This window comes from Xenopus tropicalis, chromosome 5, assembly GCF_000004195.4.
Source record: "Xenopus tropicalis strain Nigerian chromosome 5, UCB_Xtro_10.0, whole genome shotgun sequence".
NCBI classification, from domain to species: domain Eukaryota; kingdom Metazoa; phylum Chordata; class Amphibia; order Anura; family Pipidae; genus Xenopus; species Xenopus tropicalis.
Window position 1 is genome coordinate 159,573,469 of NC_030681.2, and position 57,365 is coordinate 159,630,833.

The 57,365-nt window shown below is 46.9% G+C and overlaps 2 protein-coding genes across 7 annotated transcripts; one reads left to right on the plus strand and one right to left on the minus strand.

The window, feature by feature from the left end:
- The first annotated feature begins 432 nt into the window (after nucleotides 1–432).
- On the plus strand, nucleotides 433–21,237 carry drc1 (dynein regulatory complex subunit 1). Its single transcript, XM_031901886.1, has 18 exons — nucleotides 433–535; nucleotides 5,158–5,298; nucleotides 5,603–5,690; nucleotides 5,789–5,901; nucleotides 7,811–7,994; nucleotides 10,366–10,503; nucleotides 11,397–11,483; nucleotides 12,493–12,615; nucleotides 12,762–12,901; nucleotides 14,297–14,431; nucleotides 14,514–14,752; nucleotides 15,936–16,054; nucleotides 16,313–16,402; nucleotides 16,642–16,728; nucleotides 18,449–18,582; nucleotides 19,652–19,792; nucleotides 19,883–19,985; nucleotides 21,093–21,237. The coding sequence occupies exons 1-18, from the start codon at nucleotides 486–488 to the stop codon at nucleotides 21,153–21,155; spliced, it is 2,175 nt and encodes a 724-aa protein (XP_031757746.1). The 5' UTR covers nucleotides 433–485; the 3' UTR covers nucleotides 21,156–21,237.
- Nucleotides 21,238–21,479: 242 nt separating this feature from the next.
- otof (otoferlin) lies at nucleotides 21,480–55,554 on the minus strand. Of its 6 annotated transcripts, XM_031901882.1 has the most exons (35): nucleotides 55,360–55,554; nucleotides 53,562–53,748; nucleotides 51,801–52,024; nucleotides 50,964–51,072; nucleotides 50,634–50,817; nucleotides 49,505–49,625; nucleotides 48,433–48,533; nucleotides 47,191–47,281; nucleotides 46,997–47,113; nucleotides 46,644–46,796; nucleotides 46,323–46,512; nucleotides 46,075–46,199; nucleotides 45,570–45,704; nucleotides 45,241–45,402; nucleotides 44,896–45,015; nucleotides 44,647–44,808; nucleotides 44,207–44,369; nucleotides 43,497–43,627; nucleotides 43,108–43,137; nucleotides 42,747–42,875; nucleotides 42,496–42,562; nucleotides 40,683–40,849; nucleotides 40,383–40,517; nucleotides 40,027–40,164; nucleotides 39,786–39,913; nucleotides 39,398–39,568; nucleotides 38,832–38,992; nucleotides 38,594–38,736; nucleotides 38,128–38,216; nucleotides 34,740–34,838; nucleotides 31,114–31,355; nucleotides 30,801–30,979; nucleotides 30,581–30,681; nucleotides 29,625–29,824; nucleotides 26,808–26,889 (listed from the first exon to the last, which is right to left on the minus strand). In XM_031901882.1, the coding sequence occupies exons 1-34, from the start codon at nucleotides 55,456–55,458 to the stop codon at nucleotides 29,644–29,646; spliced, it is 4,734 nt and encodes a 1,577-aa protein (XP_031757742.1). In that variant the 5' UTR covers nucleotides 55,459–55,554; the 3' UTR covers nucleotides 26,808–26,889; nucleotides 29,625–29,643. The 6 variants fall into 6 exon arrangements, with proteins under 6 accessions (XP_031757744.1, XP_031757743.1, XP_031757740.1 ...); XM_031901884.1 differs by lacking the exons at nucleotides 26,808–26,889; nucleotides 29,625–29,824; nucleotides 34,740–34,838 and adding exons at nucleotides 21,480–22,952; nucleotides 35,047–35,145 and having other exon boundaries at nucleotides 43,497–43,567; XM_031901883.1 differs by lacking the exons at nucleotides 26,808–26,889; nucleotides 29,625–29,824; nucleotides 34,740–34,838 and adding exons at nucleotides 21,480–22,952; nucleotides 35,047–35,145 and having other exon boundaries at nucleotides 40,683–40,819.
- Nucleotides 55,555–57,365: the final 1,811 nt, after the last annotated feature.

Sequence of the window (57,365 nt, forward strand, 5' to 3'; positions counted from 1 at the left end):
AATGAGGGATGAATGGATATTGGGGAGTTGTATCAGGAGTCAGAACCAGCAGTGCAGGGAAGGGAAAGGGACAGACACAGTGACTGGATATTGGGAAGGGGAATTTCTTTCACTCGGCAAACAATGCAGTTATGGGGGGTATTTCCCTATAAGGGGGGGCTAATGCGTTTGTTTCCCCTTTCTCTCAATACCACAGAAATCGTATCTATCGCTCAGCATCTCTTATAAACCGGAGCCGAATCACTGCCTGGTTGCTACGCTACACTGCTCCCTCCCACAGCTTTACAACCCTATTAACCAACCGGTGATAAGCTCCCGCCTACCGACACAACATACAAGCGCGCATAGGCGGATGGAGACGTCAATCTGACAAGGGCTTCGTAACTAAAATACGCTTCCATTGGTCAGAGAGTTCTGACGAGCCTTGCGGGCAGCCTAGTTTTCATTGGTTGAACGGGTTATTCGGTGTCTCTTAGCAACGGGAAATGCTAACAGCGCCACATGACGTACAGGACTCACTGAATCAGCCGCTGAGGTAACTGGGACCGGGGCAATACCGGGGCAACACCGGGGCAATACCGGGGCAACACCGGGGCTGGGCAATACCGGGGCAACACCGGGGCTGGGCAATACCGGGGCAACACCGGGGCAATACCGGGGCAACACCGGGGCAATACCGGGGCAACACCGGGGCAATACCGGGGCAATACCGGGGCAATACCGGGGCAATACCGGGGCAATACCGGGGCAACACCGGGCAATACCGGGGCAACACCGGGGCAATACCGGGGCAATACCGGGGCAACACCGGGGCAATACCGGGGCAATACCGGGGCAACACCGGGGCAATACCGGGGCAATACAGGGGCAATACCGGGGCAATACCGGGGCAACACCGGGGCAATACCGGGGCAATACCGGGGCAACACCGGGGCAATACCGGGGCAACACCGGGGCAATACCGGGGCAATACCGGGGCGGGGCAATACCGGGGCAACACCGGGGCAATACCGGGGCAACACCGGGGCAACACCGGGGCAACACCGGGGCAACACCGGGGCAATACCGGGGCAATACCGGGGCTGGGCAATACCGGGGCAATACCGGGACTGGGCAATACCGGGGCAATACCGGGGCAATACCGGGGGAATACCGGGGCAATACCGGGGCTGGGCAATACCGGGGCAATACCGGGGCAATACCGGGGCTGGGCAATACCGGGGCAATACCGGGGGGCAATACCGGGCAATACCGGGGCTACGGGAATACCGGGGCTGGGCAATACCGGGGCAATACCGGGGCTGGGCAATACCGGGCAATACCGGGGCAATACCGGGGCTGGGCAATACCGGGGCAATACCGGGGCAATACCGGGGCTGGGCAATACGGGGCAATACCGGGCTGGGCAATACGGGCAATACCGGGGCTGGGCAATACCGGGCAATACCGGGACTGGGCAATACGGGGCAATACCGGGGGAATACCGGGGCAATACCGGGGCTGGGCAATACCGGGGCAATACCGGGGCAATACCGGGGCTGGGCAATACCGGGGCATACCGGGACTGGGCAATACCGGGGCAATACCGGGGCAATACCGGGGAATACCGGGGCAATACCGGGACTGGGCAATACCGGGCAATACCGGGGCAATACCGGGGCTGGGCAATACCGGGGCAATACGGGGCTGGGCAATACGGGGCAATACCGGGGCAATACCGGGCAATACCGGGGCTGGGCAATACCGGGGCAATACCGGGGCTGGGCAATACCGGGGCAATACCGGGGCTGGGCAATACCGGGGCAATACGGGGCAATACCAATACCGGGGCAATACCGGGGCAATACCGGGGCTGGGCAATACCGGGCAATACCGGGGCTGGGCAATACCGGGGCAATACCGGGGCTGGGCAATACCGGGGCAATACCGGGGCAATACCGGGCAATACCGGGGCAATACCGGGGCAATACCGGGACTGGGCAATACCGGGGCAATACCGGGGCTGGGCAATACCGGGGCAATACCGGGGCAATACCGGGGCAACAATACGGGGCAATACCGGGGGCAATACCGGGGCAATACCGGGCAATACCGGGGCAATACCGGGGGGCAATACCGGGCAATACCGGGGCAATACCGGGGCTGGGCAATACCGGGGCAATACCGGGGCAATACCGGGACTGGGCAATACCCGGGGCAACCGGGGCAATACCGGGACTGGGCAATACCGGGGCAACACCGGGGCAATACCGGGCTGGGCAATACCGGGGCAATACCGGGGGAATACCGGGGCAATACCGGGGCTGGGCAATACCGGGGCAATACCGGGACTGGGCAATACCCGGGGCAATACCGGGGCTGGGCAATACCGGGGCAATACCGGGGCTGGGCAATACCGGGGCAATACCGGGGCTATACCGGGACTGGGCAATACCGGGACTAGGCAATACCGGGGCAATACCGGGGCAATACCGGGACGGGGGCAATACGGGGCAATACCGGGACTGGGCAATACCGGGGCTGGGCAATACGGGGCAATACCGGGGCAATACCGGGACTGGGCAATACCGGGACTAGGCAATACCGGGGCAATACCGGGCAATACCGGGACCGGGCAATACCGGGCAATACCGGGACTGGGCAATACCGGGGCAATCCGGGGCTGGGCAATACCGGGGCAATACCGGGGCAATACCGGGGCAATACGGGACTGGGCAATACTGGGACTAGGCAATACCGGGGCAATACCGGGGCAATACCGGGACCGGGGCAATACCGGGGCAATACCGGGACTGGGCAATACCGGGGCAATACCGGGACTGGGCAATACCGGGGCAATACCGGGGCAATACCGGGACTGGGCAATACCGGGGCAATACCGGGGCAATACCGGGGCAATACCGGGACTGGGCAATACTGGGGCAATACCGGGACTGGGCAATACCGGGGCAATACCGGGACTGGGCAATCGGGGCAATACCGGGGCAATACCTGGGCAATACCGGGGCAATACCGGGGACTGGGGCAATACCGCCGGGACTGGGCATACCGGGACTGGGCAATACCGGGGACAGGACAGGCCAATACCGGGGACTGGGCAATACCGGGGCAATACCGGGACTGGGCAATACCGGGCAATACCGGGACTGGGCAATACCGGGGCAATACCGGGACTGGGCAATACCGGGACTGGGCAATACCGGGGCAATACCGGGACTGGGCAATACCGGGGCAATACCGGGACTGGGCAATACCGGGGCAATACCGGGACTGGGCAATACCGGGGCAATACCGGGACTGGGCAATACCGGGACTGGGCAATACCGGGGCAATACCGGGGTGCCAGGCAGGGCCAGTGGGGAGGTGCCTGGTACTATTAGCAGTAAAGGGGGCCATATTAATACGAGGGGAAGAGAAGCCCCCACTGCTGATCCCTATGGGGCTGAATTGTATCTGTAGGACTGGTTAATGACTGGTTAATGACTGGTTAATGACTGGTTAATAAGGCCCGGGCAGCTGATGTATCACTGAGAGATGGAGAGAGCAGTAGGTGCCCTGTATTTGCACCAGGGATAAGGAGGCTTTGCTCATAGGAGCTCAGGGCCGCCATCAGAAATCACAAGGCCCCTCACAACAACATTTTCTGTGCCCCCCCTCCTCCCACGCCCCAGTGACCCCTCCCATTAATACAAAGGACACACAGACGTTGGTAGCCAGGGCCCCCTAAAACATTGGTGGTCCTCCCCCAATGTCCTCATACTATGGCCTGCTCTCCGCTGCTTCCTTACTTCCTCCCGCTCCCACCCCGCGTCCTCCCGCATCCTCCAGTTCCTCTCCCCACGTCCTCCTGCATCCTTCAGCTCCCCCCCATGTCTTCCCCCCCCGCACGTCCTCCCACATCCTTCAGCTCCCCCCCACATTCTGCCCCCCCGCACGTCCTCCCACATCCTTCAACTCCCCGGCACGTCTCCCCACCGCAGCGTCTTCCAAGTCTTCCGGCTCCCCCCCAGCATCCTCCTGCTTCCTCCAGGGCCCCCTAAGCATGCTCCAGCTCCCCCCCAGCAACCTCCTGCTTCCTCCAGGGCCCCCCAAGCATCCTCCAGCTCCCCCCCAGCATCCTTCTGCATTCTCCAGGGCCCCCCAAGCATCCTCTAGCTCCCCCCCAGCAACCTCCTGCTTCCTCCAGGGCCCCCAGCATCCTCTTGCTTCCTCCAGGGCCCCCCAAGCATCATCCAGCTCCCCCCAGCTTCCTCCAGGGCCCCCCAAGCATCCTCTAGCTTCCCCCCATCATCATCCTGCTTCCTCCAGGGCCCCCAGCATCCTCTTGCTTCCTCCAGGGCCCCCCCAAGCATCATCCAGCTCCCCCCAGCATCCTCCTGCTTCCTCCAGGGCCCCCCAAGCATCCTCCAGCTTCCCCCCATCATCCTCCTGCTTCCTCCAGGGCCCCCAGCATCCTCTTGCTTCCTCCAGGGCCCCCCAAGCATCATCCAGCTCCCCCCAGCATCCTCCTGCTTCCTCCAGGGCCCCCCAAGCATCCTCCAGCTCCCCCCAGCATCCTCCTGCTTCCTCCAGGGCCCCCCAAGCATCCTCTAGCTCCCCCCAGCATGCTTCTGCGTCCTCCAGGGCCCCCCCAGCATCCTCCTTCTTCCTCCAGGGCCCCCCAAGCATCCACCAGCTCCCCCTCAGCAACCTCCTGCTTCCTCCATTGCCCCCCAAGCATCCTCCAGCTCCCCCCAGCAACCTCCTGCTTCCTCCAGGGCCCCCCCCTAGCATCCTCCAGCTCCCCCCCCCCCAGCAACCTCCTCCTTCCTCCAGGGCCTCCGAAGCATCCTCCAGCTCCCCCCAGCAACCTCCTGCTTCCTCCAGGGCCCTCCAAGCATCATCCAGCTCCCCTACCCCAGCTCCCTGACGTCACACGTACGCACGTGGCGCGACCAATGACTGGGCCCGGAGTTGATTAAAGGGGGCCCAAGCTAAGAAAACTCTAGCACGGCTGGGCCCCCTTTAAAGTTAAAAACGCCCGGGCCCGGGATGACTGTCCCCCTGTGCCCCCCTGATGCCGGCCCTGCAGGAGCTTACAATCTAAGCCCAACAGAGCAGGAAGTTCTGCATAGAGCATTATATTTACTGTGTTGTTATTATTTGCCCCGCCTCCAGCGACACCATGAGCCTGTACGAGAAAGAGCCTGGTACCGAGGAGAGCGCAGTCACCGGCCCTTCATTGGACGCAGAAGATCCCCAGGAGCGAATAGAAGCGAGGCGGCTGCGCATTGCAGCACGAATTGAAGCCAAGAGGCGGTGAGACTTCATTCTGGGGCTTCATGGCTTTGAGTAATGGTTACGCACCTACTGGGGCTCATTTATAAACACCGGGCAAATGTGCACCTGGGCAGTAACCCATAGCAACCAATCTGCAATGAGATTTTTCCAGCGAGCTGTAGGTAGAACGATGAAAGCAAACTTCTAATTGGTTGTCACGGGGTACTGCCCAGGTGCAAATTTGCCCAGAGTGGAGAAAGGTGCCGAGTGGATCTTTATTGGCTGCTATCATTAGGGTCCTAAAATGGAGTTAAATATTGTGCTGCTTTACTCTCGCTTATAGGGAGGCACTGGGTGAGGACCTAAAGGTCCCAAAAGAGAAGAAAGAAGAGGCCAGGAAAAGCCACAAGCAGATAGAGGACAGCAGGCAGGTAAGGCTATGGCTGGTAAATGCTGGGGTACTGGGACCCACCTGGGTTTGCTGAGTTTACTAGTTCAACAAAGAAATATCATTCTGTTTTTCCCACAGCGACTCACAAAGCTTGTCAGTGATGGCACCCAGCTGGTAACCAATATACAGATAGCCACCGATGCCAAAGAGACACAGAGGCGGGCAGAGGAGGAGGAGCTTAAGAGACAGAGGTACCTGGGTTTGCCCAAGGGGGATTGTTATTTATTTATAACCCAGTCCCGGAGGCAAAATAAATGAACAGTGTCAGTAGCCATTATGGGAAAAAGAAAGGGTTGCCGATTTGCCCCCATCTTGCTTATAAAGATGTATTGAGTTGTTTAGTTTATTGTGTAATGTGTGCAGATTGATTGTAGGAACATGCAACTTTTTGCTTAACCTCCCTGATCAGTCTGCTCCATTAAACACCCCAACCTGCCTTCCTGTTACATGTAGCAGGGGGTAACAGGAAGGGTGGGGGGTAGAAACTGAGGGAAAGAGATGCAGGGCCAATAGCTCATAGGGAGTGAGTGCAGAGATGTAGGAAGTGATAGGGAGAGATATCGAGGGGAATGGGTACATCTAGGATGTAGACACACAGAGCTACTAGTTGCAGTTACTTGTTGTGGCTACTAAAACAGACAATGCTGATCATTTACTGATAACTGTCTCTACGTGTGTTTTAGCAGAGGTAATTCTCAGTATTGTCTATGGCAGGGGATTTTCTGGAGTTTAGTAGTCATAAAAAAGTAGCTGCTAGTAGTAGGTCAGTGTGTCATCACCCTAAGTGGGTTGGGAGTCAGAGACACAGAGACAGAAGGAAATGGAGGGATAGAGATGCGGGGCCAATAGCTCATAGGGAGAAAGTGAGTGCAGAGATGTAGAAAGTGATAGGGAGAGATATCGAGGGGAATGGGTACATCTAGGATGTAGACACACAGAGCTACTAGTAGCAGTTACTTGTTGTGGCTACTAAAACAGACAATGCTCATCATTTACTGATAACTGTCTCTACGTGTGTTTTAGCAGAGGTAATTCTCAGTATTGTCTATGGCAGGGTCATAAAAAAGTAGCTGCTACTAGTAGGTCAGTGTGTCATCACCCTAAGTGGGTTGGGAGTCAGAGACACAGAGAGAAAAGGAAACTGAGGGAAAGAGATGCGGGGCCAATAGCTCATAGGGAGAAAGTGAGTGCAGAGATGTAGGAAGTGGGGAGAGATATCGAGGGGAATGGGTACATTTAGTGGTTTGGGAGTCAGAGACACAGAGACAGAAGGAAACGGAGGGATAGAGAGGCGGGGCCAATAGCTCATAGGGAGAAAGTGAGTGCAGAGATGTAGGAAGTGGGGAGAGATATCGAGGGGAATGGGAACATTTAGTGGTTTGGGAGTCAGAGACACAGAGACAGAAGGAAACGGAGGGATAGAGAGGCGGGGCCAATAGCTCATAGGGAGAAAGTGAGTGCAGAGATGTAGGAAGTGGGGAGAGATATCGAGGGGAATGGGAACATTTAGTGGTTTGGGAGTCAGAGACACAGAGACAGAAGGAAACAGAGGGATCTGCTGATACAAAGGCTGTGAGGTTAGACAGAGAAGCAGAAGAGACTGAGTACAAATGAGATAACAAGCAGGTAATGGAGTGAGATAGGGAAGGAGTGGGGGAAGTAGGGGAGTTATAGAGGATGCAGGCAAGAAAAAGGGATCGGGAAAGGAAATAGCTCAAAGGGGCAAATCAGGAGATTCAGAGAGAGTTGGAGCAGAAGAAGCAAAGGAAGATTGAGAGGGAATAGAAAAGAGAGACAGAGAGAGGGGGGAGTATGGTGATAGGGAGATTGGTGTGACAGAGAAGGAACGGGGGGGGGGGGGAGAGAAAGAATGAGTTGGGGAGACGGAGCTGGGGGCTGTAGGGACTGTGGGGAGATGAAGGTGCAGGGGTGATAGGGAGTGGAGGTACCCAGGCAGGGAACATGGGGAACGCAGCAATGGAGACAAGGCAAGAGAACCAATAGGAAGGGCAGAAAGGGTTGGGGGGGTAAGGAGTGAAGGCAGAAGGATGAAATGATGAAGGGACTCAATCCATGGAATGATGGTTTCTTGCTCGGCAGGCGAGAGAAGTTGGACACCGAGGCCAAGAGCAGCCTGGAGAAGTTTGATGAGATCACCAAGAAATGGGCGTTAGACAAACCCAAACAGGTTCCCCAGAAGATGTGGGAGATCCTGAACAGTCAGCAGCAGCAGTGCGCCCACCTCATCGGGGACAAGAACAACCTCATCAGTGAGCTCCAGAAGGTGCGACTATTCCTCTCACTATTCCTCTCACTATTCCTCTCACTATTCCTCTCACTATTCCTCTCACTATTCCTCTCACTATTCCTCTCACTATTCCTCTCACTGATCCTCTCACTATTCCTCTCACTGATCCTCTCACTATTCCTCTCACTATTCGTCTCACTGATCCTCTCACTATTCCTCTCACTATTCCTCTCACTATTCCTCTCACTATTCCTCTCACTATTCCTCTCACTATTCCTCTCACTATTCCTCTCACTGATCCTCTCACTGATCCTCTCACTATTCCTCTCACTATTCCTCTCACTATTCCTCTCACTATTCCTCTCACTATTCCTCTCACTATTCCTCTCACTATTCCTCTCACTATTCCTCTCACTAGGGCGCAGCTCTGGCCTGGAGCTTTGTGCCTGGAGCAAATAGGATGTGTATAAATAATAAATGCAGCTAATTGCGGCCTCCCACAGGGAGCTATGGAACACACATCTTGCCCTCGGGGGTATTTATATATCATTAGAATGCCTTTATTATGTGTATTGCCTCTATATAACTAGGGCTTTGCAGCACCCTCTAGTGGCAAATAGAGGTTTCTCGGCTAAAATGTTCTCAAATCACGTTGGCTTCATGGCAGTGGTTATACAGGTATGGGATCTGTTACCCAGAAACCTGTTATTGAGAAAGCTCTGAATTACAGGCAGGCCATCTCTCATAGACTCCATTCAATTTTTAAAATGCATTCTCTGTAATAATAAAACAGTACCTGTACTTGATCCCAACTAAGATATAATTACCCCTTATTGGGGGCAGAACAGCCCTATTGGGTTTATTTCATGGTTAAATGATTCCCTTTTCTCTGTAATAATAAAACAGTACCTGTACTTGATCCCAACTAAGATATAATTACCCCTTATTGGGGGCAGAACAGCCCTATTGGGTTTATTTCATGGTTAAATGATTCCCTTTTCTCTGTAATAATAAAACAGTACCTGTACTTGATCCCAACTAAGATATAATTACCCCTTATTGGGGGCAGAACAGCCCTATTGGGTTTATTTAATGGTTAAATGATTCCCTTTTCTCTGTAATAATAAAACAGTACCTGTACTTGATCCCAACTAAGATATAATTACCCCTTATTGGGGGCAGAACAGCCCTATTGGGTTTATTTAATGGTTAAATGATTCCCTTTTCTCTGTAATAATAAAACAGTACCTGTACTTGATCCCAACTAAGATAAAATTACCCCTTACTGGGGGCAGAACAGCCCTATTGGGTTTATTTAATGGTTAAAATGATTCCCTTTTCTCTGTAATAATAAAACAGTACCTGTACTTGATCCCAACTAAGATATAATTACCCTTTATTGGGGGCAGAACAGCCCTATTGGGTTTATTTCATGGTTAAATGATTCCCTTTTCTCTGTAATAATAAAACAATACCTGTACTTGATCCCAACTAAGATATAATTACCCCTTATTGGGGGCAGAACAGCCCTATTGGGTTTATTTAATGGTTAAATGATTCCCTTTTCTCTGTAATAATAAAACAGTACCTGTACTTGATCCCAACTAAGATATAATTACCCCTTATTGGGGGCAGAACAGCCCTATTGGGTTTATTTAATGGTTAAAATGATTCCCTTTTCTCTGTAATAATAAAACAGTACCTGTACTTGATCCCAACTAAGATATAATTACCCCTTATTGGGGCAGAACAGCCCTATTGGGTTTATTTCATGGTTAAATGATTCCCTTTTCTCTGTAATAATAAAACAATACCTGTACTTGATCCCAACTAAGATATAATTACCCCTTATTGGGGCAGAACAGCCCTATTGGGTTTATTTCATGGTTAAATGATTCCCTTTTCTCTGTAATAATAAAACAGTACCTGTACTTGATCCCAACTAAGATATAATTACCCCTTATTGGGGCAGAACAGCCATATTGGATTTATTTCATGGTTAAATGATTCCCTTTTCTCTGTAATAATAAAACAGTACCTGTACTTGATCCCAACTAAGATATAATTACCCCTTATTGGGGGCAGAACAGCCCTATTGGATTTATTTCATGGTTAAATGATTCCCTTTTCTCTGTAATAATAAAACAGTACCTGTACTTGATCCCAACTAAGATATAATTACCCCTTATTGGGGCAGAACAGCCCTATTGGGTTTATTTACTGGTTAAATGATTCCCTTTTCTCTGTAATAATAAAACAGTACCTGTACTTGATCCCAACTAAGATATAATTACCCCTTATTGGGGGCAGAACAGCCCTATTGGGTTTATTTAATGGTTAAATGATTCCCTTTTCTCTGTAATAATAAATAATAAAACAAAGTAAATCCCATGTCTCCCACCCTCAGGAGCTGCGGAGGAAAGACGACCAGTACGTGAAGGATCTGAAGAAACAGGCGGAGGACATAGACCTGCTGGTCGAGAGAATGGAGGAGCAGATTAAGAACCTGACCAAGACGTACAGGCAGGAACTGCTGCAGATCGAGGTGAGAATCACATGGTTATGGATAGAGAAACAGTATGGCCGCTCCCACAGTGCAGGGAATATTCTGTGCACTGAGACTGACATTCTGCGTATTGTCACCGATCATTTGGGAAAAAAAATGAATACTTTATTGGCAGATCTTGCACTTGTAATTACTATAGACTGTAATGCTGCCTTTTAATTAGAGAATTTATTGTATCAGGTTGTGTGGGTGCAGTTCTGCTACCACCTTTGAAACGATCTGCCACCTACTGGCGGGAATTGGTAAGAAAGGCTCCAGTGCAGCCATTGGTTGATCAGCCGCAGGAGCTCTACTGAGGGGTGTAAGGGGCAACTAGTTTTTAAAGGGATCCTGCCATGATATTTATGGGGCACTTTTTATCTCTAAATGACACTGTTACACAGCAAATAATTCCCTCTGCCATTTAACCTTTTATTCTTCAACCAACAAATGTATTTGTAGCTGTAATATTGGTGTGTAGGCGCCATCTCAGTGCATTGTGCCTGAGTCTGAGCTTTCAGCCAGCGCTACCCATTAGAACTGCTTTCAGCTAACCTGTTGTTTCTCCTACTCCCATGTAACTGGAGGAGTCCCAAGCCGGACTTGGATTTCTTACTATTGAGTGCTATTCTGATACCTACTGGGAGCTGCTATCTTGCTCCCTTCCCATTGTTCTGCTGATCGGCTGCTGGGGGGAGGGGGGGATATCACTCCAACTTGCAGCGCAGCAGTAAAGTGTGCCTGAGTCTGAGCTTTCAGCCAGCGCTACACATTAGAACTGCTTTCAGCTAACCTATTGTTTCTCCTACTCCCATGTAACTGGAGGAGTCCCAAGCCGGACTTGGATCTCTTACTATTGAGTGCCATTCTAATTTATTTTTCCTTTGTTACAGAAAGTCTTTGAGTTGGAGCGGCGGGAGCTTTTAACAGCAAATAGGAATAAATGGGAACAGGGGATGGAAGCCCGAAGGGACAAGGAGGTAATCTTTACTGATTGGTGGGTTTGGGATGAGAGACAAACTCAGCTTAGTAACTGCGACATTTCTCTGTTTTATATGGAATCTGGGCCTAGAACCTTTTATCCTTTTGTCTGTACAGGCTATGAGCAAACTTAGGGGTCTGTTCCTGCTGAATTGTGCTTAGTACAGGGGAATCCCTGTGTGCCATAGTTTTATGGTATCTCTCTGTACAGGCTATGAGCAAACTTAGGGGTCTGTTCCTGCTGAATTGTGCTTAGTACAGGGGAATCCCTGTGTGCCATAGTTTTATGGTATCTCTCTGTACAGGCTATGAGCAAACTTAGGGGTCTGTTCCTGCTGAATTGTGCTTAGTACAGGGGAATCCCTATGCTGCCATAGTTTTATGGTATCTCTCTGTACAGGCAATGAGCAAACTTAGGGGGCTGTTCCTGCTGAATTGTGCTTAGTACAGGGGAATCCCTATGTGCCATAGTTTTATGGTATCTCTCTGTACAGGCAATGAGCAAACTTAGGGGGCTGTTCCTGCTGAATTGTGCTTAGTACAGGGGAATCCCTATGTGCCATAGTTTTATGGTATCTCTCTGTACAGGCTATGAGCAAACTTAGGGGGCTGTTCCTGCTGAATTGTGCTTAGTACAGGGGAATTCCTATGTGCCATAGTTTTATGGTATCTCTCTGTACAGGCTATGAGCAAACTTAGGGGGCTGTTCCTGCTGAATTGTGCTTAGTACAGGGGAATTCCTATGTGCCATAGTGTTATGGTATCTCTCTGTACAGGCTATGGGCAATCTTAGGGGGCTGTTCCTGCTGAATTGTGCTTAGTACAGGGGAATCCCTATGTGCCATAGTTTTATGGTATCTCTCTGTACAGGCTATGGGCAAACTTAGGGGGCTGTTCCTGCTGAATTGTGCTTAGTACAGGGGAATCTCTATGTGCCACAGGTTTATGGTATCTCTCTGAGACAGGGGAGGTGCCACATATTGTACCTGATCACCTTCCCTCCCGCAGCTCGAGACCCTGATGAGCCGGATGAGGAAGGTGGAGGAGTACGAGCAGCAGCTGAAGCAGCTGAGGGTGCAGGACGGGGAGGAATATAATATGATCAAGATCAAACTGGAGGCTGATGTTCAGGTGGGTTCATGTTATTTTTTATATACCTTCTGGGCCTTATCAACGGCTGTGTGCCCAGAACATTCTGCAGCCTGTATATATAATGGCGTGGGTGCTACCCTAGCGCTTGGCTTTGGCCATGATGTGCTGCCCCCTGTGTGCATCAGGTCCTACAGCAGCAGCTGCAGCAGATGAAGGCCACATACCAGCTGAACCAGGAGAAGCTCGAGTACAACTACCAAGTGCTGAAGAAGCGAGACGAGGAGAACACCATCACCAAATCCCAGCAGAAACGCAAGATTACCCGGTATGGAAGCTCCCAGCCTATCCTGGCCCTCCTTATTATGGGCGTTCAGCAGTTTGGGGTGTCAGCAGCTGTCTGGTTGTTAGGGTCCAAAAACAGCAATTGTGGCCTCTCAGAGTCCCTTACAGGGATGTCCCCCCCCTCTCCCCACTATGTGACTGACTGTGGGGCCAGTCTGTGGGTGTCACCACTGCACCCCTTACAGGGACGTCCCCCCCTCTCCCCACTATGTGGCTGACTGTGAGGCCAGTCTGTGGGTGTCACCACTGCACCCCTTACAGGGATGTCCCCCCCCTCTCCCCACTATGTGACTGACTGTGAGGCCAGTCTGTGGGTGTCACCACTGCACCCCTTACAGGGACATCCCCCCTCTCCCCACTATGTGACTGACTGTGGGGCCAGTCTGTGGGTGTCACCACTGCACCCCTTACAGGGATGTCCCCCCCCTCTCCCCACTATGTGGCTGACTGTGAGGCCAGTCTGTGGGTGTCACCACTGCACCCCTTACAGGGACGTCCCCCCCCTCTCCCCACTATGTGGCTGACTGTGAGGCCAGTCTGTGGGTGTCACCACTGCACCCCTTACAGGGACATCCCCCCTCTCCCCACTATGTGACTGACTGTGGGGCCAGTCTGTGGGTGTCACCACTGCACCCCTTACAGGGATGTCCCCCCCCTCTCCCCACTATGTGGCTGACTGTGGGCCAGTCTGTGGGTGTCACCACTGCACCCCTTACAGGGACGTCCCCCCCCTCTCCCCACTATGTGGCTGACTGTGAGGCCAGTCTGTGGGTGTCACCACTGCACCCCTTACAGGGACATCCCCCCTCTCCCCACTATGTGACTGACTGTGGGGCCAGTCTGTGGGTGTCACCACTGCACCCCTTACAGGGATGTCCCCCCCCTCTCCCCACTATGTGGCTGACTGTGGGCCAGTCTGTGGGTGTCACCACTGCACCCCTTACAGGGACGTCCCCCCCCTCTCCCCACTATGTGACTGACTGTGGGGCCAGTCTGTGGGTGTCACCACTGCACCCCTTACAGGGACGTCCCCCCCCTCTCCCCACTATGTGACTGACTGTGGGGCCAGTCTGTGGGTGTCACCACTGCACCCCTTACAGGTATGCCCCCCTCTCCCCACTATGTGACTGACTGTGGGGCCAGTCTGTGGGTGTCACCACTGCACCCCTTACAGGTATGCCCCCCTCTCCCCACTATGTGACTGACTGTGGGGCCAGTCTGTGGGTGTCACCACTGCACCCCTTACAGGGACATCCCCCCTCTCCCCACTATGTGACTGACTGTGGGGCCAGTCTGTGGGTGTCACCACTGCACCCCTTACAGGGACACCCCCCATCTCCCCACTCTGTGGCTGACTGCACCCCCACTTGTCGTGCAGGCTGCAGGATGTGCTGAATAACCTGAGGCTGAAGCAGGCCAAGCAAGTGAAACAGTATAAGGAGGAGAACCAGTCGCTGATGGATGACTATAAGAGGATAGTGGAGCAATACAAAGAGTTGCAGAAGAAGATGAGGTGGGTGACAAGCCGAGGGTGCTATAGGCCGCGGGGGTGCCCACATTCCGTACGGGTGCTGATACGGCTCTCTCTCCGGCAGGCATTTCTCCGCTGTGGATGCCAAGATGTTTGAGGACATCTGGTTAATGAATGAAGAGGAGATGAAGCAGTTGGTCCAAAAGGCGCTGGAAGCTGATCGTATCATTCAGGAGCAGCAGCTGGGGATGCGCTGGGAGCCTCCGGAACTTGGGTTCTTGGACAATGTTGGGCCACTCCTGGCAAAGCAAAAGGATCAGAAGCCGGCAATCACCGTAGCGCAAGAAGTCATGTCCTCTAATGGTGAGTTATTGGCTCTGACTGGGCAGTTATTGGGTCAGACTGGGCAGTTATTGGTCCTTGCAGGTGAGTTATTGGGTCTGACTGGGCAGTTATTGGTTCCTGCAGGTGAGTTATTGGGTCTGACTGGGCAGTTATTGGTCCTTGCAGGTGAGTTATTGGGTCTGACTGGGCAGTTATTGGTTCCTGCAGGTGAGTTATTGGGTCAGACTGGGCAGTTATTGGTCCTTGCAGGTTAGTTATTGGGTCTGACTGGGCAGTTATTGGTTCCTGCAGGTGAGTTATTGGGTCTAACTGGGCAAGTATTGGGTCTAACTGGGCAGTTATTGGTTCTTGCCGGTGAGTTATTGGGTCTGACTGGTCAGTTATTGGTTCTTGCAGGTGAGTTATTGGGTCTGACTGGGCAGTTATTGGTCCTTGCAGGTTAGTTATTGGGTCTGACTGGGCAGTTATTGGTCCTTGCAGGTTAGTTATTGGGTCTGACTGGGCAGTTATTGGTTCCTGCAGGTGAGTTATTGGGTCTAACTGGGCAAGTATTGGGTCTAACTGGTCAGTTATTGGTTCTTGCAGGTGAGTTATTGGGTCTGACTGGGCAGTTATTGGTCCTTGCCGGTGAGTTATTGGGTCTGACTGGTCAGTTATTGGTTCTTGCAGGTGAGTTATTGGGTCTGACTGGGCAGTTATTGGTCCTTGCCGGTGAGTTATTGGGTCTGACTGGTCAGTTATTGGTTCCTGCAGGTGAGTTATTGGGTCTGACTGGTCAGTTATTGGTTCCTGCAGGTGAGTTATTGGGTCTGACTGGGCAGGTATTGGTTCCTGCAGGTGAGTTATTGGGTCTGACTGGGCAGGTATTGGTTCCTGCAGGTGAGTTATTGGGTCTGACTGGGCAGGTATTGGTTCTTGCAAGTTAGTTATTGGGTCTAACTGGGCAGTTATTGGTTCTTGCAGGTGAGTTAAGAGCTCCTCCCCCAAGCATGGCATCACTCCTGGCACCTTTATTTATTACCTTTCAGTAAGTCATGTGACAGAAATGACATCACTGAGCACCTGTAATATCTGATGACATCACTAAGCACCGTTTATAAGAATATAAATTACAGGATATTTATGGTATTACATAGATAAATGAAATCTGCTTAGATCATCCTTCTGTTTGTGTCCCCCGTCTCCTTCCTTTCGGGCACAGCACACAGGGACGAGAGTCCGGCCATGTTGGGACAGAGCGACGGTAGGGTGCGTCAGGGGGGCCCAGCTGTCTCTGCTCAGACTGTTAAGCACATCCTGGAGTTGCTCTGCGACGAGTCGGTGGGTATTGAGTATCTCAGTTGTACCGCCATTTATTTGCCACTTGGCCCAGCTGCTGACTCTATAGGCCAGGCGTTCATAGAAACATTGTGCCTGACTGGCACCGAATGAATATCCTACCCAGCTGTGGGCCCTACATTCCTCCCTATAACTGACAGATGTGATTATATTGGGGTGCATAGTCCCCTAATGATATGGGTCAGTATTACTGGCCCGTAATCACCTGCCGTGCACTCTAACCCCCGGCTTTTGTTCCAGGGCTTCCTCATAGAGAACAAACTGACGCGGCTGCTGTCCCCCCTGGACAAGGACGAGAGGTCCCTCATTAAACTCGACTCCATTTTCGGGGTACGTTGTTTACACTCGAATCATAATATTATCTGCTATATATAATATAATTAGTATACGTGATATATATCTGTATAATATACAGTTGGGTCATTTCCCTATGGGTCCCAACTGTAAATTATACCCTTATAAACAGCACGTAGTGATGTCATGAGTTATAATCGGAGCTTAGTGATGTCATTTCTGTCACATGACTCACTATGAGAATGGGCATTGGCTGATTGTATCATTGTGCCCAGGCTCTTGGCATCGCAGTGGAGGAGGATGTGTACAAACTGGTCGAGTTCTTCTGTAGGTACAAGAGAGAGCGCAGCGCGGCCAAACCGGTGAGTGACCAATTGTGCTTCCTAATAAACCCCTGATACGGTTTCCTGTTGGCCAATGGCGCGAGGGGAATTCGGGCGGCCCGTTCCCTATAGTCACACTCATGGAAGGGCACAAACGCTTTCAGCTCTTTGTAATGGAAGTGAATTGGGAGAGCAGACAGGAACATTTTACTCCCCCCCCAGACCTGCTGAAAGTGGTAGATTCCACAATAACTCCCATAATAATTCCCATAACAACCATAATAATTCACATAACCTCCCATAATAATTCCCATAACACCCCTAATAATTCCCATAACCTCCCCTAATAATTCCCATAACCTCCCCTAATAATTCCCATAACCTCCCATAATAATTCCCATAACCTCCCCTAATAATTCCCATAACCTCCCCTAATAATTCCCATAACCTCCCCTAATAATTCCCATAACCTCCCCTAATAATTCCCATAACCTCCAATAATAATTCCCATAACCTCCCCTAATAATTCCCATAACCTCCAATAATAATTCCCATAACCTCCCCTAATAATTCCCATAACCTCCAATAATAATTCCCATAACCTCCCCTAATAATTCCCATAACCTCCAATAATAATTCCCATAACCTCCCCTAATAATTCCCATAACCTCCCATAATAATTCCCATAACCTCCAATAATAATTCCCATAACCTCCCCTAATAATTCCCATAACCTCCCATAATAATTCCCATAACCTCCAATAATAATTCCCATAACCTCCCTAATAATTCCCATAACCTCCAATAATAATTCCCATAACCTCCCCTAATAATTCCCATAACCTCCAATAATAATTCCCATAACCTCCCTAATAATTCCCATAACCTCCCCTAATAATTCCCATAACCTCAATAATAATTCCCATAACCTCCCCTAATAATTCCCATAACCTCCCATAATAATTCCATAACCTCCAATAATAATTCCCATAACCTCCCCTAATAATTCCCATAACCTCCAATAATAATTCCCATAACCTCCCCTAATAATTCCCATAACCTCCCCTAATAATTCCCATAACCTCCCCTAATAATTCCCATAACCTCCCATAATAATTCCCATAACCTCCCCTAATAATTCCCAAAACCTCCCCTAATAATTCCCATAACCTCCCCTAATAATTCCCATAACCTCCCATAATAATTCCCATAACCTCCCCTAATAATTCCCAAAACCTCCCATAATAATTCCCATAACCTCCCATAATAATTCCCATAACCTCCCCTAATAATTCCCATAACCTCCCCTAATAATTCCCATAACCTCCCATAATAATTCCCATAACCTCCCCTAATAATTCCCATAACCTCCCCTAATAATTCCCATAACCTCCCATAATAATTCCCATAACCTCCCCTAATAATTCCCAAAACCTCCCATAATAATTCCCATAACCTCCCATAATAATTCCCATAACCTCCCCTAATAATTCCCATAACCTCCCCTAATAATTCCCATAACCTCCCATAATAATTCCCATAACCTCCCCTAATAATTCCCAAAACCTCCCATAATAATTCCCATAACCTCCCCTAATAATTCCCATAACCTCCCAGTTGCCGTTGCCCTTACACATTTAGGTTTTACCCTGTAGCAAGTTACAGCATTGGGAATATACTGCCTGGCTGAATGTTACACGTGGCACTTTGGGTTTAGTTGCCCTTTAAGCCAGCTCACTGCTCTGTGCTTTGGTTTGAGGATGAAGATGGAGATGCGGGAGAATCCAACGCTGACAGCAGCGCAGGGGGGAGCCATGGACCCCAAGGGCTTATCCATCCCAATGAGGTTCTGGGGGCCATCAAGGCTTTTGTTATGGAGTTCCAGAAACCAAGGTTTGTGCAGCGGGTACCCCTGGCATTATCCTTACATGCACTATTCCCCTGTACTAAGCACAATTCAGCAGGAACAGCCCCTAAGTTTGCTCATAGCCTGTACAGAGAGATACCATAAAACTATGGCACATAGGGATTCCCCTGTACTAAGCACAATTCAGCAGGAACAGCCCCCTAAGTTTGCTCATAGCCTGTACAGAGAGATCCCATAAAACTATGGCACATAGGGATTCCCCTGTACTAAGCACAATTCAGCAGGAACAGCCCCCTAAGTTTGCTCATAGCCTGTACAGAGAGATACCATAAAACTATGGTACATAGGGATTCCCCTGTACTAAGCACAATTCAGCAGGAACAGCCCCCTAAGTTTGCTCATAGCCTGTACAGAGAGATCCCATAAAACTATGGCACATAGGGATTCCCCTGTACTAAGCACAATTCAGCAGGAACAGCCCCCTAAGTTTGCTCATAGCCTGTACAGAGAGATACCATAAAACTATGGCACATAGGGATTCCCCTGTACTAAGCACAATTCAGCAGGAACAGCCCCCTAAGTTTGCTCATAGCCTGTACAGAGAGATACCATAAAACTATGGCACATAGGGATTCCCCTGTACTAAGCACAATTCAGCAGGAACAGCCCCCTAAGTTTGCTCATAGCCTGTACAGAGAGATACCATAAAACTATGGCACACAGGGATTCCCCTGTACTAAGAACAATTCAGCAGGAACAGCCCCCTAAGTTTGCCCATAGCCTGTACAGAGAGATACCATAAAACTATGGCACATAGGGATTCCCCTGTACTAAGCACAATTCAGCAGGAACAGCCCCCTAAGTTTGCTCATAGCCTGTACAGAGAGATACCATAAAACTATGGCACATAGGGATTCCCCTGTACTAAGAACAATTCAGCAGGAACAGCCCCCTAAGTTTGCCCATAGCCTGTACAGAGAGATACCATAAAACTATGGCACATAGGGATTCCCCTGTACTAAGCACAATTCAGCAGGAACAGCCGCCATTCTCAGGAATACACAACCAAATAAAGCGTTGCTGTGTGGGTTTCAGGGAGAGAACAGCGCCCCCCAGGCTGATGGAGGAACGAGACAGCAGTGAAGACGCCACATACTGGGCTGCAGCAGCAAAAGCCATTCCTGAGTCGCGGCTGAGAGTGTGGGACGCCCTGGAATCTGCTCTGGAGAAGTATCAGTGAGTACAGTATTAATAATAATTACCCTGTGTGCTGCCATGTTGTTTCCTGCATTCCCCTGACTGACCAATCATTGCCCTTCATTCCAGTAATGTCCTGAGTGGCCGGGCCCAGCTGATAACAGAGACAGTGAGTCTGAGACATCAGAACACAGAGCTACGGACTCTGCTCCACCAGTACCTCAACTCCCAGGTAAGGCCCCGCCTCCCCCCTCAGCCCCTCCCATTCTCCCCTGTAATGGTTCTGCCAGCAGTGGGAATCCAATGGGTCGGCCATGTTCTTTATGGAGTAAAATACTTGAATTGATGTGAGAAAAGCTTCTATTGCATTTAGCCTCTCCAATGGGGGGGGGGGGGAGATTAATTACAACCATGAGATTTGATTGGTCAGCTGTAGTAAAACTAAATTGTACGGCTCTGGCACTTTGGTCCCTGAGAGTCAGAATCTTAGAATTTAGAATTAAGACTGTACCAGCGCTTTATACTCCCCTAAATATAGAAAGATTGTGCTTATAAAAGTTGGGTTTTGGACTAATTTATTGAGAAATCCCCCCCAAAAGCCTTCTAGCCCCACCCATTCCACTTCCTGCTGCCTGAATTCTCTGCACTGTAGGATAGGAGCCAATCAGCAGCTAGGGAACTGAAGCCTGTGTTTGCTTGTGTGAGTGCAGGGCTGTGATTGGCTATGCCCCTGCTATTGTGCTTCTGGCAGTTAGGACACGCCCACCCCTCATTTGAAACCCAGACAGGGACCTGAGAGGATCTATAGGGAGCTCCGCCTGATGTTCAGCCCAATTGGTGGAACATTCCCCTGCTTTAAAGGGGCGGTTCACCTTTAAGTTAACTATTAGTATGTTATAGAAAGGCCAACTGTAAGCAACTTTTCAATTGGTCTTTATTATTTATTTTTTATAGGTTTTGATCTATTTCCCTTCTTCTTCTGACTCTTTGCAGCTTCCAAATGGGGGTCACTGACCCCGGCAGCCAAACCCTATTGCTCTGTGAGGCTCCAGTTTTATTGTTATTGTTACTTTTTATTCCTTATCTTTCTATTCAGCCCCTCCCCTATTCATATACCTGCCTATCATTCAAAGGAAAGCCTGGTTGCTAAGGTCATTTGGATCCTAGCAACCAGATAGCTGCTAAACAAAAACTGAAATAATTAGAAAACTACAAATAATAAAAAATGAAGACCAATTGCAAACTGTCTCAGAATATGACTCTCTACATCATACTAAAGGGGAACTCTCCTTTTAAGGGGAAAAGAATAATATTTTCCATTTTCATGTTTCTGTTTCAGGTCAATGCGGAACTGGAAATCCCCCCAACCCAGATGCTGCAGGGGGAGTATTCGCACACGTGAGTGGGGGGCGCAGTGTCCCTATCCGGACTGTCTCGCTGGGCAACGCTCACTTTCTCCAATAAATTATATTTATTACAGTAAATGGGCTTTGGGTATTGGATCAATTAGTAATTGAGTAGTGGGGGGGGGGGGCTGCCAAACTGCCGCCTTCTGTTCCTCCAATCAGACGCGGCGTCATTGGAAGCTGTATGTAGCCATAAAGTCATCACACAAGGCCGGATTGTTTCTAAATTTCCCTTTAATCCAGTGAGTGAATGAATTTCATACAAAACACATAATCAATTTAACATCATTTCCCAGAATATAACGAGTTGGTCCCTTGGGCAGCGCCGAGGGGGGGGGGGGGCCGGGGAAGCGGCAAGGGTGGGGGCCCAACCCACAATGCAACATAAATGTATATAAATGCATTTCCCCTCTGCATTACTTGGATTAGAAGAAAAAGGTTTAATCACTTGGGGAAGGCGGGGCCTGATATTTAGCTCCCCCCCCCAGTGATTAACCCTTTCCTTTAAAAACATGCCTCTGTCTGAGTGTTGGTGATATGTGTAGTTCAGCAGCACCCAGAGGGGCCCCTTCTGACTCGGGGACCCCCGGGTGGTAATTCTTACTGATTACAATGGCTCCAACGTGCATGGTCGCACAGTGCTGTAACCCATAGCAACCAAACAGACCAACCAGATAGTCTAAAGGTGCCCCTACAGGGGCCGATTGTAGCTGCCGATATGGGTCCCTTAGAGAGATTCGGCATCTTATCGCGCCGTGTAGGGGCAGCAACGATGGACATGCCAACCGACATCTGGCCTAAAGTCGGGCAGATCTTGATCGGGCAGGTTTAAAAATTTAGTTGGATCAAGGGACCGCACCGGCTCGTTGATGCGGCCCCCAAACCGACTGCACCCATTGCCGTCATTATAATTCAATCGTTTGGCCCCAGGGACCGAATTGGGAGAAGATCCGCTCACTTAGCGACCTCACCAAGCGAGCGGATCTTAACGCCTATGGCCACCTTTAGTTGCTGTAAACTGACCAATGGTAACTGATACATGGTTGCTATGGGTTACACTGCTGGTATATAAATACCCTTGCCCAGCTGTAGTTCTACCCTGCAAGTAGTCCCTGTGTGTGTTTGGGCTGCTATTGGGGTATTATGGGTTATTGGTTCTTGGTCTGTTCCTGACTAATTCTAATGGCAGCCTGACCCAATCCCTGCCTTTACTTTGGCTTTCCACCCCGCCTCCCCCTATTGGGACCATCCCATTGGCCTTTGCCTTTTCCCAATCCCCAGTGCCCTGCTTTCTCCTTAGTCCTTACCCCCTGCTCCTTTCAGCCCTGTGCCAATGTGATCCAATTGGCCCCCCCAGACCCAGTGGGCAGCTTATTGGCCCATACAAGGGACTATCTGAAAACTGTCAGTGAAGCAGATTTGATTGCCACATTGGCATTTATATTAGCCCTCGTCCAATAGGTGCCCGTAGGGTAACAGTATCATCCGATTACGGTCAGATTAACCTCATTTTGCCCAGGGTAAGGTTGGCGCAATCGGGCAAAGATCCGAGGCAAAGCCGTTTCCCGTTGATGGGTAACTGTGCCCTTGGGCTGTTCCTTTGCCCTCAGCCGCGGGGGTTAATGAGCCTCTCGCTGATAGCGCCGGGGAGGGTGTAGAGCACCAACGCCACGAACATCAGAACCGCACAGGAACCGATGATGCCCAGTACGTGCCACCGGTACTGTCGCCATAGCAACATGCACACTACCCGCAGGGGGCTCAGCATCCACGCCAGGCTGGGATTCGGCCGACTGGGAGAAACCATTTACACTTTTATTGTAACAAACAAACAAACAAACAAAAACAACTTTGAAAATCAGAAAATCCAAAACCCAAACACAACAGGAAAACGAATAAATAACGAATCAATAAATAATAAAACACAAATTCAACTTATAAATGAGAACCTTTACAACAAACCCAAATTAGTGCAAAACCGAGGGAAACGGGGGGTTCCCTGTAATGGGGGGGAGGGGGCGGGGTCACGATGGGAGCGAAGGAAAGCACCGCCCCCTAAAGAGAATTCACGTCACACTCAAACTGACTACAGGGGGAATATGATGCCAAATGTTGTGTTTTTAGCCCTAAATACCCCCCTGGGACCGAATTGTAACCCCCCCCCCCCCCCAAAATCATAAACTCTAGTTTCCTATTTGTGTTTTTTGTGGGGTTTCTAGATCCGCTTGCAGATTCTGCCTTCCCTATAGACTTCATTATTCTCTATCAATGCAATGACTGAAGGTGGGGCCTAAAAGGTGGGGGAGTGGCTTGCCAATGCTGGGGGGTGTGGTTAGTACCTAACGAGCTGTGGCAGATAAGAAACCTACACAAACTCCCTAAACTAAATAAATCATATAATCCAAAGTATTAAATCTAATAATATAGGGATATCAGTCCTCCAGGTTTCCTAAGGTGCAACTAGCAGCCCCCTGCTCTCCGGGGGTAGGGGTTAGAAATCTGGGGACCACCCGTAATAAGAAGCCCTGTGACCTGTGACCCCTCATTGACTTCTAATATCCTTATCATTTACAGTAGGGGGTACATTATCCCTTATAATACATGAGTGATACTCAGAGTTCCCTGTATAACTCAGCCTGCAGCCTTGTGCCTTTATATGGGGGGCACAGAACCCCTCAGTGACTGCTAATATCCTTATCATTTACAGTAGGGGGTACATTATCCCTTATAATACATGAGTGATACTCAGAGTTCCCTGTATAACTCAGCCTGCAGCCTTGTGCCTTTATATGGGGGGCACAGAACCCCTCAGTGACTGCTAATATCCTTATCATTTACAGTAGGGGGTACATTATCCCTTATAATACATGAGTGATACTCAGAGTTCCCTGTATAACTCAGCCTGCAGCCTTGTGCCTTTATATGGGGGGCACAGAACCCCTCAGTGACTGCTAATATCCTTATCATTTACAGTAGGGGGTACATTATCCCTTATAATACATGAGTGACTTTATAAGTTATAAAATAGTAGGGGGCATATTTATGGACACTTTACATCTTGAAAAATCCTTCTGTTTATAAATAAATCTCTGAATAAATACATATTTTTTTATAGACAGATATGGGATCCGTTATCCTAAAATCTGTTATCCAGAAATGTCCGAATTACAGGAAGGCCATCTCCCATAGACTCCATTTTAAGCAAATAATTAAAAAATGATTCCCTTTTCTCTGTAATAATAAAACAGTACCTGTACTTGATCCCAACTAAGATATAATTACCCCTTATTGGGGGCAGAACAGCCCTATTGGGTTTATTTAATGGTTAAATGATTCCCTTTTCTCTGTAATAATAAAACAGTACCTGTACTTGATCCCAACTAAGATATAATTACCCCTTATTGGGGGCAGAACAGCCCTATTGGGTTTATTTAATGGTTAAATGATTCCCTTTTCTCTGTAATAATAAAACAGTATCTGTACTTGATCCCAACTAAGATATAATTACCCCTTATTGGGGCAGAACAGCCCTATTGGGTTTATTTCATGGTTAAATGATTCCCTTTTCTCTGTAATAATAAAACAGTACCTGTACTTGATCCCAACTAAGATATAATTACCCCTTATTGGGGGCAGAACAGCCCTATTGGGTTTATTTAATGGTTAAATGATTCCCTTTTCTCTGTAATAATAAAACAGTACCTGTACTTGATCCCAACTAAGATATAATTACCCCTTATTGGGGCAGAACAGCCCTATTGGGTTTATTTCATGGTTAAATGATTCCCTTTTCTCTGTAATAATAAAACAGTACCTGTACTTGATCCCAACTAAGATATAATTACCCCTTATTGGGGGCAGAACAGCCCTATTGGGTTTATTTAATGGTTAAATGATTCCCTTTTCTCTGTAATAATAAAACAGTATCTGTACTTGATCCCAACTAAGATATAATTACCCCTTATTGGGGGCAGAACAGCCCTATTGGGTTTATTTAATGGTTAAATGATTCCCTTTTCTCTGTAATAATAAAACAGTACCTGTACTTGATCCCAACTAAGATATAATTACCCCTTATTGGGGCAGAACAGCCCTATTGGGTTTATTTCATGGTTAAATGATTCCCTTTTCTCTGTAATAATAAAACAGTACCTGTACTTGATCCCAACTAAGATATAATTACCCCTTATTGGGGGCAGAACAGCCCTATTGGGTTTATTTAATGGTTAAATTATTCCCTTTTCTCTGTAATAATAAAACAGTACCTGTACTTGATCCCAACTAAGATATAATTACCCCTTATTGGGGCAGAACAGCCCTATTGGGTTTATTTAATGGTTAAATGATTCCCTTTTCTCTGTAATAATAAAACAGTACCTGTACTTGATCCCAACTAAGATATAATTACCCCTTATTGGGGCAGAACAGCCCTATTGGGTTTATTTAATGGTTAAATGATTCCCTTTTCTCTGTAATAATAAAACAGTACCTGTACTTGATCCCAACTAAGATATAATTACCCCTTATTGGGGGCAGAACAGCCCTATTGGGTTTATTTCATGGTTAAATGATTCCCTTTTCTCTGTAATAATAAAACAGTACCTGTACTTGATCCCAACTAAGATATAATTACCCCTTATTGGGGCAGAACAGCCCTATTGGGTTTATTTAATATTTAAATTATCTCTCAGTAGACTTAAGGCATGGAGATCCAAATTATGGAAAGATCCCTTATCCAGAAATCCCCAAGTGCTCAGCATTCTGGATAACGGGTCCCATACCGGTATTATTTTTCATCAATTCACCTGCAAAACTGTTAAAAATCCTTCTCTGAAATAACCAAAATGGCAGCTTTGTTTCCCTGATTTATGTCAAACGTATAAAAACGGACCTTGATCTTCTCAGAATTGTTCTGCGGCCTATGGATTAGTGGGCGCCAGAGAGCGCCTTGGTCATGTGATTCCCTGTACTCACCTGATCCCCGTTGGTTGGGTGACGTTTAGGGGTGAATGTATCTACTGTATATATATCCCTTAGCCCCCCCAAGAATATCAGCAATACCCCAAACTATTCATTGGGAAGCCATTGGGATTATATAGGCAGCATTCACAGAGCTAATATTTTTGGTTCTGTTGCCATATAAATTCTAAACTGATCTAATTCCACAGGGAATGTAAGAAAACGAGACGGTGGAAGCTCCTCCCCAACTCAAACTTCTTCATTTTTTCCCCATATTTTTGGGTGGAGACGAACTCTCTGCACCCAGCAGCCAATAGAGTTGGGATCATGTAAAGGAACCTTGAACTAGAAAGCTAAGATTCCACCTTAGTTGAGGCCAAAAGGTAGAAGCGGCTCGGTCGTCAGTGGTAGAGGATGCGGTTTCATTCAAGTCCATGGCCGCCCTCTGGCTCCCATTTTGTTCCTATTCATTAGGGCTACAAATATCTCACACAAAACAGATGTCCTGACAAAGCTTTCGCTAAAAGTTCAACGTTTGAGATGGAAAAGGACAGAGCAAGCTACGAGAGAGTCCTTCAACCGTCGGCTCCTCATGCACCCAGAAGCTTCTTCACCATGTAACCGGGCATGCTGTAGAGGAAGAGGGCCACCATGGCCAAAAGCAGCAACGCCAGCACAATCTTAATGATGAGCCACTTGTAGCGATTACAGATGAGATACTTGATGGACTTAAGTGGGTTGAGGAACCAGATGAACGAGGTGTCGGGTCGACTGTCCAAGGCGGCAGATAGGAGACAAGATGGGGGAATTGGGGGTGGGAGAGGGGAGAGAGGGGTTAAACTGTTAGTAACACATTTTAATCTGAACGGCAATGATCTGCAGAAAGCAAAAGGTTAGTGTTGTTAGGTTTGGGGCAACGGCCAAGGGACGGAGACAAAAGGACAGCAGCAACCCTGAAAATATTGGTTCCTTCGTAACGTCTGTCACAGGATTGGTGCAAGTTAGAACCTAAAGTATCTGCTGTGATGGGGTGAGCTTATTTAGCAGAGTACAGTCATGAAATCTGATTGGGTGTCACCAACTCCCCATGTGATCACTTATTGCCACCGATGGCGAAAGCCAGTATGGGACCATCAGCAGAAGACAGTGTGAAGGGTGGAACGTTCGAAATGCAACCAGGAAATTAGGGAACAAGTGGAATATTCTAAACATAACCAAGAAATTAGGGAACAAGTGGAACGTTCTAAACATAACCAGGAAATTAGGGAACAAGTGGAACGTTCTAACCGCAACCAGGAAATTGGGAACAAGTGGAACGTTCTAAACACAACCAGGAAATTAGGGAACAAGTGGATCGTTCTAAACACAACCAGGAAATTAGGGAACAAGTGGATCGTTCTAAACACAACCAGGAAATTAGGGAACAAGTGGATCGTTCTAAACGCAACCATGAAATTAGGGAACAAGTGGATCATTCTAAACACAACCAGGAAATTAGGGAACAAGTGGAACGTTCTAACACAACCAGGAAATTAGGGAACAAGTGGATCATTCTAAACATAACCAGGAAATTAGGGAACAAGTGGAACGTTCTAACACAACCAGGAAATTAGGGAACAAGTAGAACGTTCTAACACAACCAGGAAATTAGGGAACAAGTGGATCATTCTAAACATAACCAGGAAATTAGGGAACAAGTGGAACGTTCTAACACAACCAGGAAATTAGGGAACAAGTGGAACGTTCTAAACACAACCAGGAAATTAGGGAACAAGTGGAACGTTCTAAACACAACCAGGAAATTAGGGAACAAGTGGATTGTTCTAAATGCAACCAGGAAATTAGGGAACAAGTGGATCATTCTAAATGCAACCAGGAAATTAGGGAACAAGTGGATTGTTCTAAATGCAACCAGGAAATTAGGGAACAAGTGGATCGTTCTAAATGCAACCAGGAAATTAGGGAACAAGTGGATCATTCTAAACATAACCAGGAAATTAGGGAACAAGTGGAACGTTCTAACACAACCAGGAAATTAGGGAACAAGTGGAACGTTCTAAACACAACCAGGAAATTAGGGAACAAGTGGAACGTTCTAAACACAACCAGGAAATTAGGGAACAAGTGGATTGTTCTAAATGCAACCAGGAAATTAGGGAACAAGTGGATCATTCTAAATGCAACCAGGAAATTAGGGAACAAGTGGATTGTTCTAAATGCAACCAGGAAATTAGGGAACAAGTGGATCGTTCTAAATGCAACCAGGAAATTAGGGAACAAGTGGATTGTTCTAAATGCAACCAGGAAATTAGGGAACAAGTGGATCATTCTAAATGCAACCAGGAAATTAGGGAACAAGTGGATCATTCTAAATGCAACCAGGAAATTAGGGAACAAGTGGATCATTCTAAATGCAACCAGGAAATTAGGGAACAAGTGGATCGTTCTAAATGCAACTAGGAAATTAGGGAACAAGAAGGGACCCAGGGGATATGCAAACTGGGGCAAAAGAAGAGGGAAAAGACTTAGAAGCAATTATTTCCTGCCCATCTAGGTCAAAATATGGAACCAGAGTGGCAAAAAATAATCTCAATTATTGTCCCTTTTTGTTAACTAATTCTACCCAAAGGATCTGACTCTCTTCAAAGAGAAAGAGAAGAAAATATGTTCTGGACATCATCAAGTCGGAAAGAAACCGATGGAAATGAGAAAAACAGGGATCTGCCACCAAAGAGGCTTGGAGCATCTCCATGGCCAATGCTAAGTGGAGCAGACTCGGGGGAAGTCTCACTTGTATCAGTTGAGTAGAACCCCTGAGGGGAACATTGTGGCCTCCTAGAGCCAAACCCAAACCCTGTGTGCCAGTGAGTGGGTATCAGAGATGTCAATCAACCCCATGTTATGAGGGAAATAATAATCCATTCCAGGCCTATTAAAGACCTTATTTCATGTTATGATTTAATGTGAAGAGGGATTCAGGCCTAAAAAAACTGGATCATTATCTCTCCAATGACATGAGGTTGGTTGATGAGGTTGAATGATGAAGGGGAAATGGTGGCAGGTACCTATCGAAATAAAGGAAACTTGAGTAAATGTGAGAATCAGGAAGCAGTTTATATTGAAAGTGAGTGACCCCAATATTTCCAGTACCAGGGGCTAGAGGAAGAGACCCCATTGATCGTGGTGGTGGGAGACCTGTTGGGAAACATTTGGTGGGAGATGACATTGAGGAAACCCCAGGTACTTTGGCTTCCATGGCTAGAGGATGAGCCCCTGTTGACTATAAGAGACCTGTTTGGGAAGTGGCAACCACTGGAACTTCACAGTGACAATTGCTCACTGGCCGCATTGTGGTAAACGAACTCAATAGATATTTCCTTTATTCGGGTATTTACCTGTATGCCTACATATCAGGAATACATGCAGAACCAGAGACAGAATCCAAACAATGCAGATGTGATTGGCTGGGATGCACGTGTAATCAGGAAGAATGGAAGGGACTGTACCATCAGTGATAAGAAACCCTCAGGCTCCCAGGATCTTCTTTACCAGGTATCCAGGCAAAGAGTAAAGGAAAAGCCCCACCATGAGGAGAAGGAGGATGAGGATGAGGATTTTCAGGATCAACCAGCGATAAGTGTGCCAGATGAAATAGCGGATAGACTTCAGGGGGTTCAGAAACCAGATGAAACTTGTATCGGGGCGGCTGGAGGACACATGATGAGTAGGAGGAAAGGACAGAAACAAGAAAGAAAGGGAAATCAAGATACCAACAAGAAATAGAATGGAGACATGCAACTGGTATTTCCATATGGGAAGATGTGACCTCTATTGGCAATTGTCTCCATAAGACAATATAATATATGATCTCCTCAGTTCATTGCACATCAAAAGCCTCAGGAACCCCAGGAAGAGGGCTGACCAAGGTCAAAAAGACATGGAGCTATGTGGGACAGCATTAAAGGCATGGATCTTTTCTGCCATAGAACTCATGAACCTCTCAGTTGGAGGCCGAAGCTAAATATAGATATTTGGATCTACACTGACCATCAACTGCACAAAACATTGACCAGTTTTTGACCTTGCTTGTAAATTTGTGGTCACCTTGCCTGTCCAGATCATAGATCTGCCCATATTTGGCCAACTTTGGTAGCTACTAGTCTGGGCAGAGATCTGGAAATGCCCAGTTGAGGAACGATGGAAGAGGATGATATGTCTGACAGAAGTATCCAGTGGGGATAAGAAAAGGGACAGATGGGGATGGGAAGGACCTACTGTCTCTGGGGGAGCACTACAATAGGAAAGGTGACAAGATGAGTGAATAGACATCTTTTGTGATAGAGAAGGTTCTAAAGGTGAAGTTACCATGAGAGATCAACATTGGTGGCGCAGGTTGGACAAGTCAGGCATAGAATATCAGAAAAGACACCATGGTTACAAAACAATGAAGAAAGATCCTTACTTTGGTTTTTCAAGAGGATCTGGTTCATTGCGCCCAAGCCCTGCCGGGGTCTTCTCTGCCTCCTCTGCTGAGAGAAGGTGAAGCTCCGCCTCCACTTTACCCTAAATGGTGACAAATAAAACACATTAATCTGGGTGATTTAGGCATTTTGTTGGGATCTCGTTGGGATCCTCTGGCTACACCCGAATAATAAGCAGGACAATACTGAACAGTGTCTTACAGTCAGCTCCATCTCATCGTTTTCATTCCTGGCAACGAAAGGCCACCATCCCTTCACCCTCTTCTGTTTGAAGATTGAGACCATTGGCAGATCGACGTCGGGTTCCGCCATTTCTATCGAACACTGTTTCGCTGTTTTTGCCCCTCGGGGAAAGCGATTCAAGTCTAATTCTATGGCTCCTGTTTGAGATTTTAGAAATATGTTTGAGGCAGACCTTATGCATTCTAGATTTGAAGTTTAGCAACAACTGAAGGGCCGACTCTGTTCTAGATGGTCAACTCTAGAAGGGACAACCCTTCCCAGGAATACATACCGAGAAAGTCATCTGCTGAGAAGTGGTCGGCATCCCAGACCTGGAGAGTGAGACGAGCCGGGATCTTGTACTCGGTCTCATCCCAAGAGAACATGGACTCTTTCTTGGAGATGACAATCTTCTCCTCTGCCATAAGGTAATCAAAAGGGAACAAGAACCTCCAGTTGAAGTTCCCCTCCCCAGTAAGGGAATGATAGTGGACATCCGTGTCTTGTTTGTCTTCCTGCTGTCCCTTCAGCCACCTGTGTCAGTCATCCAGAAGGCAAAGCCAGAGACCGTCATTAAGGGAATATTAATATCATCACATTATTTCCCTTTATCATTATTGGCCTTTGTTGAGTTTTCCTAATTAGCAGTGACTGTGAAGGTGTCTATGTAAAGGGATTCCATACCAGTGGCAACCACTGACCTATTATCTTTCTCTTCCAGCTCAACAAAATTGGGATTTCTGGCTCCAAACTAGGGCAACCCTAGCTCTATCTATATTCTGCCTGATGAGTAAAGGTGCCCATAGATGGGCAGATTCCAGCTAATGATTCAGGTCCTTCAGACCAACTCAGCAGCTTATCTGCCTGTGTATGGGCTCCCCCGACAGGCCTACCCGGCCGATATCTGGCCTAAAATTGCCTAGATCTGAATGGGGCAGGTTTGATTTTCCATTGGATTGGGGCTCGTTGATGTAGCCCTGGGTCCAACGGTGCCTATACCCGCCATTGTAATTTGATCATTTGGCCTTAGGGCCAAATTAACCCGATATCACCTACCTATGGCGGGCACATCAGGAGAAGATCGTTTGGCGACCTCAATGTTTTTCATTTATTGGCCAGATGATTGTTTGGGGTTCACAAGGCTGAAACCCGTTGAGACCCGAAAATCCCTAAGAAAAACTGAACTATTGGGGTCAAAACTGAGGGGGAAACCGTAAATAAGCCCCATAGAGTCCCTTCAATAAGGAGAGGTGTGTTATGTTCCCTGGATTCTGTTTCCAGTTGTCCCTGATTCAACCAATCAGCAGGCAGAATTTACTGGTCACCTGTTTAAAAGCAAGTATCTTGGTTGCTATGGGTTACTGCTACTGGGCAAACTTAGTGCCTTTTTATTACATATGGGGGTTACTCTCTTATCTACTTCCTTCCTGTCAGAGCTTCAGCGTTCATACAAATGTTGTAGGTTCCCTTCTTCTTCGGACTCTTTGCAGCTTTCAAATGGGGGTCACTGACCCCGGCAGCCAAACCCTATTGCTCTGTGAGGCTCCAGTTTTATTGTTATTGTTACTTTTTGTGACTTTCTTTACTCTCCTATTCATATACCAGTGTCTAATCCAAACCACTCCCTGGTTGCTAAGCTAACTTGCACCCTAGCAACCAAATAGCTGCTGAAATGCCAAACTCCTAAACTGAAAATGAAATAACTAAAAAACGGCAAATAATAAAAAATGAAGACCAATTGCAAATTGTCTCAGAAAATTACTCTCTACATCCTACTTAAAGGAGTCCGGGTCAAAACTGGACAGGTGGCCACCCTACCTTCTCCCCAGTAGTAACATGAAGTTATCAGTAGCCGGATACAAACTACTCATTCGTCATGGAGTAATTCTATTGGTTTGGCTGAATTATAAGGGATGCTACTAGGGAATAGGACTCACTGGTTACAGTAAAAAGTGCTTAGGGAATGGGTGATTGGCTCGCTTACTGGCCAACATCTTCCCCTATGGGCAAACCTTGCTGATAGCCCCCAAAGCCAGGCAGATACCCACAAGTAACGTCTTTAATACCATACTTATCTGCTAGAAAATGTTAAAGGGGTTGTTCACCTTCTGAGAAGATTTGCAATTGGTCTTCACTTTAACTATTTGCAGTTTTTTTAGTTATTTAATTTTTTGTCCAACAGCTCTCCAATTTGGCTTTTCCAGCAGCTATCTGGTTGCTATGGTCCAAATTACCTTAGTAACCAGGATATGGTTTGAATGAGAGGCTGGTATATGAATAGGGGAGGGGCCGAATAGAAAGATAAGGAATAAAAAGTAACAATAACAATAAAACTGGAGCCTCACAGAGCAATAGGGTTTGGCTGCCGGGGTCAGTGACCCCCATTTGAAAGCTGCAAAGAGGCTGAAGAAGAAGGGAAATAATTTAAAAGCCATAAAAAATAAGCAACGTAAAGGTGAACCTCCCCTTTAAGGGGAAAAAGGAGAATTTGTAAGACAATGCAGAAATAAAATGGCGTCTATGTGGTCCTTGGCTCTCGTACCCGCTACGTTTCATGCATGAGAAGCAGGTACTCATGCGGAAATGCCGACAAGCAGGCTCCATCCAACATGCCCAATAGCGCGGACATATATACAGATATGTCAGTAATATGGAGAATACACAGAGGAAAGATACAGAAAGCCACATGCAAAAACATTAGGGTGATGCATTCATCTTCAGGCTCAGACTGGGAGAGTTTATTCTTTTGGCTTTTTTTAATGTTAAAAACACCTCTTTGGTTCTGGTGGGGCTAGCATTGAGTCCATATCCACTGAGCGCATGGCCAACCACGCCAAAGCAAAGAGGCTACGGGGGGGGGGACTTACCTGCATTCCACAAGCACAATCCGTAAGTGCATATTGCATGGTGCAACGTAAAACTAAGAAACCTTTCTGTTGGTGCAAACGCACGAATCACACTGTGTGCAGTCACTCACTCCATCTCCAGCTGGTGGGATTGTGCGGTGGAACCATGGCCAGAAAGACCTCTCCAGTTCTGAGGGTGGGACGGCGATGGCGTATCTGATATCCTAATGGAAGACCAAGTTTCTTGAGGGTCATATCTCGACACTGCCAATGAGCCAATGTCAAGGAGCCAATGCCAAGCAAGCAAAACCAATATGGCTTCCAAGCTTTGATGTAAAAAAAATACAAAAAGAACTCACCCACGTTCTATTGACTCCTATGGGAAGTCGTATTTATTAGTTGGTCTTCAACAATTTGGCAAGCTTCAAAGCTTGGAAGCCATATTAGTTCTTGTTTGCTTTCGTTTCGTAATGGCTCATTGGCAGTGTCGAGGTACGACCTCAAGAACCCAAGTCTTCCAGTAGGAACCCAACTTCCTTGCAGGAGAAAAAGCCATAGCTCTTTGAATCTTGTTATCATCCCAAACATAGAATGATACAAAGCCAAGAAGACTACAGTAGGTACTAGAACCATTGGACCTAGAGTTCTGTACATTTCTCCAAACCTATCTTGAGATTGTGGTCATTGTTAACATGAAGGCACGGGTGCCATACTGGATATTTATAAAGTACTGGAGAGTATTCTCAGCACTTGGTAACAATAATGGAGGTAATTGTGGGATAAACCAGGAAAGAAATTGTTATTAATATCATTTTTTTTGGTTCGTTTAATTGAGATTTAGTTGCCTTAGAGACTGAAGAGCAGTTTCATTTGATAACCAAGCCAATGGGACCACCACATAGCAACCCCTGAGACGAGCTAGAGATGGGAGCGAGCAGGCAAGGATGCAGTTCAGTGCAGTTCAGTGCAGTGACACAAGCAGTGATGGGTGGTAGGGGGTGTGCACATTCTGTACGCCCAGGGGTAACAAGGAGGGGTGGGGTTTGGGGAACACGGGCCGTGCATCATTTACCCCTTGACATAGATGTCAGACATCTTCTCTCCTGTCATGAAAGCATCATCTTCTAGAATCACTTCATCAGTGTTCCAAATAATAACACGTAGCTCAAAACTAGGCACGACGTGAAACACGAGGAGACAAAAAGAAAAAAAAAAAAAAGAAACCGGACAAAGAAGCGGAAAAAAAAAATAAGCAAAATTCTGTTAATCACACACAACACAAAAGTGGCATCAGTGGTGGCATGGAGACCGGCGTGGGCAGCACGAGTGTACACAGAAGCCCTCACACAACACAAAGTCAAGCTGGCACTTGTACCTACCCCCTGACAAATATGTCACTAGATTTTTCTCCTGTGAAGTAATCATCATCTTCCAGGATTACCTCATCTGTATTCCATATTATCACTCTAAGCTCGTATCTGGCAAGGAGACAGTGAGACACGGTGAGGAAAGGGCTCAGAGAGGGGGGGAACGGGGGAACGAGAAGAAGAAGGTCTCCATGGTGAGCGGAGAACCCAAGTACGTCCATCAGTACGGAAGCCATAATGTGATGGGACAGAACACTAAGGAGATAAGGGCTTCCAGGGTAGGACTGGTTTGAGTGATGACAGAGGCTTATGGGTAGCTTGTAATACTGATGGGAAAGGTTATGATAGAGACAAATGGGATCTGTGAGGTTTCCTACTCAATCAAATACCAGTCTTATCAGGAAACGCTCAAGATGCCAGGGATTTGAAGGGCAAGGTTGAGGTCAGAGTGATATATTAAATAGGGAGATGAGATAAACATTCCATAGAAATATGCACGGTCTGTTAATAGCCCCCCATGTGAGCATATATAGAGTGTGAGCTCTTAGGCTAATGTCCCAGGGAGCGGTTCAGCCACTCATGTTAGATCTCTGCTAACCACTCCGAAATCTCATTCCTTTGGGCATTGGTGGAAAGCCCTTCGCATCGATTTGGTTTTCCGAAGTTGCCAGCAGGAGAAAACTTCACGCAACTTCTGAATACCGAAGCAACGTGATGCCCTTTCCTCCGGCGACTCCTATTGTTGCATTTCGGAGCGGTTAGTCGCCCACAATAGCAGAGATCTCAGAGGGACATCCGCCGTATATTTATCTGTAGAGATCACTTAATTGCAGTTGGTGTTTAATAAGTTGATATCATAGACCATCCTTGGCAATGTCTATAGGTTTTCATTCATCCGGTCATGATATGAAGTATCTAATGGTGAGAAGTCTAAAGCAACCACACTTGCTTGTTGGTGAAAACCATGAGTGGTGAAACATGTTCAAGAAGACTCAGAAGTCCAGTTGCTTCAGACCTGCCATTATCAGATACAGACCCTGGAGATGCTACAAGAACACTTACCGTGCTTCGGTTTGGTTGCCAGTATGGCTGTAACGCTAGAACAAGCATTTATTAGAGAACATATTGTTGACAGACCTTCTACAACAGCTTCTAAAGATTGAGGCTTGCATAGCAAATATTCCTGATAGAGTTCTGTAGCAGATTAAGCATTCACCTAAGGGTCCAACCATGGGGTCTGAACTGGCCAATCAAGGCAGATGAATATGACCACTTTATTAGTTGACCAAATGACCAGATTGCACTAGTGGTTGTGAAATATTGTCTATTTAGTTGAAGGCCACCTAATGAATTTAATCTGATTCAATTATGTCTGATCTAAATGTCCAATAATAAACTGTGGGATTCTCAGACCCTGTGCTCAGGATGGAACTGGCAACCCATTTATATGTTGAGCCACTATGGCTTTGTGACCTTGCCTTCATGAATTGCCCTAATAATTCTTTCAATTCTGATTCAATTATCTCCCCCTCTAGATGCTGACAGTTGCTTACTTTTTGCCGTGATCCCTGTTGTTGTGTCTGTGACCCTGCCTTGATTCCCGAGACCCTTTTTTGCTTCCTGTGTACCCCACATTGGTTCCTGAGTCTCTGCCTTGATTTCTGAGTTCTTGTCTTGGTTCCTGAGTACCCCGCCTTGGTATATGAGTTTCTGCCTTGGTTCCTGAGACCCAGCTTTGGTTCCTAAGCTCTTGCCTTGGTTCTTGAGTCCTCACCTTTGTTCCTGAGTCTCTGCCTTGATTTCTAAATTCTTGTCTTGGTTTCTGAGTACCCTGCCTTGGTATATGAGTTTCGGCCCTGATTCCTGAGGCCCAGCTTTGGTTCCTAAGTTCTTGCCTTGGTTCTTGAGTCCTTTCCTTGATTCCTGAGTCCTTGCCTTGGTTTTCGAGTCTCTGTTTTGGTTCCTGAGACCCTGCTTTGGTTACTAAATTCTTGCCTTGGTTCTTGAGTCCTCGGCTTGGTTCCTGAGTCTCTGCCTTGGTTTCCGAGTTTCTTCTTTGGTTCTTGAGACTCTTCTTTGGTTTCCGAGTCCTTGCCTTGGTTCCTAAGTCCTTGCCTTGGTTCCTCAGTTCCCTGCCTTGGTTCCTAAGTCCTTGCCTTAGTTCCTCAGTTCCCTGCCTTGGTTCCTAAGTCCTTGCCTTAGTTCCTCAGTTCCCTGCCTTGGTTCCTCAGTTCCCTGCCTTGGTTCCTAAGTCCTTGCCTTAGTTCCTCAGTTCCCTGCCTTGGTTCCTCAGTTCCATGCCTTGGTTCCTCAGTTCCCTGCCTTGGTTCCTCAGTTCCCTGCCTTGGTTTCGGTGTTCCTCGCCTTGGTTCTTGAGTGCCTCACCTTGGTTCCTGAGTCCCCACCTGATTCCCCACCTTATACAGCTTACACTCAGCTTGTTCTTTCTGTCAGATTCCAAACTTTCTACTGACATTTCTGGTATTTCTCTGTATCTATAAAATCTCTTTAAGTATTTGGCAAATTGCATCATCTCAAGTGGCAGAAACATTAACACACAACTCTTAATACATGACTTGCAAAATCTTTGAGACGGGAAAGGTATGTCAAGATCCCAGCCCTCTGTTCTGAGAAGACATTTGAGCAATGAATGGAATGACTGTTCAAATATAATAAATGGCCAGTGACACAAAAGCAAACGGTTTAATCAAGATGGGGCAGTGAAGGCTAAAGGGACGTTGATGGCAGACTTTATATCTCATCCTACAAAAGCCCCACTGGTCTCCAAAACATCTTTGATAGAAGTAAATTGAGCTACTAATTAGTGTTAATGTTCATTAGAGTTAAACAATGTTTCTTTCATTACTACTTAAGTCAACAATTACAAAATGGCAGCATGGGAAAAGCGTATTAAAGATGGCAGTGCAAACCCATGACTTACAACCTGTAGCTGGGGCTTGAGATCCCCTGTCAAATATCAGGTTGGTGATATTTAGTAAATATTCCATTATATATTATTATATATAATAATATAATATTAATTTCTGGATTTTTTAAATTCCCCCAAGACCAAATGAATGTTCTGACAGGTACCTTTTTGGCTTCCTTGGAGAGATATCAATGGCAGGACCTGGCGCAGGCATGTCCATGGGGAACATGTCTACCCACATTTCTATGCGGCCCTGTGAGAAACAAATAAAAATACCAATTAACTTAAATGAAGGAGAAAGAATATGGTAACTAGTAATTCTCATTCATTTATTAGAATTTCTGTAATGACTTCCTTTTCTCTGACGGGGACATCTCATTGACCTTGTAGACCAGCGGTTCTCAACCCGTGGGTCGGGACCCCTTTGGGGGGTGGAACCACCCTTTCACAGGGGTCGCCTAAGACCATCGGAAAACACATATTTCCGATGGTCTTAGGAATAATTTTATGGTTGGGGGTCACCACAACATGAGGAACTGTACTAAACGACCGCGGCATTAGGAAGGTTGAGAACCACTGTTGTAGAACAATTCTTGGCTTTAGGGAAGCAAATGACCCACATGTCTTTACCTGCTCAATTCCAGGTTTGTCTGGGTTTAACAAAGGCCTCGTTTCTACATGCTCTGGGACCAGCTTACATCCCACCCGAGGAATGTCCTCCCAGTGCTGAAGGACCGAGAGTGCAAGGTGCTCATCCGTTTGTTTCTTCTGACCTACAGCAGGACATCCACCAACATGTAGCATCATGAAACATGAAACCAAAGCATAACATGGACTTTACAGGCACACAGGGCAAAGAGACAGTTACCATTTTCATCATCAATTTCTGTGGGACCAGTGAATACCCGATTCGTGACTTTCACTCTTCCACCAGGGCCATAATGAGGTCCATCGATCTTCCCTTCTTTGCAAAGTTTGGATAAGATTTGTGTAGGCTTCACTGGGTCCCTCCACAAGTTGTACCCGTGACTAAGATAAAAAGAGTGTAGAAATAGGTTGAACATATTCACATTAATGGGTTATGGGTTGTCTTCAACGTTCATGCCATGGATATTGGTTGTTTTGTCAAGTGAAAATGTTGGTTGATTTGCCCCAAACAAGTCATTGACTATAGAATGATAATAGCATAGGATGATATTTAGGCTGGTTCCCAACTGGCATAGTGAGTTACATGCATAGCCATCCTGCCGACCAATGAATGATCAGTTTGCCAGTATTGATTCATTGTTCTAAATATTGAACATTAGTTCCTATGACCAACCACCCATGATATGACCTCTCTCTGTGTGTATGGCTTAAGTTAAATAAAATATATTTCCCAGCTACCTAAACTAAAGCCAAAGACTCTTGGACCGGCCAACACAACATACATACATGGCATATGTCTTTGAGATACCACAAGTCGCCCTGTGCTTGCTGTAGTAACGGTTTTCCAGGTCGATTTTGGTTTCACCGATCAGATCATCCGTCCCCACCAGATCCCAGTCATAAACCGCAACTGTAAGCATGGACTCCATCGGAAAAGTGGCCTCAATATCAAAGGACCTGTGGAAGATAACGTAGTTTTACCTCGAGGGATGATGTCCTTGTCCCCCCCCCGACTGATATTACTAACTCCCAGAAGGCTACTATTGCGTTTCTATGGGCCTGACCCATAGACAAGGACTGTGCTATGACATCAGTGGCAGTAAAATGGTAGCTCCCTGGGCTTTTTTATTGACTTTATGGGCAGACACCATAAGTCTTTGCCAGCCATACTCACTTTCCGAAGACAGGGTTTAGCTGCTTGGAGATGTAGTTTTCCTTATCTTTTATATCAGTTTTTCCTAGTTTTATGACAACATATGGATCCGCTTTACCATTGATATCAGCTGGATGAAGATCGGTGGCCTAAAAGAAGGACTCACGTCAAGTTTTGCCAACACATTCCCAGGGGGCCCTTTGCTTTATCACCAGAACTGAAATGACCGAGGTGCATTATCCATCCTTATCGACAGACTTACCCTCACGACATAAACTCTGACCAGCACATTCATTGGGTCGTTGTTAGGGATTCCTTGGAACATGCCGAAGTTTGGGTCATACCCGGCTTCCTTTGTGACGTCTTCTGGCAAAGGAACTTTGTACACACACATGGAACCCTGAGATAAAATACACACATAAGGCCCAATGGGACCAGCCCAAAGCACAAATATTGGTCACATGTCTCTGGTCTATACATATATATAGGTGTTTTTGCCTTTAGTGATGAAGGCCGTATGGAACCAGTGATATCAGCTGGTAGTTCAGCAACTAAAAAAGTCACTGTCCCCAATCGGTGGAGACCTTGTTGGACCAGAATCCTCAAGTCAATACTCACCTTAAACCTCCCAACAATTCGCTCTTCTTCGCTTACAGTATCGTCATCATCTCCAATCTTCCCTCGTAACAAGTTAAATGTATGGAGCCAGTCCTCAAAGTTGTCATACTCGGTCTCCAACTCCTTGTTGTACACCTGAAATACAATCATTTGCCCCCATTAACATTGAATTCATGCTGGTATGGTTCTGAAGACTGAGCGCACCCTGAAGTCTGCCCAGGAACCAGAGTCTAAATGGCACCCCAGGTGGCATTATTGAACCTAGAGACATCATTGGTTGAATGTTGCTCTCAACTGTACCTTTAACTCATCGATCTTTTGCTTGTTCTTCTTCTCGGCCTGATCGGCTTGTTGCTGCTGCTGTTGCTGCTTCTTGTTCTTCTTCTCCTCTTTTGGGGCTTTGACCTTCTCCTTGTTCTTCGTGGGGCCCTTGTTGCCTTTCATGGGAGAGTCATCAGTTTTGATCTCTAATCACACGGCACAAGGCGGATGGAATGGGAGATGGAAGGAACCGACATGAAATACACAGTGATGTGCATGAAAGTTGACAGATAGTTTGATGGATGGGTGGCCATTAGCCCCCCACTCCTACTATCACCTTCTACATGCATTCATTCTTCTCTTCTGTTGGGCAATACACTCTGGTGTAATGAGACCTCATTAACCCCCAACAGAAACAATGTATGCATAATAGAAGCCTTGGTACTTACCGACAGTAACAATACCTTCAAGCTGGGGCTTTCCAACAACATCTACTCAGTGTTTTAAATAATACTGTAGAAGACTGTTAAAATGGTTGCCCCTTCTTCCCTGGCAGTCCCCTAGTACTTTAGATGCCTATGGGGTCCTGATCCGTAAAGAGAAGTAAGTCAGGTTTTCCTGGGTCAAAGTATGACCAGTGTATTTTCTAGTTTGGCCACTAGATGGCATTGTGTAATAATATAAAGGGCAAAGCAGCCATGTTCTCTGGGTTCCATTTTGTGTAGATGCCTACCTGAGCAGGCAGGTTTGAGGCTTAGGTTTAAGTCTAGATAGTCAGGTAGTTAGAACTAGTTCGTTGAGGAGCTTTGGCTCCGAAGAGAATAGTCAGTGGGAATAATATCCAGGGTTTTCTATTGCCCAGAAGTAGGGACCAAGTGTACAGACTCAGGGCTAGACAGAGAAATGCCTGGGTTCCATTTGGAATGAGATCCCCAAAAGCTGAGGGTAACCCACTGTTTTTGTGTTGCTACATATTGTGCCTTGATTGACCCTATGGGGATAGAGTCTTATTGACCAAGTACCGTGAGTATATAAATCATCTGTGCTATGAGCGAATCCTGTATACCCTTCTATTGTGGATTAAGTTAAATAAACAGTCAATGGTTAAGTTCAAGAACCACTGGTGCCCTCTTTTGTGAGAGTTATAGTCACATTACGACCTGGCCTCCACCATATTCAAGGCCTCGCACCATTGGTGTAGCCTATGGATGTGTGAGTAGCTGTTTACCATAAGCCTTCAATACTGAAGCCACTGGTTGGTTGAATTCAAACATGTCGTCAACAGGGTTAATAGTTTGAAGTCACCTGATCAAAGTCAACCAATCAGCATGAACATTTCCTGGTGGCAAGGAGTCTACTACTAAATCCAGCTCTTACCAATTTCCCAGAAGAATTTCTTGGGTTCCTACTCCTCCTAGTAGCTGCAACGTAGTTCTATTTAGCCACTCAAGTGCTAATGTAAAGCACTGGGTATAAGGACAGGCAGAAATGTGTCTTTATGATTCTCACCCTATTAGGAAGCCAACTTTCATTGCCTTAATACACATGGACAAAGGTGAAGATAATGGGGGGGACACACACATATATTGGCACACAGGGGGGGACATGCTCATAGGGAATAGATATAACCTGTAAAGAAGGTTTTTAGCTAATTTGGGGGTGCAGTTTATGGTTTTGTTCCACAGACTTTAGCGCCGTAGGATGAGCTGCTTTGGTGGAGCAAAAGGTTTGTGCTCAATAGGGAAGTCTATGGCTAAACCCATTACACTAATTGAATCTTATCACGGTACGAAGGACTGACCATAAAATGCCCACACACGTATAACAAGCACATATACACCCTGCCAAGTACCCTCTGCGATCTCCATCTCTTCCTTCTCTTCGGCTTCGGCGGCTGCCGCTTCCTGTTGGCGCAGTTGCTGAGTGGGGAAGAGAAGATGGATGAGTAAGACCAAGTCACAGACTTCGATTGCCATTTCAGTGGGTAACGTTGGCTATGGGCGAGTGAAGGGGAGGAGAAGACAACGTATGGAAGGGAATTGGGTAGGATTCTACAGTTGCCTCTCCACAAAGCCAAGGAAGCCACATTGAACCACCACTTACCTCCTTCATGGTTTCAATGGAAGCAAAGTATTTGGACCACCAGTCCAACATGCTCTCATCTGGCTCCTCTTCCTCTATCTCCTCTACTCCTTTCTTCTTCTTCTTCTTCTTGTCTTTTTCTTCCTCGCTCTACCACATAGACAGACAGACAGACAGACAATGAGGCTCCTATCTGCTAATCAACTAATAGTAATTCGTTAGGCTAAAAGATTAGTTTGTAATGGAGCCGGTTCAACGTCATCAGCCACATTGCAAAGAAAGCTGCAACCCTGAGTGACTTTTGCCATGGCGGTGGCCCATGTGGCCCAACTGGCTGCCGTTCTTGACTTGAAGAACAATGTAAATAAGTAGAAGAACTTACCACGTCTACTTTAACCACCGCGTCGGAATTCTGCCACGTGGAAATGAAACAAAATGGGAACAGAAACAAATGGAATTTTACTCACAGACGTCAACACAAATGGACAACCCAACACAAAGAGCAACATCACTGGCAAGACTGTGTTTGCATTAAATGAGAAGGTGGAGGGCTGGCTTAGAGTGTTTGATGGGGAGGGGCAAGTCAACTCAAGCAGTGGGTGGGACTAGAACACTATAATGGCAACTTGTGGTTTTGGGGGACTAAACTAAACATATCAAGATGGGGAACCTACCTTTTGCTCTACCTTACATTATTTCATAATTCTTCTTCAAAAAAGAGGGATTTTTTTTAATGTAACCCCGCCCCCAGCAGAATAAAACGGAACTCACGGCTTCCAGTTTCACCATTGTCTCCATCTTCTTGACGGGCGCTTCGGGCTCCATGTTGATAACTATTTCACCTGTGGTGCGAGAGCGGGGCCTTCCATTGGTCATTGCCAAGTAGCCATTCATGAGTTTAGCTAGAAAGGGAGGACAGGAAAGAGCAGAGGAGAGGACAGACTGAAGGTAAGAGGCAGCTTGGAGTCGTTAGATAAAAGGCAGAATGCTGAAAACAGACAACGTGAAGATGGGTCGGAGAGAACAAAACCATGAAACATATATAGTGGTCCAAAGAATGACAAGTCGTCAGTCATAGACAGAAACTGTAATTGTAACATTGTGTGCACATATCGAAGCCTCTCTGGCTTGCACTAATTTCCCTTTACTGAGGTTGGTGGAGAATGCGGACATGAGCAGAGAAAGAGAAGAAGCCTTCACCATTTCACAAATCCATTAGATGGCAGAAAACTTGGAGCAGAGGGCAGATAATTGGTTGAGGACATCATAAACAAACTAAAGCAGTGGTCCTCAGACATTGAAGTCCAACTGCTCTTCAGGCTGGTCCACCTCAGCCACTGCTCTGGGCCACCTAAGGGGGCTGACCCCACAGTTTAAGAACCACTGAATACAAGGGCCATCTCTGTATCTTGCAGTGAAGGAGGACAGTTCTTTTTATGAAGAAGACCTATACATGGGTGAGAAATTCCAATACACAATACCTGCTGTGGTCCACTGCTGGGAGTTCTTATCCGGAGGCCGGTAAATGAACCTGCGTAGGGAGCTGACAGCATGGGAACCAACCAGAGTGTATCTGCCAAAGGCTCGGCAGTCTACTACTCGGATATTCAATGGCGGGTGAAGTAACTCATTCTCGGGGAGATCCTGGAAAGGAATAGTGGGACAGTAGAGTATCAGCTTCATGGCCAGAATCCTCCGACCTCCTTTCAGGTTGCATTCATTTGGGACATTGTGTTGTTTCCCCAACATATTATACTGGGCTTAGACACATGTTGACATGTCCATTCTAGGCAATATCTCCATGTTCTACCATAAAACCTGAATAATAGTCACCCTGTAGCATATCACCTGTTACTGACTGAGCCAATAAGGCCTCATTCTCGAGAATGACCTCATTAATACTATTGTGTTATCAACTCACCACTTCAAACCATTTGACCAACGTGCTAAAATTTGGATTCTTCTTGTAGTTCTGGATGAGGGCAGACTGCACCCCCCTCCCGGCACACTCAATATCCACCCTTGGTCTATCAACCTGGGCTAGATTTACTCTCTTCAGGTCTCTCAGCCCCCAGAAAAGGACCTATAATTTGAGAAACGTTATTAGAACTTTGATATTTACTCTAAGCTTCACAGCTACACAAAAACTTGCTGAGACAGAATCTAATACCTCTACTCTGTATTTGCTGAGCACTGGTCTGATTCCAAGAGGAACTGGAAGGATGGGTCCTCTCTCTATGTCTGTTGGTCCTTCAATCTGTGGGAGGTCAGACTTGCCCGCTGGTCCGATCTACAGGACAAATAACAAGATGGCTGCCATTTATGTATGTACTGATTACCTTCACAGTCAGAAGCTGTTTGTGTAACTGAAATTTTTTGCAATTTCTTGGACAATTATCCCAAATATACAGTATCAGATAAGCAATGTCAATCTAGGGGGCCCTCATGCTTTACAACTTTGGGTATTTCCTTCACAGCAGTTGGACATTGCTGACTTTGGCTTCTTGGTGGCTACCTGGAGAAGTTCGAAAGCTCCCAAGAGGTCCCCTGCGGTTGAGTTCCCACGGTAGATCTGGTAGTATTCCAGCTGTGGCGGAAAGCGGGGAGGGCAGTACCGCTCATCTGACATTTTCACAACAGGTTTGGCAAATGTTCTCCCCATGAAATCGGCCTTCCCCTAAACACAATGTTACAGTATGAGCAGGGACTTTTAATTACTTCAGCCAAATACATAGTCGTTACTTTTTAATAACGGAAATTCCACCTGAAGCTGAGACAGTAAACGTAACATGGCCCCAAGAAGAAAGCACAAACCCCATAAATGAAAGAAAATGGCCTACTTACTACTGTGTCTTGATCATAAATCTCAATGACAATGATTGGGGGGTCGTCTCTCATCTCGTGAGCTTCTCCGTAGAGTTCGATATTGTCAAACACCAACAGCTGGTCCCAAGTCGGACAAAGGGTCTCATTCAGCACCTGGAGAGAAAGACCGGGTTTGATGGATTCAAATGGGATTCAGATGGGGTTTTCACCTTCCTCTGGATCAACTGGCAGTTAGGCAGGTTATATATAGGCATTATGGTTGAACGTGATGGACGTACGTCTTTTTTCAACCTACTTACTATGTTACTATGACAGTATCAGCACAGGTATGTATTTCATTTGCCTTAATACCACCCTTTAACTGTTTGCATTCCATTTTGACCATTCATGGTGGGCTCTTGGTGGAGATAAGCCTCTTCTTCAGGAAAGCTGGCACTTTATTATGCAAGGTCACTAAACAAGGGCCTTTGAGGTGGCATCAACTTGGGATTTGTGTTGCCATAGCAGTTCTACCGTTCCTTACCTCTGTACATTGGCTCTGAGTGTTGAAGAAGACGCGGGCAAAGGGGTCGGAAAGTCCACTGCTGTCAGCGGCAAAGAGACTCCGGGCTTGGTACATGTGGGCTCGTAACTGGAACACTTGTTTTTCTGGGAAAAAAAGTTACATAAAGTAAGAGCCCCAAGCATTTCTGTTGCCACTAATTGTATATCACTTAAAACACAATTATTAACCCTAATAAGGGCATAAGGGGTAAAGGGAAGCGTTCTTACTGGTGTAGCTGAGGCTGATGGGTGGGAAGGACTGCAGACCGGGCCCTTTCACTGCTTTTATCTCCTCAAATCCACATGGAAGACCACACAAGAAATCCCTGCGCTGCTTGCTAAGGCCCAACCACATGTAGACCTCCATCTTGGCTTGTACCGTCCAGCCTGCAGGCCCAAAGCCCCTCTTGCCCGGCAGCTGAAGGCAACAGAAGAAAAATCATGAAGAGCAACCAAAAAATGGACCATTTTATTTGCCACCAATTATAACCTAGATAATGTAGCAGATATAGAAGCCAAGACTGGCCATTGAGAGCCACCACATTGTACCTTAAGGAAGACACACTTGACTTTGCCACAGTCCTTTCCCGTCTCCTCATCCACAATGGAGTACAGGATATCTTTGGAAGGGATTCGAGCGTAGGCGATGCGCTTGTTGTTGGACATCATCCAGATGAAGATGTCAGGAATGCTGTGCTGGGGCTGTTGGGAAAGATACAGTGATGAACCTTCAACCATTACTATATCTTTTACCCTAGCCAGTCAGATGCAGGCCTCTCTAGCCAGCAGTGCTGTTAATGTAAATCCCATGAAGGTTTCAGAGTGCCTTTCCTTGCATTATACCCATAAGCATGATAAATAATGCATTCGTTGGAAAGACCTGCAGAAATCTAGTAAATCACCTCATCTGCCAGGAACCGGAGCTTCTGCAGGAAATTCTGCACCAGTTTCAGCTTGTCCTTAACCGTGTTCTTCTTCACTTGGGACCTCATGGTCTTGGCTTGTGTCCCCATGTTCTCCTGTTGAGTAAAACAATCATGATTAGTGAGTCCATCGCCCGCCAACCTGCCCAACCCATCGAACATAAAGACATTACCAGCTCCCTCATGCAGGACTTCAGCCTCTCCCTGTCCAGTTTCGTCTGCCCATTCTGGTTCTGGTCCTTGTTGGCCAAGGTAACAAATCGACTTGAAAGAAAAAATTACATACAGTAAATATATGTGTAATATATAATTATATGTGCTTAGAAATGGTTATATTATCTGAACACTCATGGAGAATGATGTCTCCTCTTGGGTTCAGGGAACAAGCCCGAGTGATAGGCTCACCCTAAAAATGGCACCTCCATCCCACCTTTGCCTACAATTGCCTGCTTAGTTGTACTTATCCATAATTCCCATTCCTTCTCTGGGTTGCACTAATTGCCCTTTACTGAGGTTGATGGAGAATGTAGAAGCCTTCACTATTTCACAAATCCATTCGATGGCAGAAGACCAGGAGCAGACAAAAGACTGAGACCAACATAAACAAACTCAAGCAGTGGTCTTCAGACCTTTCTATGATGTGCCCAGAATCTACCATTCCCCTGGCTCCTCACTGCCTGCCGGCTCCTTATGTTTCTTTAGGAATACAGGTTTGAGCTGCCATAGAGGTAGAATATTTCTACGGATTAATGACCCTTATGAGTTGTCTCTTATCGCTAATGCTATCCTATTCCTCGCCCCCCTGGAAGGTGCCCAAGTCCCCCAAGTAGCGAGTGTTCCGGTTAGCGAGCAGCAAATGACTGCGCTTATTATTTCCATAAATCACTTATGGTTTCTGAGTGCTGGGCCCGTAACGATGATGGACTGAGCGGTTCTGCTTCTCCCGCTGAATCATCAGTTCTTCTACAATAAAGTTCTACTTAGAGAACATTCACACGATTGAATGCCAGGCAGTTGGGCCGGTTCCTGACCACGTGCCCCGTGTATATACTGACAACTCATACATCACAGCTTTTATTTGTTTCACAAACACCATATCTTCTCATTTCATGAGATATCAATGCAATTCTTTACTCTGCTCTCCCCGAGCCTATATATTCCCCAGTGACGAGTGGTTTTTACCTTAACAACTGTATTTATGATCGGAAACCCAAGCTGCTCTCAGTCTAAATCATTCAGACATCACTAAGCCCCACGCTAATGTATTATTTGGTTGCACTTGGTTGGAAGCTTAAAGTGTGGTTTGGCCAGAAGTTGAGCTTTACTATAGACCTACAGACAGTGGTTTGACCATTAGCCATTGGCCTATAGACAGTGGTATGACCATTGGCCGTTGGTATTGGGGTCGTACTTACAAACAGCTGCTACTCAGCTCCTCCAGGACTCCTCGCAGCCGCCGTTCAGGGTAGGGCTTCTCCGTCTTTATCATCTCATGAACATCGTTCAAGCCTTCCTCCTGTTGGGCGGAAAGGGCAGAGTAATTACGGTTGCTATTCACTGTCGGAGACCTTGTAGGTCCATAGTAGCTGAATATCAAGTCTTCCATCCTTATCATTTTTGTATCATTTCTGTGACTACACAATCATGACTTTGGTGGTCACATGATGCAGGAAACTGTAGCCCAGGAAGACCCCGTTGGACACGCCCTTTCATATTCTTATATAGTTGGGGGTACATTCTGTCTTAGGCCACATGAATATTATTACTATTGTGACTGAAGTGCAAACTGGACGCTAATGTCCTTGGGGTGCCTACAAGATACAAGTTTTAACTTTGCCTACAAGATTATGCCAGAAGCTGTAGTTGAGGAAGAGCTGGGAGAATGTTGGGTGGACCAGCTTGCTTATATCCTTATAAAGATGGTTGGGGGTGCATTCTTACACTTCATAAATGATATGGCAGGAAGCTGTAGTTGAGGAAGAGCTGGGACAATACAGGCTGGACAAGCTTTTGGATATATTCATATAATCTGAATAAGGAGGCCATGGTTAGAATGTTGTTATAATGTATATTTAATATGGAATTTCCACTATCCCTAGTATTGGGTGAAGGTATGGGGCATGCATTAGCTATTACTTTGTGCTTGTAGGTGTGTAAGGAGAGACTATTGCCAGTTTTGACCAGGGTTGGACTGGTTCTGTCTAATTGGCCAGTCAGTATGTGATTGGTTACACGAAAACCCTATAATAGGTTGCTACCCCTATGGCTGATCTCTAACGAGGCCAACAGATGGACATCAGGAGCTCGTTATTGGGATGGAAGCTCTGTGAGAATGTCTCAGAGCTGACACCCACTCACTGCAACTTGGAAATCATTCTCAGCGCTCTATTGTATGGTCTCGTGCTCAGAGACCCCCCCTTATCGCTCTCTCTTTAGCTGTGGGAATGACATGGCTATGATTGCTGAGGGAAAGGGACAATTACTGACCAGCTTATCTGCGATCTTGTCCATAATGTTGGCATTGTACAGCCGCCTCCGCTGGTCCTGCCACCAACTCTTAATGTAGGTACAGGGCTTCTTATCAAAGAACGGGAGGTGGAAGTAGTTCCTGTGGGAGCAGAAGAGATAAATTCACTCACAAAAGCTTCAGGCAAAGCCAACGGGGACTCGGCCTGACCAACACAATGCCTGTAGAGCATCTGGTACTTGTATGTGCAATAGATTCTATCAGGCATTAAATGAAAAGGTTTATTATCAACTCATATTGAAGGAATTCTAGAAAATATAATATATTTGTACTTAAAGAGACAGCACAGTAAGAAGGTATAGAGGTATAGAGATATTCTTCCTCAACCCGTATATGTGTATTTCTACATTTGGGTGGGAGGAACCATGTTCTTTCCCTTAGGTTGTCCCCTATCTGTTGTGATCAAGGTTCAATGAAGATCAACATTTTCTTATATTCCTCATGTGGATTGAACCATTAACTATTATTTATGGGGGGGCTACATTCCTGGGCTGGATTAAACCATTTCCTATCAGTTATGGAGGGGCTACATTCCTGGGCTGGATTAAACCATTACCTATCAGTTATGGAGGACTACATGGATAAGATGGAACAAACCATTACCCATCAGTTATGGGGGTGGGTACATGGATGAGCTGGATTAAATCATTATCAGTTATGGGGGTGGGTACATGGATGAACTGGACTAAACCATTACCTATCAGTTATGGGGGTGGGTACATGGATGAACTGGACTAAACCATTACCTATCAGTTATGGGGGTGGGTACATGGATGAACTGGGCTAAACCATTACCTATCAGTTATGGGGGTGGGTACATGGATGAACTGGACTAAACCATTACCTATCAGTTATGGGGGTGGGTACATGGATGAACTGGACTAAACCATTACCTATCAGTTATGGGGGTGGGTACATGGATGAACTGGACTAAACCATTACCTATCAGTTATGGGGGTGGGTACATGGATGAACTGGGCTAAACCATTACCTATCAGTTATGGGGGTGGGTACATGGATGAACTGGACTAAACCATTACCTATCAGTTATGGGGGTGGGTACATGGATGAGCTGGATTAAACCATTACCTATCAGTTATGAGTGGCTTCATTGCAGGGGACGAAGAGATTGATAACATTTCTCCATCTTCATCAGCCTCATCATCACTGGAATTCTGCAAGAGCTCCGTCTCCTCCTCGACTCCGTCACCTCCTTCCTTCCTCTTCCTCATACTCGGCTTGGAAATTCCATCTATTTGGTTGCCATAGTTACCTAAAATGCACATTTTATTAATCTTTCCATTGGCTAGATGTTCTAGAAGAATATGGGCACCACAGCAAATCAGGGTGTAGATTTCTATAAGACTGGGTAATTATAGATGGTTTGGGGGTGAATGTACCTGTGAGTACCCTACATACCTATGGTGACCTCAAAGTTAATTGGCTTGTCCCCAATTTTCCGATCAATCATGGTGGATTCCAGGAATGCTCCAAACAGGAAGAACTCTTCCATTTTACCGGTACAGGTCTGGGTAATGACAAGTAATAATGAAATACACGGCTTGGCTAATATCATACATGTGACTCGGGGCCACTACATATACAGGAATATACAGGTTTGCCAAGAAGCCAAGAAGCCATCAACATTACAGTCAGTAGGAGACAGTAGGACAAGATAGGGACAGTAGGACAAGATAGGGACAGTAGGGCAAGAAAGAGACAGTAGGGCAAGATGGAGACAGTAGGGCAAGATGGGGACAGCAGGACAAGATGGAGACAGCAGGACAAGATGGAGACAGTAGGGCAAGATGGAGACAGTAGGACAAGATAGGGACAGTAGGGCAAGAAAGAGACAGTAGGGCAAGATGGAGACAGTAGGGCAAGATGGAGACAGTAGGGCAAGATGGAGACAGTAGGACAAGATGGAGACAGTAGGGCAAGATGGAGACAGTAGGACAAGATGGAGACAGTAGGGCAAGATGGAGACAGTAGGACAAGATGGGGACAGTAGGACAAGATGAAGACAGTAGGGCAAGATGGAGACAGTAGGGCAAGATGGAGACAGTAGGACAAGATGGAGACAGTAGGGCAAGATGGGGACAGTAGGACAAGATGGAGACAGTAGGACAAGATGGAGACAGTGGGACAAGATGGAGACAGTAGGGCAAGATGGAGACAGTAGGACAAGATTGAGACAGTAGGGCAAGATGGAGACAGTAGGACAAGATTGAGATGGTAGGACAATGTTGTTCTTACTTCTGCCACTGGTTGAGCTCCTTCAACTTGAACCTCTGTGGAACTGGTGAGCTCTGGGTTGGTTGTATCCAGTATCTCAACAGCGAGACTCAGCAGCAGCCTTGCGCGGAAAGAGACGCCTTCTCCGAGCCCCTCATTCAGATCCTGGTGCTCATCCATGAGGGTGTAGTTACGGGTGGAGCCATACATATTCACCCAGGCTGGGCCGAAAGTAGGGAGGAATCCTACACTTACAGAAGGGTTAGAAAGGGAATTCAGCTGATCTGTCATGATTCTCTATACTGGAGACCTACCCTATTCATTAGAAAGCCTCTATGATATGGTCAGTTCCCCATCTTCCCCCAAACTTGGCAGTATGACTCCCCCACCAACACATGGCCTATATATTATGTGCGCCCCCTACTGTCCTAATGTACTATGTTACTATGTTCAGATGGGGCTTTCGCCTTCCTCAGGATCAGCTGGCAGTTAGGCAGGTTATATATAGGCATTATGGTTGAACGTGATGGACGTGTGTCTTTTTTCATCCCAACTTACTATGTTACTATGTTACTATGTTCAGATGGGGCTTTCGCCTTCCTCAGGATCAGCTGGCAGTTAGGCAGGTTATATATAGGCATTATGGTTGAATGTGATAGACGTGCATCTTTTTTCAACCTAACTTACTATGCTACTATGTTCAAATGGGGTTTTCACCTTCCTCTGGATCAGCTGGCGGTTAGGCAGGTTATATATAGGCATTATGGTTGAACGTGATGGACGTGTGTCTTTTTCCAACCTAACTTACTATGTTACTATGTTCAGATGGGTTTTTTGCCTTCCTCTGGATCAGCTGGCAGTTAGGCAGGTTATATATAGGCATTATGGTTGAACGTGATGGACGTGCGTCTTTTTCCAACCTAACTTACTATGTTACTATGTTCAGATGGGTTTTTTGCCTTCCTCTGGATCAGCTGGCAGTTAGGCAGGTTATATATAGGCATTATGGTTGAACGTGATGGCCGTAAGTCTTTTTTCAACCCAACTTACTATGTTACTATGTAAGAGAAGACCCCCTATGAACCAGACTAATCTTGGCACAACTGCTTGGAAACAAACAGCCCAACTTGCCCAATGGAAAATGTTATTTTTTTCGTCAAAATTTGACATTGTTTCTTCAAAAAACTCTACAATGAGTGCTAATGAGAAGCTTGATGGGTCAGACAAGAGCTGGTTGGACCTTCTGACCTTCTATCAAGTTCTGTGATACACAATATGCCTTTCTATCCGTCTCTCCGAAGCTTATTCTCAAGATGACGTCAAAGCCTCTTTGTAGGAAGTATATGTAATTTAAAATGAAGATCCCCCCCCTTCGCTCCGTCTAATGCCTCCTGAAGGACTCCAGGCGCGGGCTTCAAACGGATATTGTTGATGTTTTAATGAGGTGTCTCTTATGTTCTGGAGCGAGACGCTCTATAGAATAATCCGTCGAGGCTTTGAAGCAGCTCTGAGTCAAACTGGGGGGGGGGGGGGGGGAGCGGCTCGATCAAGCGCCAGTTACAATGAAATATTGACATCACCCAACGGCGTTGGGATCAGAAGGCTTTATTGTGTCTGCTCTGGGGGGAGCTCAGCCCCTGGGGGTCTCTAAAGCCTCAATGGGAAGCTTTGTAGCCTCATACAGCAAAGGGCTATGTACTTGGTGGATTATTTAATTTAATTCATTCTATCTGTACCACGTTAGCCCATTACCAAAGCTGTACCCATAAGTCGTATACTTGCCCTTGTCCCCCTCGTTGGCAATTTTCCTCAGGTCAATGAAGTGGGTCCCAATGGCGACATCGTTGACCTTGTCGGAATCTCTGATCTGCACTTTCATCCTCTTGCACAGGGGGGGGAACATCTCGGTGAAAATGATCTGCTCGTTCCACATGGGCTCGTAGCTGCTCTTCTGCACCGAGGTCTTTCCCTGCGGGGACACGGGACAAACATCTCAATCAGTCACCCATTCTAGATACTCTCTCGTCTGATGGCCAACTCATGGACTCAAGGAATTTAGGGCTTATTATACCCCCACCTTCCCAAGATTCCTACAAGCCTCCAACTGCTTATTTGTGCCACATACTCATCTTACTGTCATATCCATCCACTCATATGTCCCTCCTGTAGGTCTTCCACGAGCTCCCTCACCATGTAAGCAATGCTCTTACACTTACCCATCATCTACCTATCTATTCTCCTATCAAGTCAATGTGCAAATGCCTGTCCAACTACATGTCTACTACACCTCTGCCTCTCTATTCCTATGTCCCTACACCCCCCCCCCCCAGCCTCCCATTCGCCTCTCTGTTCATCTAAACCATACATTGATTTCTGAGGAGGACATTAAAACTACACATATTGACCTTTAAGACTGTCCCTCATACATCAATGATTCAGAAATCCCTTCCCTCTGGAGATGCCTTCTGGATTTCTCTAGAGTTGCCCCCCTACTCCATCAGTTCCCCCTCATGTTTCTCTCTTTGTATGATAATGAACTAGAGTAACGCGGAACAGTGACTCCCTGAAATACAATGGTGCTCTCGGATCTCTAACAGAGACTGTAAATCACTGCTAAACACTCGCATTTCTGGGTTTCTATGTTTATTTCCCATAAGAAACCCTACGTGCCCATCTCTTTCTATATGAAGTTCCTGCTGCACCAACCCACCCTTCCCTGTGCCGTTCCCTGTAGCGCCTCTCTCCTTCCATCTTGTTCTAGATTCAACGTTCTAATCATTCTCCTCTGGATCTGGGTGTATTATTATATATATTAGTATTTGTACCCTATATATTGTGCCTTTGTTGCACACCCAGTATATACAGATTAGAACAGGCAGAATGAATGCCGACACCAGGTGGCGCTGTTGGGCTGGGAATGGAGGTGCAATGCTCTGCGTTCCAGCCCAGTTGCTCTACTGAAATAGGACTCATTTCATTCTATCCATCTGCAGGGGATACAATGTGATTTTCCTGGCTCGCCAAGGACATTTTCACATTACAGAGATAATACTGTATTACTACAAAGGCAGCACTATGTGTTATAAGCAGAGTGTTAGTGCTAATACCCAGCCGGCTCTGGGCCTACGATAATGCACATTACCCTAAATATATTTAATTCTTTCTCATCCCATTGGTATTTGAATCTTTGTTTATCCTAATGTTCCTACCCGGTTGCGCTTAGTGACCAATGAAAACCCTGGAACCTGGGGAAAGTAAAACTATTTGCCCCCTCTGTCTGTTGGCATTTACCCTAGTCTAGTGCATTTAGACTAAATGAAGCAGACATTTGATTGGTTGATATTAGAACAGGCCAACCTATGCCAGGCTCCACTTGGTTTTCCAGTCTAATAAACCAGTTGTCCTTAATTCCCTACCAGCACCATGACTGTCCTTCTGTACCCCACCCCCCATTGTGGTGTGCCCCTACCATGGCTACCATTAGGAACCAGGATTCCCACCAACCAGTCCAATCCCGGGATTGTTATATACCCCAATATGTGCCCTCTGACAGTACCCAACCCCACCAGAGGTTCTCTACCTTCTGCCCTGCAAAGGCAACTTGCACATAGGGGTCCACCAAGTCCTTGTTTTCTCCAATGAGAGCTTTCTTGACGTTGGCCATGATGCTGGTGTTCATCCTGGGCAGGCCTTCGGCTCGGTAGATCTTGACGTAGAATCGAGCCCACTGACGTTCCGCGGGAACTCCGTCCGGGAGGAGCAGGTTCCTGTAGAAATATCAGTAAGTACAAGTGACATTCATGGTGCAGTTATGGGCATTGCATGGGGCAGATCTGGTGCCCAAGGTTGGCACGTCAGTAGGGCTAGAAGTAAACTGAAGAACTTGAACCTTCTCTCCTGCCTTACCAACCCTATTTGGTGCAAACACGCCAATGGCGACCTCAGCCAATGAGCAGATCTTTTCCCACCTAGGGCCAAATGACTGCATCAAAATGGCGGACATAGGCGCGAACTGGATGAAGACCTTATCAATGGACCTGATCCAACGGAAAATAAATAAAAGGCTTGATCGAGATCTGGCACATTTTAGGCCACATGGGTAGGCCCACTGGGGGTGCCCATACACGGGCAGATAAGGACCCAAATCAGTAGCTGAAATCTGCCCCTGTATGGCCACCTTTAGCCTCCTACCCCAGGTTCTAGATCTAGGAACACGTGTTGAGAACTAGAACCATAGTGGGGCACCTTCAAGTGTTACATTAGGATTCTGCAGGGACCAACAGTTCCCAAAGCTGCTCCTTGGAGGGTTCAGTGGAGCATCATGGGAGTTTTTAGATACAGACAACCCAACAGCAATGTAATGGGATCCACTCCCTGAAACCATCTGTCAACCACTCTCTGCCTATTTATGGGAAGGTTTCCCGTGTCCCAGAATGAGCTTTATCAGGCCAAGTGGAGGCTATTTCAGTAGAGTAGGAGTCAGTGCCAGCCCAGGTCTATGCCCCTGATAATGTCCCTCTCATTGCTGGGACACACAGCTAGCCATTAGATGCACTTTAGAGGCCCGGGGCAATTATCTCATCCAGAGCAGATGGGTTATTGCAGGAAATCCCAGGCTTTCTAACCCCCACGGTGCAACAGTACTGACGAGTCTCAGCCGGACACGACCGGGCAAAGCGTCATGTCGGCTGAATAAAGGGCTCCGACACCGAGCGTGGCTGCCGTGTGATGTGAGAAATCAGCGGAACAGAAGCCTAGAACGTCACGGAACTGATTATTATCCCTGAGCCGGAGATGTGGGAGAGATAATTGGTGTGGGAGCAACAGTCACCTTGGTATAAACCTGCGCTCTCGCAGAGACTCCCACAAACCCTCATATCCAGGAGTTTGAAACACTGCGCTCTCTCAGAGACTCCCACAAACCCTCATATCCAGGAGGAAACACTGCGCTCTCGCAGAGACTCCCACAAACCCTCATATCCAGGAGGAAACACTGCGCTCTCGCAGAGACTCCCACAAACCCTCATATCCAGGAGAAAACACTGCGCTCTCGCAGAGACTCCCACAAACCCTCATATCCAGGAGGAAACACTGCGCTCTTCTCAGCGGAGCCTGCTGCAGTCAGGCACACACGTATTACATCGATAAAGTGTGGTGAGATAAAGAGGCTAGAGACCCTCTATTACCAGGAGTTTGAAACACTGGATGGCCTCTCGTCGAGAGACTCTACATACCTCATAATCCAGGAGACAGCACTGCGTTCTCGCAGGACTGTGCCCACGAACCCTCAATATAGGAGAAACAGTGTCGCTCATGGTCGCAGAGACTCCCGACAAACCTTCGATATCGGGAGGAGGAAACACTTGCCTTGCTAAGAGACTCCAAAAACCTCATATCCAGAGATGGAAATCCAGTGCCTCGTCGCAGGAGTCCACAGATCCTATATCCGGAGGAAAAACACTAGCGCTCTCGCAGAGCTCCCACTTCAGGTTAAGCCCTCACGTAATCCAGGAGGCAAATGGCCGATCTTCTCAGAAGACTCCCACAAACCCGCTATGTGCAGGAGGGAAGCACTGTTTCGCTGCG

Bases quoted from the DNA above. Each gene is read 5' to 3' on its own strand.
- drc1 (XM_031901886.1), top strand. From the start codon at position 486: ATGCTAACAGCGCCACATGACGTACAGGACTCACTGAATCAGCCGCTG. The intron at 18,583-19,651 runs GTTTGTGCAGCG...TGTGGGTTTCAG, and splicing joins ATGGAGTTCCAGAAACCAAG to GGAGAGAACAGCGCCCCCCA. The intron at 19,793-19,882 runs GTGAGTACAGTA...CCTTCATTCCAG, and splicing joins TCTGCTCTGGAGAAGTATCA to TAATGTCCTGAGTGGCCGGG.
- otof (XM_031901880.1), bottom strand. From the start codon at position 55,458: ATGAACACCAGCATCATGGCCAACGTCAAGAAAGCTCTCATTGGAGAA. The intron at 52,025-53,561 runs GCAAGTATACGA...CTGTAAGTGTAG, and splicing joins TGCCAACGAGGGGGACAAGG to GATTCCTCCCTACTTTCGGC. The intron at 46,200-46,322 runs GTAAGAACGCTT...TTTTTTTCCCAG, and splicing joins CATCAGCCTCAGCTACACCA to AAAAACAAGTGTTCCAGTTA.